The 59,644-nt window shown below is 39.2% G+C and overlaps 1 protein-coding gene across 2 annotated transcripts; it reads left to right on the top strand.

The window, feature by feature from the left end:
- The first annotated feature begins 7,028 nt into the window (after nt 1–7,028).
- Nucleotides 7,029–36,140, top strand: Dsc2 (desmocollin 2). Of its 2 annotated transcripts, XM_021150490.2 has the most exons (17): nt 7,029–7,461; nt 15,148–15,232; nt 16,203–16,402; nt 18,011–18,130; nt 19,184–19,339; nt 20,029–20,173; nt 20,852–21,018; nt 22,138–22,272; nt 22,502–22,687; nt 24,457–24,713; nt 24,836–24,978; nt 28,136–28,360; nt 30,938–31,174; nt 31,757–31,881; nt 33,112–33,372; nt 33,899–33,944; nt 34,030–36,140. In XM_021150490.2, exons 1-16 carry the CDS (start codon nt 7,393–7,395, stop codon nt 33,932–33,934), a joined length of 2,547 nt encoding a protein of 848 aa, XP_021006149.1. In that variant the 5' UTR covers nt 7,029–7,392; the 3' UTR covers nt 33,935–33,944; nt 34,030–36,140. The 2 variants fall into 2 exon arrangements, with proteins under 2 accessions (XP_021006149.1, XP_021006148.1); XM_021150489.2 differs by lacking the exon at nt 33,899–33,944.
- Nucleotides 36,141–59,644: the final 23,504 nt, after the last annotated feature.

Here is a 59,644-nt window from a genome sequence, read left to right as displayed (position 1 = left end):
GTCAGGCAACCCTGCGCTCCTGCTACCCCGGCGCTGATCCAGCTGGATGAGGCCTGTGGTCCAGTGTATATTATTCATTATATGAACGGTATTTTATTAGCTGATTCCAGGATGGCTTTTTTTTTTTTTTTCAAGCCTTAGCTCTTCTTACAGAAGCTTTAAAATTTTGGAGTAGTTGAATCAGACAAGATTCAAAGGCAATTTATCTTTTTCAATATTTGGGACATCAGTTATATCCTAAACAAAGTGTGGCACAGAAAATTCAAGTAAGAAAAGATAATTTACTTACTTTAAATGATTTTCAAAAGTTGTTAGGAGAAATTAATTGGCTAAAACCTCATGTTAAGGTTACCACAGGAAAACTTAAATCTCTGTTTTATATTCTAAAGGGGGATGCAAATCCTACCTCCTCTGGACAATTAGCTGATTAGCGATGAATAACTTTGCAGAAAATAGAAGAAGCTATTGGCCAACAACAGGTACATTATATAGACTATGATCAATTGTTGGCTGTTCCACAGCACTCCTTTCATCTTTCTTCATCTCCTAGTAAAGTTTGAACACCCTATTATGAAGCTGTTGTTGTGTTAATACAGAATTGTAGGAGAGAATCATGAAAGTATTCCGGGAAGAATAACTTAAGAACCTGATGAAATGTTTATTTCTTATTCCAAAAAGCAATTAAGTTGGTTATTGCAGAATACTGATATTTGGCCTATTTCATGGCAAACATTTTAGGCAAATTTGATAATCATTATCCAAAAGACAAGTTGTTAGAACTTGCCTCTATACATACTTAATATTTCCTGTAAATTTATACATGCAACCCATAGAAAATGTTCTTACTGTATTTATGGATGACTCATCTAATGGGAAGGCAATATATGCAATTGGAGCACATATTCATTCTCTTGAGTTTCCCCCTACTTCAGCACAAATAATTAAATTATCTGTTGTAGCCACTGTTTTTGATATGTTGAAAAATAAAGCTTTTAATTTGTATACGGATAGCCAATGGTTTACAATTAATTTGTATACAGATAGCCAATGGTTTACAATTGCTTGAAATTGTTTCTTTTTTAAATATTGCTAATTCTCAAATTTTACAGTTATATAGAAATGCATTTTAATTTAAAAAACATGAACTGTTCTTTACTTTATAGGACATTTAAGAGCTCATATGGGATTAGCTGGACCCCTGGGCAATGCTACAGCAGATTTGTATACCAGAAAGATTATAGGCCTTACAGGAACAATTAGCCAAACAATCTCATTCTTTACTTCATCATAATAGTAATAGTTTGAGACAACAATTTGGTATTTCTAGAAAATATGCACACAAAATTGTAAAGACTTGTTCTCAGTGTACTCAATTTCTTCATGTACCACATAATAGTGTTAGTCCTCAAGGATTCGTACCTAATCAATTATGGCAAATAGATGCTACTCATATTTCCTTACTATCCTAAAGGGCAAGGTATTGTGGAGCAGGCCCATGGAACTTTAAAACAATATCTTCATAAAAACCAAAAAAGTGGGAATTATATCCCCGTACACCACATTATTTAAATCATGCTTTTTATTTTAAATTTAAAATTTTGATGCCAAGGAAGTCTCTGAGTGTGGGAGGAGCAGCTACTGGTGCTTCTGCCATGGTTTTGCATGGAAAAAACTTATGAGCTCCTTAGAATGGCAATAGAAACAGATATAGAAAATATAGAAACCTCTTTTTCCCATTTACAAAAATCTTTAACATCCTTGTCTGAGGTAGTCCTTTAAAACAGGAGAGGACTTGATCTTTTATTTCTTCAACAGGGAGGACTACGTACAGCCCTCCATGAAGAATGTTACTTTTACATTGATCATTCAGGAATAGTAAAGGACTCTATCGCTAAAGTTCGAGAAGACTAGTCAAAAGGAAAAGAGAAAAAGGACAGAATCAGGGATGGTTTGAATCCTGGTTCTCAACTTCCCTATGGCTTACAAGTTTAATTTCTACACTGCTTGAACCATTAATTATAATCTTGTTGCTTTTAACTTTTGGACCTTGTATCTTAAACAGATCGGTTGCCTTCACATAGGATCGCTTCAGCAAGCTCAGCTATTCACCATGGCAGTTATCCATCACTATGAAGAAATTCATTGAGTGCATATTCATATGCCCTTTGTAGCTTTGGTCTGAATGGGAAAGGGTATGCTATAGAAAGCTTGTAGTCAGAGACAGGTAAGAGTACTCTTGAGCTTCTATTGACCTAAGACAGAGACATACCTCAATGCTATGTTTGTCCTCCCTGACAGGTAAGAAGGAACAATAGAGATACCAACCTAAGACAGGCACAACTATCTGGTGACTCTATTCCCTAGACATGATTATGGAAAACAAGTAAATCTTGTGCCCCCATCCAGCTACTGGTACTGCTCATCTTTAAAAAGCAAAAAAGGAGGAATTGTGCCCCTTTCCAGCTTTGAACAGGCTGAACAGACCTTGAGTGCTTGCCACCATGGACTTAACTACCTAGGTGAAGTCATCTGTCTTGGTTACATTTGCAACTTCCTATAGGGACTTAGAAGAATAGACTGCCCACTGAGCTTGCTTTGCAAAAGAATCCAACTGGAACAAAGGATGGGTCTGTGGGATTGCAGTGCTGAATATTAAATTTGGAGTCTTGATCAAGACATTGACTTGGCTTCATCGGTCTCTTGCACCCTCTCCTTTTCATTTCCAGTCTACCTTTCAGGTAAACCCAGTTCACCCATGGCTGCTGGATGGCTACACAAACTATCAGACCAGAAGTGTGCTACCAGTTATGATGTCTAGTATATGTTTACAACCAATTCTTCTAGTTCCTCCCTGTGGATCAATATTGATTTCTTCTCTACTCACTTGGCTTATTAGTAGTTCCCTTCATTATTATTCCTTATTGCAGGATAGAAACAAGAAGACATACAATAAATGTCAATATACTGTTAAAATTTCCCATTGCTCCTCTTAAGATGAGCAATATATTCATTGTTTTCTCTTTGTTAGCCCATCCTCTCCACTCCTACCCTGTGCACCTATATATTTTAATTCATTTTTATCTCCATGATGAGTTTGTTTAGAATGTATTTTTTTGTGTGTGTAAAACATGCCAGTGCTATAAATTTTCTGCTCATTTATATTTAATTCAGAAATATTCTATTTTAGCTACTTGCTTGGATTCTGTTCTTAAGAATGAGCAATACTGCTATATGGAGCTTGGTGTTTCCAACTTAGAAAAGGGATCAATGGGAGATCATGATTTATCTACTTGTTCTCCGAAGACTATACTATAGATCATTCCTAACTTCCTTATAACACACAATGAGACTCTCTTATTGCACAATAAGAGAATGATTGCTCAAGAAACAGGATATGAGGGTATTGTTAGATTATTTAGTTTAACATTCTTTCAAAGTGTAATTCTATCAGGGTTCTCAAATTATCCAGAACTCATTAGCCTTTGCTATTATTTGGCAAAAGGATAATTTAATATTTTAGCATACAATTTTTCTGATTTCTTGAAGCACATTGCACATGTGCTGTAGTTCCTAGTCTATGCTAGGTATGTTTTGGGTTTTTTGTCACAAAAAAAATTTCTCTCAATATAACAACTGTTATAGTGTCCTTTGTTAAACAAAAACCTTGAACTTAAGTCAGGTGGAGGCAGAAGCAGGAATCAGGAAGGCACAAGATGAGAGGTTGATGTTAGCCATGAACAGCTAGAGCTTTCATAGGGTGGAAGAATTGGTTTGATGTATTTTGAAAATCCCTTTCTACCTACTGGGATATAGTTGTTCATTTTGCAGTGTCTTTCATTAACTTTATGGATCTGCAGAAGGTATTTTGCATGTGCTGTTGAGTAAGAGCCTGGTTATATTTTTATCTAACCATAAATCCCTTCTCTCAAACACATCTCTCAAGGATTTCTTCTTTTCTTCATGGTGTCTGTATCAGGCAAGATCCTCCAGAGGGTCGGAACCAACAGAATGCATCCATATTACAAAAGAAGAAAATGTAGCTAGATTGTTTTACATGATAGAGGCTGGACAGTGGTTTGTCTGCCTGCCTGAGATGCCCTGGAGCCTATCATTGGCTAGGCTATAAGACTGGATGCTTCAATTTGCCTAATCTGACATTAGAGGAGGAGGGCAGCTGCAGTAATGAAGGACAGGTGCCCTCACCTTGGAGAAGCAAAGGCACCTGCACTGCCCCCACCCCATCCAAGGTGCTTGTCATCTGGGGGTGGACCTTTATGAAATTATGGAATTTCTCTCAAGTGACTTCAGGATTAATCAGTGTAGTATCAGCTGACACCTTTATTTATTTTTAAAAGATACTAAGGCTCCCTTGTATATATTCCAATTCATGACACTAATTTTGAAAAGTAAGCTTTACAAAAATATATGAAACATTAGAAAGCTAGTAGTTTATTTAACAGAAATGCAAAACTGTATTCATCGCATTACAAAAGAATTCATTTTTTAAAATGACAAACTAGTGCAAATTTTCTAAAAGTGCACAAATCTTATATAGCCTCATTTTAGTTTTATAGTTGCCAAAGGATGTTTTCCCTTGCTGTCGAGACAGGGCTAAAGATTTGAAGTGGTGAGTGAGTTAGTGCTTTGACTGGTCAAAGTGCCTCCTTCAGATGCATACTAGAAAGGCAGGGAAGAGTCACAAGAATGAGATGCGGCCTGGATGTAAGTGATAGGGCAGAGATGGGGCAGGAACGGTGTGGAGAAGAAGGATGCCCATCATAGCAGACACAGAAGGAAGTGAGGAACATTTAAAGCATTTACTCAGAGGACATGGTGCACCGTACCATGTGATCCCTGTGACAACTCTAGGCAGTGGATAGTTGTGTTGTAGTTACCATCAGGTTTGCTGCCTACTTCTGCCTCTGACAGACCTAAGCAGTGCACTTCAATCTTGTTCTGTCTTCCTCCTTAGATTTGTGTCACACTAGCTCCACTGTCATTCTGCATCAGGGACACACCTTCATAGGTTGAGTCCTCCTGAAAGCCACATTCATCCACCAGTTTTTCTTTCCTAGACTCTGGCAATCACCAGGGTTAGAGGTGTGGATCTACAGATGACTCTGTGTGTATCTGTGTAAGTGGGGGTTTTCTTTGTTTGCTTGTTTACCTCAGCATGTTTAGTTTCTGGCTTCTGAAACTATAAGAATGTGAAGCTATTGGGTAGATTTGGCTCCAAGAGTTCAAGGTCAACATTGTTCCTGTCTTTATGGAGCTTTGGTTTTGATTCTCTATGATATCTATGTAACTGACTTCTGCCTCAGCTGTTTCTTAGTAAGTCTTTCAGGATCAGTATAGCAGTTTAGATTTAGATGAAGGAGGTACCATAGGCAGCAGCCAGTGGTCTGGATTACTTATCAGTTGTGAGTCCAGATGCCTGAGGAGTTCTCAAAGCAAGGCAGGATGCACAGGAAGCTGATCTTTACTTTTGGTGTTAGAGTAATAAAGAGCTAGCTTCTGTCTCAGAGTTCTGTTCACAGACAAATGATAGTCTCTAAGGAGCCACATCGATCGATCTACACTTGTCATACTTTCATGGTAGGATGTTTCAAAACTGGTTCAAGGAGAAACTTACAGTGGCCAGCTAGTCTAATCCTTTAAGGCAGAACATGTACTTAGAATATGTAACTTTTATCTAAACCCTTGAGCAAATTTTCACAAAGAAACAAATATAAGTTGTCATTTGAAAGCTTCATTTATCTGAGATGAATTGGCATATCGCTTTCTTTTCCTTAATGAGGAAGAGCGTGAGCCATTCTGAAGGTATTGGAAGCAAGAGTTTGGCAATGCCCTGTTGTCATGAGGTGTGATGCTGAAACCAGCTGGCTTCTGTATTCTCTGGAAAGCTTGGAGCTGGACAGTGTGTTGTCATCACCAATGAGTTGATAGACATTTACGAAATCATCACTGGGCAAACATGAATGAGTATTAGGAAGTAAGAAAACAAAAACATGACAGTCAGACTCATGACCCAGGCTTATTTTACTAGCAAAGGATGCTAATTTTATGGCCGTGGAGACAATAGAACACCTACATTAATAGAAACCATCAGGTCAGGCATTTAGCATTAAGAACATGTGGTTGCTATTACCACCATTCTCGGTCTATTCAGAGGGGAAAACATTTTGATAATTGAAATGGTATTGAGTGCTGTGGTCAGCTCTTCAAACTTGTTTTCTGCAACTATCTTTAAACCAGGCCACAGGGAAGATTGTCTTTCTGGTGAAACTTCTATGGTGTCTTTGAAAAGAGGTGCAGGAGGTGAGTCAGAAGGCACAGTGAGTGCTTTCTGAAGAGTGTGAAGCTCTCAGCCTTAATCTTCCTGGTTAAGTGCTGCAATAACTCATGAGCTTTAGTGCTGTCAAGTCAGAGTGTGATTCTCCTGTTCTTTTTCACTTTTCACCATGAATTCTAGTCCTGATAACAGCACAGAGAAAACTAGTTGGTACCAGGATATCCAGGGCTCTATGTGGGATATGCTCAGAGAAAAATCAAAAAGATAACATAGTGGAAACCAGAGGGCCCACATTTAGTCAATCGGAGGCCTCAGTTGATTTTTTTTTTTTTTGTAGTAACTTTGGTTTATTCTTTCCTTCCTTTCTTCCCTCCTTCCCCTTCGCTCCCTCAGTCCCTCCCTAGATCTCTCTCCTTCCCTGTCTTTCTCTCCTTTCTTTCCTTTTCTCCCTAAATTATAGAACCAGTGTCACTGTCAATCTATTTTCTGAACCTTGAGACCTTTTAGGATGGACCTCCTGTTAGAACCTTATTTACATGTCTGTGGGACTTTGATTTACACAATAGCATGTCCCTTTAGTCCACTTCTTATCAGGCTAGCTTCAGGCAGCTGTAACTCAGCCAGGGCAGTTGTGGGTTTGGGAGTTAACCCCCAGGTAACTCCACCGGCAGTGGGCAGTGCTCTGGGCGGGGCCAGGGCCAGAGCTCCCGGTGAATCTTAGTACAGTCAGGGCTTCTGCTGGGCAGGGCCAGCTGTTAATCCTGCTAGACCGCCATCTGGGGCGGGGTGAGGGGGGTTGGGGGGTGACAAGGGACATATAGGTGGCGGCTGCTGGTGAGAAATACCTAGTATAGGTGAAAGGGTGGCGGCCAGAGGGAGTTCCCGCCGGTTGAATTCTTAAAGTCATGAAGACTCAAGAAAAATAACAAGGAGTGGCCGATTCGAGTCTTTTGGACTTGCCCAGAGCTCCACCCTCGGCCAGAGGAAAAGCCCCTGGGGACCCAGGCGGGAGCATCAGACAAGCGCGAGAAAAGCGTCTGTGCGCGCGCTCCACCTCTGCGCAGCGGGTGCGGGGCGGTGACCTGTCCCTTGAGCTGGCCATGGCGGCTGTGGGATCTACGCGCTCCGGGAGCCCTGCCTTTGGCTTGGGACACCTGTTGACCCTTACGGTGAGCTCCGGGGACCATCTCAGGGACGGGGAGAGGAACATGTGGCCGGGGCGGCTGGCCCAGGTGGGGTCAACGGGCCTCAGGACACCTTAAACTGAGCAGTTGTTGGCGGTGAGGGAGGGCGGCAGGAAGCCGAGCGACCGGGACTCCAAAGTCCCGCAGGGGAGGGAGTGTGGCTGAGAGCTGTAATAGGCGCGCGATCGGATGGAGACGGGGGCGGATCGCGGACGCCCAGCCAAAACCCTGGCCTCGGGGTTCTCTGGGTAGAGCGGGGTGCGCCAGGGTTGTGCCCGGGCCTGGAGCATGGTCACCGGAGCCCTGGGTGCAGGCCACCTCTAGTTGAAGCTGCCTGGCAGAGGACACCAAAGGCCAGTGTGGTGTCCTTGGTGGAAAAAAAAAAAAAAAAAAAAAGACTTCTTGTTGCTTTTGAGGATTCCTTGCTTGGGGATGGGATGAGATTCTAGAAGTGCATTGGAATGAAGGAGAGAGTCTGGACTTTCTTCCAGAGTTAGATGAATGGACACGAGGTGGCCACCGAGCCCCTAAATCTCTGGGAAATGAACATTCTAGCCTGAGATCTTGTCCTAGAAGGAGCTTGGATTTTTCTTCTCAACTCCTGCTCAGATTCTTTCTTGCTTTAAGAAGTACAACAGCCAGGACCTTCAGCCCTCTCAGAGGTGTGAGTCAAAATTTATGGTTTTATTGAGGACAGGACTGGATCTCCCTAGGGAACCAGAACTCAAGAATTCACCCCTGGGAGTGACTATGCCATTGAGGAGTGCGGAAAAAGAATGCCCCACGTTAGTTTTATCAGGGTCCCTTGTACAAGGAAAACGTTCACTATTCTAGTGGCAAAATAGCAACCACTTAGGTACTGCCCTTCCGCTTTTAGCCTGCAGCAGTGGCTCAAGATGGCTTTGAAGGAAGCCTGGAGGAACCCAGGGGACCAAAGTGTGTGGAGGTGAGGGCTTCCAAAGGTCACAGCATCTCCTCAAGGAATTCCTGCGTTTTTAATTACTGAAAGTGTGATTGGTTACTGGAAGTTCTGGGGAATGGATGGTCTAAACTTTAGATCAGAATTCCCAGAGGCTATTCATAAACACTGGTTGGGACCAGTGCCTTGCAGTCAGGATTTTATAGCTAAAGAAACTGAGCCTAGGGCAAATAATCGCCATAAAATATTCTGCTGATGATAAAGAGTGGACTTTGGTTGATACCGAATGAGGAACAAAGCTACTTCCTTTTATATCATAGGCCTTATTCTTTGAAAGAAAAGGCATGCTTAGTCTTCCTGATATAGCACTGCCCTGTGCAAACCCATACTCCAAGATCTTTTAATAGAAACACATGCTGCGGGTGAGTAAGTAGAGACCTCGTTTCTTGAGTCTAGGAATGGAGGTGGAGGTGTTCTGGCTACTCCCCTTATTCTGCTTTCAAGCAGGAAAGTGTAATGTGAGTCCCCTCAGTTTGCTGTAAACTCCAAGGACCATGTGAACAAAGCTTTTCAACCTCAGATGGGTGTGAGAAAAGCAGAGAGAAAGTATGCACAATGTCTACTGATGTCTTCTTAGGGGGTGCGGCTCCCTCTGTGTCTCCTCTTTCTCATACACTCAGTTAATCCCTTGACTTTCCACCAGTCAGCTTCTCTCCATTTCCTAGTACTGCCCCACCCCACAGTGTCTTAAGCACCTGAGCTGTCTTCCTGAAAGCCGAAAGGTGCTTTGTTCTCTACAGCCTTATAACATCTCTTGACAAGTTCAAGAGATGTGTTCTACTCTACCTAGAACTCTACCCCATGATTCATTCTTTATTCTGGAAATGAACACCTTAGAAAAACTTTCTGGCCCTCAGAATCTGACTCCTTACCATGTTTCTTTATCCACCCCCTTTTTTCTGTGTAAGATTTAAAGATGTAACATGAGATCTTCCCTTTTGACAGGTTCTTAAATGTACAGTAATAAAATTAACTACAAGCAGATACCTTGCAACAACTATCTGAATGAGTGTGTCTTACACACCTGTTCTTGTTAGGCAGCCTACCATCTTCCTATGCCCCACGCCCTGGTCACTGCCTTCTGTTATCACTTCTGTCTGCTTGACCACTGTTTTTCTTACTTGTAAATGCTAATTTTCTGTGGAGCCTTGTTCTAAGTCTTGTTTCTTAGAATGTATATTCTACCCTCAGTGAATTTTTTCTACTTTATTCTTTAAAACATCTCATCATACTAAATTAATATCTCTCTTTCAGACATCACCTTTAAACAAGCCTGTATATGTCTACATAGTAAACTATAGCATACCATTTATTATCTTTCCAAATACTGTTTTCCTTTTGGTCTCAGAGATTTCAATATATAGAACTTCTATATTCCTCGATCCTCATGGAAAAGTCTAGACTTTTTTCTCCTTATTACTCCCCTTAATCCTTTTTTGTTTCAATAAGTTCATCTTCAGAGATTTTGCATGGGCCTGTTCACTGGTATCTATCTCTTTTGTTACTGGCTTTTGCTCTCACTAGTAATGTCATAGTGTATAAACTTGGCTGTATGTTATTCATATGTGTATGAACAGGCATAGATGGTTGGGAGAACCTGAATTGGAGATAACGGATGCAAAGCCAATGACTATGATTTTGGGGATGTTATTCTCTCCAAACAGATTGCATATGGCTAGACAGGAAGCTGTTTTATGTTTGATGTCATGTTACAGCAGTGGTTTTCAACCTGTGGGTCGAGACCATTTTAGGGTTGAATGACCCTTTTCACAAGTGTTGCCTAAGACAATTAGAAAACACAGGTATTTATATTTTGATTATATTATGATTATATTAAATTATGATAAATAGCAGCAAGATTACAGCTATGAAGTAGCGACTAATATAATTTTGTGGTTTGGGGTCACTATGATGTGACAAACTAGATTAATGGGTCGCAACATTAGGAAGGAACTATTTCACATCTTTAAGGATTGCATCAGTATAAGAATTATCGAGATTGACTTTGAGGTTACTTGAACAAGTCAGAAGTTTAGGAAAAGATAAAATTGAACCCAAACTTTTTGCAGAACTCAATAGAAAACTCCAAGTAGATGAACTATTAAAGTGCATGATGGGTTATAGGAAAAACGTGATGAATTCCTATGGATTTTCAGTTAAGCCTATCTAGGACCTGAATTTCAACTTCTTCTAGTATGAACAAAGACAATATATATTCTAGAAATAGAAAAATCTTTAGAATACAAAAATAAAAAGTGAATTAAAAGCAATATTTCATAATTAACTGTTTTTAACAACATGCTGTGTAGGCAAGAGTGTGACAAATAGAAAACTCTCACAAATTGTTAGTGACAAAAGTTGTGTATGTCCTCTGTGGGGTGCAGACAGGCATGGCATTTGTCTTTATAAATCATATAACTAATATGTTCTACCCACATACTGATACATAGCCTTGCTTTTATTTAGCAGAACTTCATATGCTCTTTTAACGTCTACATATCCCTTTGATGCTCTTCTTTTTCATAATTTTTCTATAATCCTTGAATCGGCTTGTTTATCTCCAGGAAATACTCTGTTGAGATTTTTATAGGGATCATCAAGTTGTAATTTAACTTAAGATTAATGTATGTATGTTGCCCACTTTCCTTACTGCAGCTTGGATCTGCCTTTCTCTCTGTGTACATCCACCTATGTGTTTTGTGTTTGGGCTTTTCTCAAGTAGCCACGTCTTTAGTGGGAACATCATGGGAGGACAGCAAGGTGTTTGGTGCCGACAGTCAGGAAGCAGATGGCCTGGTACTGGCATGTAGCCTTCCAGGGTTCTACTACATTTACTCCCTGGCATTCCCACACATGTCATTGCTTTAGAAAACGACTTCTTTTATAGTATGGTACTGGTTTTATTTATGGGCACAGAGTAGTGATAACTGTATTTAGCAGTTGCTTCTCTCATGGTATTTATTGTTTGGTTTGCTTGAATTTTGTAGGTAAAGACAAAGCAAATTCAAATAGAGAAAATTTCCCCTCTTTGCAAGCCCTCACTCCCGTCCAAGATTTCTTCAATGTGACATGAAACAGCAATTGTGACTTCGGTGACCTTGGAAAACCTATTATACTCCCAGGTTTAGTGATGAGATCATCTGTTTTTCTTGTTGCTCTGAACAAATACGGGAGAAGAAATGAGGGTTTATTTTGGCTACAGTTTGAGGCTAAGGACACTCTTGCTGGGACCTCACAACTGGTGTGGCATCTGGTTCCATTGTATCCACAGGCAGGAGGCAGAGAGCATGGATCACTCAGTCCTACATCCCTGCCCACATTCAGGGTGGGTCTTCTCTCTTCATTTAAACCTTTCAGAAATATCCTCATAGTCACACAGAGGTGTGTTTCCATTAAATCAACTGAAGAGTAAACCATGACCATGGGGTTGTTTCTAATGCTTTCCCTGTGGTGCTTTTCTTATGATACCTAAGAGACTTCAGACCCAAACCATGGATTTGAATGTGGATCCTAAACCCATGCAAAGGCCAAATCGGCTGTGGCTCTCCCTCATATTGAACATGTAATGGAAAGCAGCTGCCTGTACACAGCAGGACACACAGTGTCCCATGTTTTCACTTCACTCGATCTCTGTTGAGTCCAAGAAACCAGAGACAAGCTTGGCAGGTCAGAAGGTATCTCTGGATTCTTTCCTACTTTCTATGTTTCAGTTTCACATGCAGACCCAGCCCATCAATTCTTTGTTCTTTTTCTTAGTTCTTCAATGCTGTAGGATGTTTCGAAATCATGTTATTCATAATAACTTGTTACTTTTCTCACAACGTGCCCCAAGTTTTCTTACATGTCTTCATTAAAATGAAAGTTTTTCTCCCGATCTATTTTTCCACAGTGTTCAGACTTACCACTCTGCAATATAAACCTGCTTAGGTAATTTATTTTCTTGAGACAAATCTTTGCTTTCTGTATTGGTCAGTTTTCTTCACTGTTCTGAGATAGACCCAAGAAAAAGATGTGAAAGGAGAGAAGTTATATTCTGGCTGTCTCACAGTTTTAAAAGTTTTCATTCATGGTTAACTGACACCACTGCTTTCAGGCTCTTGCAAGATAAGCAGAAACATCATGGATGAAAGTCACAGTCGGGGAAAACTATTTATCTCATGGAAGACCTTAACCAAAAGGGAGGAACAGAAAGGAGGCAGGATAGGACTCACCTCCAGTGACCTCCTTGTGTAGTTCAGGAGCCAACACAAACTTTCCACCGCCTCCTAACAATGCCTTCAAATGAAGCATTCATATATAGCCATTCATTAAGTTAAATTCACACAACACAGTTACCTCCCAGTGAAGCATCCCTTTGGGTCCCACCTTATTTGTAAACCACAGTAGCTCCTTATCAAGTGTAAGAGGAAGAATCCTCGGGGGTTGTTGACACTATTTGGAAGTTGCTCCACACTTACACTTCTGAATCACTTTAGCTTTTCTTTTTCTCCTTAGATTGTATACATCAGCCACTAGAGCAGTGGTTGTCAATCTTCCTAGTGTTGTCTAGAGATCCTTTAGAACTGTTCCTCATGTTATAGTGAGCCCCAACCTTTGCTACTTTATAACGAATTTTACTTCTGTGTTTCGGATGGCCTTAGGCTACCCCCATGAAAGGGTTGTTTGATCCCCAAATGGGTTATGACCCACAGGTTGAGAACCACCACACTACAGATTTTTATTTAGTTCTCTGTCATCTGTCATTCTGTACTTTTGCAGTTTCAAACCTGCTTTCTCCTATCATGATTGACTCATGGCCACTCCTTAGTTGATCTCATCTAGTTCCTAGGTGAGGCTGGCTTCCCCTGCTCTCCTATACCAGTCTGAACTTCCCTGCCGTGACATTTCCATACTTTACTGAGTCTACAACTATGTCTTATGCTGGGGTTGAGGTCTCATTATGTTTGCTATTAGGATCTACTAAAAAAGTATATATTTAATTAAATTCATTTAATATATGAATAAATGGGTGTCAGGAACACTGTTTCCAAAAGCAATTGTCTTAACTGGGCCATTCACTTATACCACTAAGACTTCCATGTACGTCCCATGTCCCTTCCTTAGAATAGTGCTATGCCCTTGCAGTTGTTATCCTGACTTCCATTTGTATGTGTCTGTAATCTTGTTGCCATGCAACCAGATGACTGACTGCTGGTGAATGCCAGATAAAACCATTCTGCAGCCTTATGTCTCTCATTGCTGCTTTCCTTTGCACTCTGAACAAAGCAGTCCATGTTCTAGACTATTCCTTAGTGGAGCTGGTTTGCTCCCTCAGTTCACAGCAGCTCCAGACTTCTCTACCATATTCCTCTGCTCTTTTCCTCCAGGAACTGTTATCTGTCTTAGCCAGTCCTTGTTGGGATGTGACATTGTGCACTTGTCTATCTTCTTTGGTGCCATGCAATGTGATTCACTCAGGGCAAGGTCCTTGCTTTGCTCACGGCTGGAGCTGATGACCGAGCTTAGCACCTCCTTATCCCTGAGTGTTGGTTGAATGAGTAAGTGTTGGTTGAGTGAATGAGTAGATGTTCTTTGTCAGTCACCCTGAGCCACAGTCTTCAAAACATCTGTCTGTACTCCTGCACTCTCGGCTAGGAATCCTGTGAAAGTCCCCCGCCCCACCACCCTTTTTTTTTTTTTTTTAACTTTCAATTTGAAAGTCTTTGTGGGAGGGGCAGTGATCTATTTCTATTTTGCAAATAAAATATCATCTCTACCTTTTTGAATCCCTTCTATATAATTTAAATTGGATAATTATAAGTGCTTTAAGACAGATTGGAAATGAAATTTTCATCCAAATCTAGCTGATTTTAGCAGCATAGCTGATGGTTGGATTCCTTGCTTTTGGCTAAGAACTTTGGTAATCTGAAGAAAATAGAGTGTGTATCTTTCAGAAACATTCACAGAAAAAGCTCACAACAGAATTAAATTTGAGTCGTCAAATGCACAATCAATTGGAATTGGCTCATTGTAGATCACTAAATTGTTTAAAACATTTTAAGTAAAATGTTTTCTAAAATGGCCTTAACCATCAATGAGGAGAAAGTGTGTCCTCAGAATAAGGTCCCATGTTGTGTGGACTCAGATCTAGATTGTGCCAACCTTCCCATAGCAGTCACAGTGCCCCTCAGCAAGGGCACCATGGTTTGGTTTAGCAGGCTATTGCTTTGGCTCTGTAGCTCCTGGGATGTTCAACATTTATGGAAACTGTTTAATGGTTCTGTGAACTTATTTATTTCTCTTTCCTGTGTGTGTTTGGTACTGTCTCACACATGTTGCTGTTGGATCTTCACGTGGCCATCCCAGTCAGTGAAGTTACTAGTAAATTCACTTTACAGAATAACATAAAAACAGTCCTAAGAAAGAATGTGGTTCCCTGAGTAGGAAGTGTGTGCATTGGAAAGAAAGAGTCTTGGGAGTGCTTGGCCTTTTCTCATCTCCTTCCTCTACTCCAGATTTCTTACTCTAGTACACATTTCTCATTTTATTTTGTTAATTTAAACTAAATAAATTGTGTGTGTAGGCATACACTTAAGTAATTAATGCTTCTTTTATGCAATTAAATGGATGTTACTATGTAACTGAGACTCAGATAAACTCTATAATCATTAGAGAGATCTTGTGAGTGTCTGACACTTACCTGTTTGTTTTAGATCCTTGCACTTGCCTCTGATGCCTGTAAAGAAGTCGTCCTCCAGGTCCCCTCTGAACTACCTGCCGAGAAATTTGTTGGCAGAGGTAAAGAGCGGCTACAGTGTGTGGTAAACCCTGATGCGGTATGCTCTCTACAAGTCCCTGTGACCTGTAGGACCAGGAGGATCTTGTGATTAATAGCTAAAAGCAAACAGTGTGATCATTTTAATACATGTTATATCATAGCATGAAATAATTATTTATTGAAAAATATGATTATCCAAAGAAGATAAAAAGATGAAGTTCAAATAATAACATAATTTTTGATATTTATATTCCATGGATATATTATGTATGCTAAATATGCTTCTAAGCATTTGAAAAATAATATTCAAATTATTTCTTGAGTTTGAAGGTGTTCTTGGATTTTCATCACTAAACATTTTGATATTTTACTGAATTTTACTTCCACTTCTTTTTTTAGGTGTCCATTGTTTTAAAGTGTGCTGGGTATCAAAGCCAGGGCACTGCATTGCTGAGCAATATACCCTGAGATATGTCTTAAGCTCTGTATATTTTTTTTATATATAAATCAATTCTTTATTTTGCTTAACTACTAAAATAAGTGTGTGCTTCCTCCCAACTCCCTTATATACATATCACTGGCCGATCAATTCCTTATGTGATTTAGTTGTAGAAGGAAAAAAAATTAACTAAATATGAAAATATGTTAATTATTTTACATTTGGTGTAGACTTCAGTAGTATTTTGATCTAGTAACTCTTTACTTTAATTCAAGTAGTGTGTCGTCTCTAATAGCTGATTTTGGATAAGAAATAAAATCCATTGTGTCAAATATTCAAATACTGAAGTTCACATATTTATTTCAGGACACATATCTCTTTAAACACATGTAAAACCAAGTGTTAGAAGAAATAATAGTGTATTTTGGGAGGACTTTAACCATATAATCTCCCACATGATTGAAAAATACTTTGGTCTCTTGAACATGCATACTATAAATAACTTTTGAACTCTATGTTGCTAAATTGACTGCTATGTGTATTTTCTGCAGTGAACCTGATGGACTGCCTTAAATCAGCAGACATAGTTCATCTGAGTGATCCTGACTTCCAAGTCTTAGAAGATGGTTCTGTGTACACAACCAATTCTGTTGTTTTGTCCTCGGGGCAAAGAAGCTTTACTATATGGCTTTTCAGCACAGACAGCCAAGAAGAAAGGGAGATATCTGTCCATTTAGAGGGCCCCTTAGAGGTAAGGGAGATGTTATGCATGGAGTGTAATTGGTGTTTCTTTAGGGCTAACTGACACTGACAAGGAAGATGTGGACCCAGAGAAGACTTGGGATGGTTTGGTTAGGAGGGGAGTGAGAGCCAGGGTCAACGGTGCTTTAGAGAAGGAGGCTTGGTTGGGAAACCTGTCATTACAAGTTGTCATCCCTTTCCTTTGGGATAAGCTTCATATGAGACCAGGAGACAGGACACAAAGAAACACTTTGATTTGGGGGATGCACTGCCAAAAACAAGTTTGGAAACTCTACCTCTTGAAAAGCCCACAAAAGGAGTTGGGGCCAAAGACATAGATAGTTTAAACAGGTGTTTACTTAGCCAAGTCAAGCCAAGAAAAAAAAAAAAAAAACACTCTAGAGATTCAATTGTGTTGCTTCAGGGCAGTGATCAGCCAGTGAATTCTGTGTTGTGGATCTTATAAAAAAGTTTTATGAATATTCATGAGGTGTGTACTATATTCTTGGGAAAAGGTGATCCTTTTTTGGTATCAAGTTATGATGGAACACATCTCACTTTTTAAAATTTTAAACAATTTTTATTAGATATTTTCTTCATTTACATTTCAAATGCTATCTCGAAAGTCCCCTATACCCTCCCCCTTCCCCCCCCTCCCGGGCCCTGTTCCTCAATCCACCCACTCCTGCTTCACTTCTAACTTTTACAGACTTTTTCCCCCATGGTCCTCTAGAAAAGCCCACAAAATAAGTAGGGGTATGGTAGGGGTGGCATATAGGGACACAAAGCCACAGTGCAAGTGATAAAATGATGACATCAGGCCTTGGGGGATGCAGAACCTTTGTTAGGGGACGTGTGAGGGAGAATGCCCTGTTTCCTTAGTTTCCAATGTATTGGGAACAGGCTAACTGCGGTTCACTATGCTCACCCTCACAGGGGTTCCGAGTGTCTGGAAACTCTGCTACCTGGACACAGCTGCAACTTCCTTCTTTACCTCACATTTAACTCCTTGCATACCCTCTGTCTTTAGCATGGCTAATAGTCTTAGAAGACAGATAACAATGTCAAGGTTTCGACTACTGTGTGTGCCTATTGATTCTGACACCAAAGGTCAAGAGATCCTCTAGTAGTCCCTGGCTGTCCTTCACTGAGTCGGTCTGAGTGCTGTCACCGTATTTCTCTCTTCATTCTGACAGATCTCTCTTGGTCCCTGGGCTCTGGCTAGTTGCTGGTGAGTGGAATGTGCTTCTGGTAAATCTGGAAGTGAAGCCATCCAAGTCATTCTCATTCCATCTCCTTCTCCTGGGCTCTTGCATGGCAACGTGGCAACAAACATTTGATTTTCAGCATGACAGCTACTCTTCTGGTCCATCTGTCTCTCTCTTCTGTATTTCACCAACTTATTTTCTCAAGAGAATGGCTGGCATCACAATAACCAGTCTTATTCTTCATCAGTAGTGTTATTATTTCTGCAGTATTGGTTTAGTTTGGTTTGGAAGTACTACCATGGGTTTACATGTCCCTAGCCAATCCTTATGAGAGGAGACAAATGTATCAGTTTGAATGTCTGGGGATGAAGTACTTATCAACTTTAACTTTTTTTGCCTTCTAAATCAAGGTACTAAATAAAAGACCACATACAGAGAAGGTTCTCAGCCGTGCCAAGAGAAGATGGGCTCCTATCCCTTGTTCCATGCTAGAGAATTCATTGGGTCCCTTCCCACTTTTCCTTCAACAGGTATAGTTTACTTTTGCTGTGGAAGTCTGTCATTTCCACTTTCAAAAATAATCAGTAACTATTAAAAAAAATAATTGTGTGAGGACTGGAAATGTGTCTCAGGGATAGAATGCTTGCCTGTTATGCTTAAGACTTTGAGTGAATCCTTACTAATTAAAACACGAAAGTATATAAAGTAGTGACATGTAAATATAAGGATGGAAGGTTTAGGTACCATGCTTCAACATAGGTATGTAAATATTTCTTAATAGTTGTGTACACATTTTGCAGTTTTAGTCATGCAAATGTAATCTATAAGAACTGTAAAACCATCCTGTATTCTAAAGCAGTATCAGTACTGTTCATTTTATATACTATTATAAAGATAGCTGCTTTCAAGTGTATCATATATTTTGACCAAATTCACTCCTACCTACTCACTTCTTTCTCCCTCCCTCTTCCCACCACCCTCATTCCTTCCTCTACTCCCCCTTCTGCTTTCACATCATCTAGAAATAGGTTTATACATGTCTATATGGTCTAGATACCTGAATGGGTGAAAATATGGTGTTTTTCTTCCAGAGCTTGGCTTATCTACATAGACAATGTCTTGTCTCTCAGCCTCAGGCTGGCCTTACCTCCTAGTTCTCCATCTCTCTTTCCTAGTACTGGGACTACAGGCAGATGCCACCACACCTGGTGAAAACCAGCCTTTAAAATACTCGGCCAAATACAATAAAACCTCAGGCCTTAAATTGAGTGGCAACAGATAATCACTCAGTATCCTCTTGCTTTAGTTTTCAGTACGGAGAAGTCCTAAGTGTGTGGTTCATGTATGTAGTGTTTAGTTTACAAAGGATTTTTTTGATTTGCTTCTATGGGATTTTGCATGTATCTTGATTTTGCAAAATTTTCATTGTAATTTCTTATTATATTGCTGCATTTTTCTGAAAACTGAACGCAGCAGGGGATAATTGTTTATTTTAGTAACTGGCAGTGAGATTGAATAAAAATACATGTACAAGTTCTGCTGAAATAAACGTATGTCTCATGTTTATACTATCTGCTCTCTAGATCCAGTCTGACACAGATCAAAACTATACCATATACTACTCCATCAGAGGCCCAGGAGTTGATAAAGAGCCTCTAAACTTATTTTATGTGGAAAGAGATACTGGAAACCTGTATTGCACTGGTCGTGTAGATCGTGAGCAGTATGAGTCCTTTGAGGTAACGTCTGAAGATCATGTGTTGTATTAAAAGAAAGCTGGGGAGGAAAGGGTTTATTTGGGTTATGCTCCGCATCACTGTTCATCACTGAAAGAAATTAGGTCAGGATCTTGACCCAGGATGGGAACTTTTAGGCAGGAGGTGATGAAGAAGCCATGGAAGGGTGCTGCCTGCTGACTTGCTCATCATGGCTTGCTCAGCCTGCTTTTTAAATAAAACTCAGGACCACCAGCCCAGGGATTGTTCCACTTACAATGGACTAGGAGGACCTTCCCATCAATCATTATTAAGAAAATGCCCTACAGGCTTGCTTACAGCCCAGTCTTATATAGGAATTTTTTCGACTGGTGATCCCTGTTTTCAGAGGACTCTAGTCCCTGTCAAGTTGACATAAAATTAGGCTACATAGCAGTTATTAACTTCAGTCACTATATCACTTACTCCCTTACCCCCCAAAATCAAAAGGAATAAAAAAATCATTAGGTTATTTCTGGCTTTATGATTTTTTTTTTCTGTTTTATTTTTCTAAAGGAGAAAACATCTGGCTATGCATTTGTTTGTCAGAGGGTTTAGCTCTGAGAAAAGAGCATGCTTGACCCATGTGAGAAACTGAATTCCATCCCCAGCACCACAAAAGAAAACAGGATTATTTTTACTTACTATTTTCCATGATTTTCCTCTATTCACAGCTGACCGCATTCGCAACAACTCCAGATGGGTATACGCCAGAGTACCCACTGCCGCTTCTCATTAAAATAGAAGACGAGAATGATAATTACCCGATCTTTACACAGAAACTGTACAGCTTCACAGTTCAGGAAAATAGTCGCATTGGTAAGTAGCTCCACCACTGATACAGGGCAGCTTGAGTGGGCTTTAGTTCATAAACTGAGCCTCTCTGTGGCCACAGGAAAGCAGCCTCCTGTGGTGGCAAGAACAGGACATTTTCTTCTGTCTTTTACCGGTTTCTTGGTTTGACAACCTGTGGTTTCTTAGTTTCTTATCCAGTCAATGGGTTATCTGTAGACAAGAATATCAAAAAGACTGCATGCATTCTGGTACCCTCCAAATAAGTTACTTTACATATCTATGAGAGGGAAATGAAATGGTTTTAGGTGAGGAACCTTTAAAGGAAGTCATTCCGCACGTGAGGCTATCTACTGCACTCCAGCGGTGAGCGAATGGGTAGGAACAGTCTGAGCATGATCAAGAGTCACTGAGAACCTTTGGGGACCTACCCTAGGAAGACCTGACTGAACCAATTACTGTTTAGAAAGAAGTGCCTCAAATGGTTAATGTAAGCACAGGCATGCAAATGGAAAAAGAACTCAAGAGTAATCAGGAAAAAAAAAAAACTGTTATTTTATGTAGGCATCTATTAAATTATAAAGGTTGTGATCCTGCTCTGTCAAAAGTCCTCCAGAAGAATTCCAAAGTAGCTGAAAAGAGTGAATTAAGAGACATAGAGCACATGCTTGGGTTTGGAAACTAGACTGGAGCTTTCCTCTGCAGGGTCTACTGTGGGGGAGGTCTGTGCAACCGACCTGGATGAGCCGGACACAATGCACACTCGCCTGAGGTACTCCATCCTGGAGCAGTCGCCTTCTCCACCCATGTTATTTACTATGCATCCCAGTACTGGTGTGATCACTACCACGTCGGCTCAGCTGGACAGAGAGGTAACAAATGTCAGCAGAGAATGCTGGATTAGAGCCTAGCTTTTAAGAGCACACTGTCTCAGCTGGACAGAGGGGTCACAAAAATCTGGAGAGATGGCTCATTGGTTAAGAGTGGATACATAAACATGTTGTGCTGGGAACCTAACCCATATCAACTGCTCATAGCACCAACCCCAGGGGATTGACACTCTTTTTGACTCTCTGACCATCCACCCTCACACAAGCACCCACATATACACATGATGATAAATAATGATGATGAATCTCAATTGAATATTGATGATAAAGTCGGTACCAAACACTGGACACATGAAGGAGTTTACTACAGTGCTTGGCAATAAACTTTTAAACTCTGGATTCCAGGGTGCGCACATAGCTTCAGGCCTTTTTAAATAGTGGAGCTTCTCTTTTGTCTGCAGATAACACAAATCTGTATTTTAGGATAGTAAAAAGGAATTTCTTTGCTTTCTCAGTCAACTGACTATTTTCAATAATCTCAGTGTACTTTGCTGCAAAGGGCACATGCATCTCTTCTGAGAGATGGCAATGTGAGGTTCATATGGGTAGGGAGGCCAAAAAGTTGGGAGTCATTCAGGCCTGCTTACAAAAGAGGTTGTGAGGGAGACAAGGGCTTCAGAAGGTGCCTGTGAGTAACATAAACATTAGCACTTCAGTTTTACTTTAGTTAGTTAATGGGTGAAGGCAGGAAGGATTAGCAGGAGCTGAAATTATGGTAAGAAGATGGCTGAAATGAATGAATGACAAGCAGACATTTTAGTTTTGAATATAAACATGTACTTTGGACAGGACATAAAACATCTGCATTGCTGTGGAAACTAACGTATGTGCCCATGACTACAGTGTTTCTCTTCCTTTTGAAAGTTCTTAAAGCTAACTGATTATATATTGAGTTGAAAGCACTTTCCCTTTGAGAAATGACTCAGTTTTCATATATTGATCATATATGATTAGAGTGATATATTTTTCTAGATGTAAATGCTGTGAAATAGAACAATGTTCTTCTAAATTATTAGTGCAAGACAAGTTACAGAGTAGAAGTCAAGATTCCATTTATAACGATGCTCTTTTATCTAATAGTTACATTTCTGTTGCTTTCAGTTAATTGACAAGTACCAGTTGCTAATAAAAGTCCAGGATATGGATGGCCAGTATTTTGGTTTGCACACAACAGCAAAGTGCATCATTACTATTGAAGATGTGAATGACAACCTGCCCACATTCACTCGCACTACAGTAAGTGTGTGCTGTTTACTAGAGAGAAATGCTTGACTTGGTGTTAGTTTTAAAGCGTGTGTATCCCTTTCTGTGCCTCATGGATTAGCACAAAATGATCACAATGACCTGCAGGTTTAAACATGAGAACATGGTACTTTGAAAATTACAAGAATGAGGCTTACTTCACATTGGTAATTTATTTTGTGAGGCTCAGTTAATGAAGCTTTCTTCTTCTTCCTTCTTCTAGTATGTGACATCAGTAGAAGAAAATACAGTTAATGTGGAAATCTTGCGACTTACTGTTCAGGATAAAGATTTAGTTAACTCACCTAATTGGAGAGCTAATTACACCATTTTTAAGGGCAATGAATATGGAAATTTTAAAATCGTAACAGATCCTAAAACCAATGAAGGCATTCTGTGTGTGATTAAGGTAAGAATTCATTATTAGATTGGATGTTTGTAACATATAATAGCAGGCAAAGATTTAATGGGGAGAAAGATATTATGGTAAATGGAAACATAAAATATATAATTTAGGTAATTATAAATACTATTTCATTTATACATATTAAATGAAATGAACATATTCATTTTGAGTAACTGTTAGTTTGCTTTCTATAGCTGTGATAAAGCACCATGAGCAAAAGTATCTTGGGGAGAAAACGTTCTTATTCATATTTGCTTGTACTTCCATATCACAGTTCAAAGAAAGGATAGGAACTCAAGGCAGGAACTGAAACAGAGGTCACAGAAAGACACTGTTTATTGATTTGCTCTCTTTGCTTGCTTAGTCTTGTTTCTTGGATACCTTAACAGCTTCTTAGGGGTGGCACCACCCACAATGTGCTGGGTCCTCCCACATCAATCATTAATCAAAAATATGACCTCACAGCTGTCCCACCCTAACCTAACCAGCCTTTATCCCTGGATCATTTTTTGTCAACTGTCCTTATCACCCCCCTAACCAGGCATAATAAAGCATACTTTCCATCGACCATGGATGAAGAGATTTATAAAATGAACAAATAGTGTCTTTAAGCTTTCTATATCCTTGTTCCTCCAGTGTTGTGTTCAAATCCAAAGACTTATACTCAGTTCAATTTTAGATTAACTGAATTTATTCTTTGAGCTAGCAGAAGGGCAACATCTTTAAACAGCATCATGCCCTGCCAAAGGAAGTAAAGGTAGGGCTTATAAAGGTGGACATGGCAGGGATCTATGGAATCCCACAGCTTTAAGAGTTTATAGAAGAGAAAAGCTGGGGAGCAAAATGCAAGAGGCCAAGACTTGGGGAGTTTACAAAAGCAAAAATCAAGCAGTTAAGTACCTCACAGCAGGAATACCATTATCCTACCCTTATCTCACTGCAGGCCACTGGGATCTCACAAGCATTCCAGGGCAAAGGTCAATGGCCCTTAAGGAGTACCTGGTTCTTTAACCATCACAGGGCTAAATTATTTGCAAATTATTATGCTAGTCTGAGCACTCCCAGAGAAGTATTTAATGATTGGGATAGAGCAGTTTCTTTCTGAGCAGGTAATAACCCAGTGCCGCTCACCCTGTAGGGTTGGCTGTCACATCCCCATACTACTAAACGTTTTATAGGCCTGGAGCTACAGCAGCATGCTGGTCTAGCACACACAAGGTCCTTGATTCAAGTTCTAAACCAATTTAAAGTGGGCATGGTGCTACACAGCTGTCAAACCCAGCCATTGGGAAGTGGAGTCAAGAGGGAGAGAAATAAATGTCATCTTTGGCCAATCTTGGACACATAAGACTTCAAAACAAAACAAAACAAAACAAAACAAAAACTTAACAATTTGACCTAGTTTTTGACTTCCAAATCCAGAGCAAGTAACTATCCTTCCTAGACTCTAAGACAAGCTGATTTAAAGTAACTAGTGTAAAATAACTGTTACAATCCAGACCTGAAATTGGAGTTTACATTGAACATATAAGTGATTGAGTCTTATCTAGAGCCTTATCTGGGATACCTTTCATTTTCAGTTTTCTTTTGAGGGAAATTTGTTGTTTGTTGCCAGCTGCATCCAAACACTGGATTTATTGAAAGCTCCCCCACAGTGCAGGCCTGTGTTAAATGTTCTCATGACTCTTCCCAATCTGATCCTTAGTATTTTCACATCAGCAAGTCCTTTATGTAATGCACTTCACACCTGATCATCTACGCATTTCTTGTAGCCTCTGGACTATGAAGAACGGCAACAGGTGACCCTGCAAATTGGCGTAGTTAATGAAGCTCCATACACTAGAGAGGCTAGCTCAAAGTCACCCATGAGCACAGCCACAGTGACTGTCACCGTGACAAATCAGGATGAGGGTCCCGAGTGTATCCCTCCAATGCAAACTGTGAGGATTCGAGAAAATGTACTAGTTGGGACTAGAAATGATGGATATAAGGCATATGACCCAGAGACCAGAAGCAGCAATGGCATAAGGTATTTGTTGTGTTCTTGTTCTTTTAGCATTGACAATGCTAGAAAAGTCCATAACTCTTGTTATTGGCTTTATGATTTGACTCATGATACTTCTTGTTGTGTTCCTTCACTGTGGTTAACAGGTACAGGAAGTTAAGTGACCCAAGAGGGTGGGTCACTGTTAATGAAGATTCAGGATCGATCACCATTTTCCGAGCATTGGATCGAGAGGCTGAGACCGTCAGAAATGGCATCTACAATATTACAGTCCTTGCATTAGATGCAGGTAAGAAATTTGCTTTTAAGATAGCTACCTCCATTTTCGATTGTATGCTTCCTCAGTTTTAAAGTAAATTACATATTTTTAATGTCATTGTGCCTGGGATCAGGCCTTTCAGATATAACACAAAACACCCTGCTAACAAGCCCTGCTACCAGCCCAACAACATACCTGTTCATCTTTTGAGACAAGAACTCACTGTGCAGTCCTGGCCAGTTGGGACCTCTTTGTGTAGAACATATTGGACTTGAATTCATAGAGATCTGACTTCATCTGTCTCCAAGTGCTGAGACTAAAGACCTTTGCCGTCATGTCCAGCCTACCAAACATACAGTTTTAAAACTGGCTTCATATACTGTTAATTTATTTTCCCTCAGCATAACATATAATTAGAAGTGTGCTGTCATTTATTAACCCATCAGCTACAGACTCTTTAGTATTAGATGCAACTATAAGATAACATCATCTAAGATAGGGCCAATGAGATGGCTCAGCTGGTTAAGGTCCTTGCTACCAAACCTGAAGACCTGAGCTTGATTCTCAGACACAAGGAGAGAATGGACTTCTGCAAGTTGTCTTTTGACCTCCATTGTTGCTAGTAATAGTTAAACACATTCCATAAAAATTAAAAGAAAAACCAATTTTGTATAAGAAACAGTTATAATATATTAATGATAGTCCTTAGAAAGTGGGAAATCTTCTTTAGAAAGATGTATTAATTTATCTTGTAACATTCAGGAATGTTCATAAGGAGGAGGTGTTTAGTAACATAATACACTTAGAAAACATAACATTTTACAGGAAACTAACAGTATACTTGGGGTCTAGATTTAAGCACATTGTATAAAAGGCATCAGTCACAGTTAATTGTGTGTAAAATGGGAGAGGGCAAATGTCAGTTCACATAGCCCACTTTGGTGTCTGTTGCTATGATGAAATGTCCTTATGGAAAGCAACATGGAAGAGAAAGGGACTTTTTTAAATTCACGAGTCCAGGTTGTGGTCCATCATTCCAGGCAAGTGAGGGCAGACACTTGAAGCAGGTAGTCACCTCCACAGTGAAGAGTGGCTTGAGTGAAAGCATGTGTATCTAGTGCTCAGTGACCTCTCTCTACTCTACAGCCCAGGGCTCAACATCCAGGGCTGATGCCATTACTAAGTGGCTGGGTGTACTCACCTCAGTTAAGGCAATCAGAACCACCCCACAAACCCCCTCTGCACAGACATACCCACAGGCCAATGGGATTCCACTCCTGACAAGCTGACAGGTAAACTAACCCCACACCATATAAGAACCTAAAATATAAAATTATATTTTGTGCAGCTTAAAAATTCAGAAAAACATGAGCACAGTGATTGTGCATATAAGACCTATTTAGTGTGTGAAGTATAATTTTGTTATAAGATATATTTGTTTGGGTGTGGTGTATCCTGGCAATTACAGTACTTGGATATTGGAGGCAAGAGAATCAACTCAAGGGCAACCTCAATTACACAGTAGGTTTGAGGCTAAACTGGGCTACCTGAGATTCTTTCAAAAAGAACTTGAAAAACACAAGGTATAATTGAATTTAGTACATTTGCACTAAATTTAACTATGCAGTTATAAGAAACATAACTCATTATGCTCTAACCAGCAAAATTAAATAAATAGGTGATACTGGAAGATGATTTAGATGTTACAACTCTTTCTAAGTTAACTCAAACAGTCTCAGAAGTGAATCTTCTCAAATATTGTTTCTTTGCTGATTGATCCTTCCTCTTCTAGAATATGTATTAGATGAATTTTTGCTGTTTGATTTTTTTTTAACCAGGATTTGAGGTGTGATCTAATTTCTGTTTAACAAATCACCTTTTTGTGTCCTTGAAGATCTTACATGTGCTTGTTTCAAAGCTCTGATGTAGGGTAAATGCATCTTCCAACTGGCGATCCTGTTGTTTCTGTTAACACTAATCATTAGGACCTATCCTAGCATTAATAGGGGGTATCTGATAGACTCCGCCTTTGGAGTCTCCCCTCCTACCTTACTCTATTTTAACTGGAAGGCAGTTTTGTAGTGACCTGCACATACATGTCTGGTCTGTGAACCAGACCAGTTCTTAGCCTGGCTGCCTGGTGTGTGTAGCCTGTGATGGCTCTAGAATGACCAAGACCCAGCCCCTGTGACAGAGGGGCCTTAGCTAAAGTTTTGGTTCCCAGGCAAGCTTAGTTTCCATTTGCTTAGGGTGGCAACTGCATATAAGACATGCCGTCAAGCTCTGGTGGTGAGGTTTTTGTTTTTCTTTTTCCTCCATCTGTAGTGTCCAAATCCTCCTTAATATGTGGAAAGAACAAATGGTTTAAACAGGACTCCTTGTTTCATGCTTGGCTTTAAACTTCATAACCTCCTTCCCCCGTGATTACTTCATCTTTGTATGCCCCAGACTTCCTGATGCAGTGCGCTGTTTAGAGTTATCAGAAGGATTTACATATATGAATGACACGTTAATTACAGAAGTTACACCCACAGTCCTAAGTTCCGTTTATTTAGTCTATAGATGACGGGCTATTTATGAGGCTACACCCATAACGATAACGTCTACATTTGGAAATGTCTCAATACCCTTGAACCATTTGTGGTTAAATTTTCTAAATACATATCTTCTACTACTCAACTTCCTTCTTCCAAAACCTAAGTATGTATGCCAAAGTCTAGTCTAGTTCTCTAGTCTAGCATTCATAAGTTCTCTAGTCTAGCCTTCAAGGGTTCTTAGCTCTTGCCTGTGTCAGCTTCCACCTCCTGCCTTCTCCGTTTTCTCCACATCACTGGTATGTGTGACATGCTGCCCACACTTAGTATAAGGACCCCTTCTATACATTGTTTTTGTCTCTTCAAAATCAGCTAAAACTTCTCTGTCAACATTTTTCATGCCTAGTGAACATGATCTAGTGAACAGATGAAAATATCTAAGTAGCAGTTATTATATGTATAGTCAAGCCACTTGGAAGCAATAAGATTTTTCTTTTAGTGTTCCCAGCGTTGTTGCTCATGACTGTATTTGTTGCAGTAACCTATGCATTATAAGTGATTAGTAAATATAGATATTAATTTTCATTGTAGGATTTCCTAGCAAAAAATAAAAGAAAGAAAAAAAATGTGTGTTCTTACTGCTTTATGTCTAGATGGGAGAAGCTGTACTGGAACTCTGGGAATCATACTTGAAGATGTGAATGATAATGGCCCATTCATACCCAAGCAGACAGTGGTGATATGCAAGGCTACCACGTCCTCTGCTGAAATTGTTGCAGTTGATCTCGATGAGCCAGTGAATGGCCCACCATTTGATTTCAGTTTGGAGAGCTCTGATTCGGAAGTTCAGAGGATGTGGAGGCTAACAAGAATCAATGGTATGCGCTTTCAAATATTGCCTTTCCTTTTCAATATCAGTATTCTCTCTCTCTCTCTCTCTCTCTCTCTCTCTCTCTCTCTGTGTGTGTGTGTGCGTGTGTGTGTGTATTTTGGAAAATAAGAGAAAAAATCATTGTAAGAGAACCATTTAAGAAGGTACAAATTTTGGTATAATGGGCAGTGAGCCCCTCCAGTGTTGGCTGTTGATGATATCAAGGACCCCTGAAATAGTCCTTAAATTTGCATTCACATACAAGCACTCACCTGCGTGGATGTTTGGAACTGTGGCCTGCCAAGCAGCTGGGGCAGTAAGTCCTTGTGGGGGTATCTGTATCTTTCAGAGAGCCCATCATCCCACAGCTTCTCTCTGACAACATGCTGGTGTCCCAATGTTTTGTGTCTCCTGTGTTCCCCTTGGGAATCTTACTCACTTTGGTTTCTAGTTGACTGTAGCCCAGAAGGGACCTATTGTGACAAGAATGGCTGAACGTAAAGTGGCTTTTCTCCATTGCCACACTGCATCACACTGACACCAGCACTTAATTGTAGTCTCCTGTATACACTGTAGTGGACTGGGAGGTCATGGCCTCATAGCTCCTAACTCAAGAAGAACACTCACCTTTGGGTGACTTGAAACATCACCGTTTTAAACCCCATGCTTTCAGTGACAGTGCCTCAGTTTCCTGCCATAAAAGTGCAAGCTAAGGCACCCTGTCTTAAACCATGATGATCTATGCTAACAGGATACACAGATTTTAAAACAACACTCTCTTGTGTGTTTTGGGGAGGAGGAAAGAGATTTTTATTTGTTCTTTCTTAAGAAAAGATAATTTTATTTTAATATTTTGTCGTTCCTATTTGTTTAAGGTCATAGTATTTCAGTTTAAATGCCATTAACAGAAAATGTAGGATTTTGAATAATTCTCTTTAGCCAAATAATATTTGCCTGTACCGTTGTAGTCAGAAGGCTTGTAAATCATTTTGTCTCTGTGGTATAAGAATTGAACCCAAGGTCTTGTACATGCTGGCCATGTGTTCTTTAACTGAGATGTAACCTAGTTCTAAATTTTCTTATTTTAAAAATACCAGTCCTTGAACACATGTGGAAGCTTAATAAATTCCAGGGTAAGAAGAATGTATCAACAGAAGTCTTGAAGTGACATGGATTTCATGTCGAGATCTGGATATACCAGTTGTTACATAAGTCTGACAATGGTATTTATTCTCTTGGCGCATTGGTTTATCCATGTGTAAAATTGGATTATTTCTAGAAATCAACAAGATAGTGAAAGACATAGAATATGACTCACTCCTAGTTTTGTTTTTGGACTCATGATTATGTCTTACACAATTCATTGAATTGGTAACTGTGGTTTCTATTGAAATACCAGCTCTGTGATTTTTTTTTTTTTTTTTTTTTTTTTGGTCCTAGGAAGCCAATTTCACATTGGGAACTTCAAATACTACATAGAAAATGAGCACACCTCATTGGGAAATTAAGTAACACAGTGATTAGTCTATGGCCTGTGGCCATCTACAGTGAGCGTCACCTTACATCTTTTGCTCTGAGTCTTAGATCCTATCAGCATTTGATCTGTATATTTTCTAGTTTTGATCTAAAAAAAAAAAATACGTCAGAACAGCAACAAGAAAATTTAGTTGGTCCAAGTGTCTTATAGGACCATAAGATCAAGTTCCTTTGGTGTGCTTATGACCTGCCTGTTAAGTAAATGTGTTCCAAGTTGTCAGAACCAGTTCTTGTTGGTAAACCACAAGTATTCACGTCCATTTGCCACTTTTTTTTGTTTTGTTTTTTTGTTTTTGAGACAGGGTTTCTCTGTACAGCTCTGGCTGTCCTGGAACTCACTTTGTAGACCAGGCTGGCCTCGAACTCAGAAATCCTCCTGCCTCTGCCTCCCAAGTGCTGGGATTAAAGGCATGCACTACCACGCCAGGCCATTTGGCATATTTTATGAAAGAGAAAAAAAAAAAAAACCTTAACATACCCAAATTTCAGATGGCTGACTCCGTGATGAGTCACACACGAAGGGGAATCTAGAGTGATGGGTTTAAGTGACTAGATTAAAGATAGGACAAAGACTAACCTCTTACCAAGTTTATTAGTTATGGTAGCAAGGATTTGTTTAGGAACTGATAAAAATACTTTATTACAAGAACCAAAGGTCTTTAATAAAGAGGCAGGGCTCGGCGAGAAAGGCATTGCCGCTGGAGCCTGAGGCAGCTGCTCACATTCCATCCCTAGTCAGGAGTCAGGAGCCATTAATGCTGATGTTCAGCTCCAGCCCACGGGACACTGCTTTCAGTGTGGGTCTTCCCTCCCCATTTAAATCTCTCTTATAAAGCCCCAAAGACACATGACTATAGGTGACTTTAAAATCTGTTCAGGTTGGCTGTGGGTAGAGGCTTTCAGTTCAGCTACAGCTTCAGGAAGGATCCCAGCATTTATGATAGTCCATGAGTGTCCATTTGTAGGGAAGTGGATATCTGTTTGATAACTAGCCGGGTTTGTTCAAGAAGCTTTTGTATGTAACACCTGCTTTTATTGATTTATTCAGACACAGCAGCTCGTCTTTCCTATCAGAATGACCCTTCATTTGGATCCTATGCAGTTCCCATTCGAGTTACAGACAGACTTGGTCTGTCCTCACTAACCACATTGAATGTCATTGTATGTGACTGCATTACTGAAAGTGACTGCACCCTCCGCTCTGGAGAAAGGACTGGCTATGCTGAAGTGAGACTTGGACCATGGGCTATCCTTGCTATACTGTTGGGCATAGCCTTGCTATTTTGTAAGTTCTTTCTTGAGCTTAACTCAAACTCTTATAAGCAATTTAAAATTATTCTTATAATGAATGTTAATACTTATAGGTAGTGGTCTGAAAAGTGATACATTTCCATTTAACACAATATATTTAACATATACCCTTTAAACTTTCTATATATACCTATTTTATTTTGGTGGTAGTGTTCCCTGTGTGAAGGTCAGAGAACAATTTTCAGGAGTCTCTTCTTTCCTTCCATTATGTGGGACTGGGGGAGGGAAGATAGGCCTTCCATGTTGGTGGCAAGCACATTTGTCTCCTGAACCATCACACCAGGTCATGTATTTAATACATACTTATGTGTAACTCTCCTGTCTTGTCAGCAGAGTTTACATTTCCATGTAGAAATATACTATGTGGTATGTGTTTGTTGCATAACTGCTCTGGGCACACTCTTCTATATATGCTTTGACATTGGCAAACATATGTTCTTGAAAGGTGTTTAGGGTGGACCCTTTAGTGAACAATTTATCCAAGCCAGACACTATCAACTCAGTTTTACATTATTTGATGAGACACTTAAAGGAGCCTCTTTCTTTCTGTCTCCAGGTATCCTGTTTACATTAGTCTGTAGTGTTTCCCGGGCATCAAAACAACAGAAAATTCTTCCCGATGACTTAGCTCAACAGAACCTAATTGTATCAAACACCGAGGCTCCTGGAGATGACAAAGTCGTGAGTCACCTGTGTTTTTTAAGCCAAATAGAGGATGATTCAGCCTATAGTATTTCTTCTAACCAATGTTTTTCCTCAGCAAACTTCTTTTGGTGTCTGATAACTTAGAAGCAAATGCCATCCATCCAGGGAGTGAATAAAATGCATCTAGTTCCCATGGATGTGTGGTATCTCAGTTTGGACATGCTGTGCTACTTGATATTAAAACAATCCTCTAGCGCACATGCACACTTTTTTGTTTGTTTGTTTGTTTCATATGTTTTGCGGCTTCAGTGTTAGGCCTCTATTTTTAAAAGCATCTATCTAAGCTGCTGTTTATGTTTTCAAGTGTTTCACTTAATTACTCGCAGATCACCAGCATAATTTTTTTTTTTTAAACCTGGCTCCAGCAATAAATCTCTACAGACTTTGATCATGGTGGGAAAAAGTTTATTGGCCTCTTCCTGACTATAATATGGGTTAGAGCTGAGCCTGAGGCGGACAGTCTAAAGTGGTACACCAGGGAGAGGCACCTGCTCAGTGGCTCTGAGGGTTTTAACCCAGTCTGGGAAGGAAGAACAAGTAGACATCTTCCAAATGCATGACTGCTGGCTGGAGCAGGAAAGATGGAGACTGCACAAACAAACGACAAAACCAAACCAAATGACATAACCATACCTGAGAAAAAGACCAAGGTGGGAAAACCTTAATTACATGTCAGGATCTAAACACGCAACCAAGAAGAGGGGTGGCTAATGTGCTATTGTTTCTGGTATTTTCCTGCCTGGTTTACTGTTCAATTTATGTAGACTACAAGGAATACAGGATTATAGTAATTTTTTTTTCTGTGTATTTGAGTTGGAAGGAATGATGTTCAATGTTGAATGAGAAAGCTTGCTATTATTTCTGTTTCTTCTCTTGCCTGATAAGAGAATGAGTTTAGCTGAGAAAGCAAATACCTGTGGTGTGCACAGCATTGCTGCTTTTGAGGTGCTCGAAGGCAGGACAGAGCACGTGCAGTATGTTAAGGAGTCTTTAAAGGTGGAATCTACATGAAGCTTTTTGATTTGCACCGGCAATTTGTTTCTTATGTTAGATACATGTAGGTCAGTGTTGAAAAGACAGAGAGAGCAGGTCCAGTCCATGTCTTTGGAAGGATTACCTTGTGATGCTTACATCAAGTCCAGACAGTGTGTGCACTGTCTTTTCTTTCACTGCATGTTTAACTGATGCATGTCATTACCTTTTTAGTATTCCACAAACGGCTTGACAACTCAAACTATGGGAGCTTCTGGGCAGACAGGTTTCACCACCATGGGAACTGGAGTCAAAAGTGGAGGGCAAGAGACCATTGAGATGGTAAAAGGAGGACAGCAGACTTTGGACTCACGCAGAGGGGCTGGCTATCATCACCATACCCTGGATACTTGCAGGGGAGGACATGTGGAGGTGGACAACTACAGACACACTTACTCAGAGTGGTACAATTTCATTCAGCCCCGACTTGGTGATGTAAGTTTCTGAGTGATTCCCCAAACTATATTGATGTAATTTAAGTTTTAAAAATGGTTCCAACTTAAGAGTTTGTGCAAACTCCTCTTCTTAGTTAATGATGAGTCTATTTATTGGAAAGTTACTATTCTCAATTAATTTGGGTTTAATTATGTCCTAATTTATGTGGTCATTTAGTTTCCTGCATTTTCATTTGGCTTTTATTATTTTTTAAGGGAATCATTTTGTGTTAATGATTTTGCATCTGAAAAATTTTGTTTTAAGCAACCCAATATCTAGCACAAGGCAATATCAACACATATGACCACTTTGCCTGTTCCGAAAGAATGGAGCTCCCATCAATTTGGGTTCAATTTATCTGGGTGTGTTTTTCCTTTTACCATCATTTTGAAAGACAGAAGCAATGGCTGCATAAAACGAGTACTTGGGTGCTCGGTGACATGCAGGACTTTTAGAAGCATGCTAATACTGACTTTACAGTGTGATTTTATGATACAGACCAATCATGTGCATTTTCTACACATAGGAAACCATTAGAGGACACACTCTGATTAAAAATTAAACAATGAAAGGTAAATCAAAGCAATTCTTTTTCTGTTAGTACACTTTGGTGCTTAAAATAATAAAAATAAAATATTTTGTGCTTCTCCCCACCAGAAGGTACAGTTTTGCCATTCGGATGACAACCAGAAGCTTGCTCAAGACTACGTCCTCACATACAACTATGAGGGAAAAGGCTCAGCCGCTGGCTCTGTGGGTTGCTGTAGTGACCTACAGGAAGAAGACGGGCTTGAGTTTTTGGACCATCTGGAGCCCAAATTTAGGACATTAGCAGAAGTATGTGCAAAGAGGTGAACGACTTCTAATAGGAAAACGAAAACTAATAGATTCACTGCCTTGCCCTCCCTGCTTTTCACTGTAAACCAGGAGTTTTCAAAAAACAGAAGATGTTATATTGGGGGCTCCCTCCCCCATCTCGGTCTGCAGAATCTCCATGAAAATGCACATTTACAGAGAAACTTTGTAATTAGTACTTGAAAACCATTATGCATGGATTTCAATTACTTCTTTTTTACCAGATGACATCTTAGGTGGAAACTTGAGAAAATATGCATTGTTTACATTGGGTATAATGACAGCAGCCAACTTATAGTGCAATAAAGTTGAATGGATTTGAGACTATTTATAGACTATTGACTATAACCCAATTGGAGACTGTAGACACAATTATCTCCAGTTAATGGATTAACTGGTTGTTCATATGGTGCTTGGAAACAGTTGCTTTCCTAAACATTCTAAACTGTATATGCTGTGCCTTGCTTTAGTTATATTCTTGTAATATGGCCTGGCTTCATAGTACAAAGGTAGATTGCCAGGCAGCATTTGAGTGTGCTTGAAATTCTAATCCAGTGGGTGTTAGCTTCTGTTCTGTGTAAAATCCTGCACTGAATCACAATCTCTTTTGTACCAACTTTGTCAGTTAAATTTAGATTTCAAAACTTCTTTATAATGTGTTCTGTTTTTCTAAATGTTTTTGTCTGTGAACACCAAATGCTCTAAACTCCTATCCTCTCTATTTTAATTTTTTTTTTCATTTTCTCTCCTGTTTGACTTTGAAAGGTCTACTTCCAAGATATCCCTAAAAGTTATCTTTTCTCATAAAATAGTTGGTGTGTATGCATATCATTGTTGGTTTTCTTAAGCTCAATGTAATAGCAACATTATTGTTTTGGATTTTTTGGTAATTATTGCTTCATTTTTGTCCTTAGTAAAGAACTTTTAATTTTCCCAGTGAAACTATGGGACTCTTTCATGATCTTTTTGAAGCAATGTTCTTTGTGACAGAAGCAATAGTGTATGTAGAAGTAGGTTGTGGCAATCTAATATAGAATAGCATAGTTACAATTTCCATCTTTAATTCAAGGACACTGGAAGTGGGAAGTAGTGATAGAGTTTAGACTCAGCGTCTCAGCATAATAATCTCAAACAATCTCTAGGATAATGCCTTCTCCAGTGTTTTAGATGATATAGCTAGTTATAATTACATGGTTGTAAAATTAGTTTTAGAAACAGTTTGTAATTATAGTTATTTTATGAAATATAGGAAATGAGCCAAGCAATTTAAATTTTTTTAGAAATTTACACACAAGTAAACTTCATAGCTAGCCAAGTTCCAGATCACAGGACACACTCCCTTCAGTCAGTGAGCTCAGCACTTACCCTCGATGGATGCATATTCTAGGTTGGATATTCTTGGTGCAATATGGATATATGTGATTGTTCACTGTGTGTCTGTCTTGAATTTATCAAGTTGGCTTATAACAATTGTTTTCAGAACAAACATTGGGAAAAATTTTAAACATGAACTATGTATGCAGTGAGGTCATTGTTATTTAGTGAAAAATATTTCTCAGAGTTATTTTTAATAAATTATATATAAAATGGTTGTGTGCAGGTGGTGAAGATAATACGAACTAAGCTACTTTAAGCAACTGGTGTGGGTTGGTTACTTGGGTCTGATGTGTGTGAAAGTGGTTTTAATGGGGAGAGCCAGCTTCCTTTTCCCAGCTTCTGTTCAGGGATTATGGATTATCTGGATCCACAGACATACATGCAGCATTATTATCAGTACACTGGGTATTATTCCTGTGTTGTGGGCATTAGCGATTTTGCATTTTCTCTATTGTTATCATCTTAAGGTAGAATATAACTTTAGCATTCTTATCCTATATGTTTAAAAGACACTTGAATTAAAACAAAATAATGTGTGTGGTGGTGTCTTAGTTAGGGTTACTCTTGCTGTGATGAAGCACCATGATCAAAACTAACTTGGGAACAAAACAGTTTATTTGGTTTCCATAGATGAGATTTTAAGAAGAGAGGCAGGTTTACGACTGAAAGTGATACAAAATGTTCTACTTAAAATTACCACTAATAATAATGATTTTAAATACACCATACATACAGCCCCTTTAGTGCCAATAATAATCAATTAAGAAAATGACACAATGGAATCTATTTTGAGTTGTCTTTTGCCATTTGAGGCTGTATCCCTTCCTAGTGATCAGCTAATGACTGAATCTAATATGTGCAGTTGTTCACACACTTCCCAAAGGTTTCTGAAACATCTGCAGAAGACTGCCAAGTTTGTTATGCTATGGACAGACCAGGTTACAGCAGATGGGAAGTAGAACATCTTTTTTTATGACTATTCTGAAGCCCTCTGAATTACATTTGTATCTAGAAGTCCCTTCTTCAGCTTTGCTCTTACCTGTGTCCTGCCAGGCATAAGCAATGGATTGCTTCAAGGTTGAAGTTCCTTTTAGTTAACATGGCAGTCTACAACTCACAGACTCCAGAATGGATTTCCTGATGCACATCACATTGCTAAGCTACCCTTACTATGTATACACTTTGAGTTGCCATTTAAATGGTCTAGGTCTAGTTCCCTGCCTTGTGTCAAGAAGGGAGAAAATGACTCCATAGGACTGCTGTCAATGATGAATTAATTCACGAAGACATTCTGTGGAATTTGCAGTCCCCATTCTGCTGCCATGCCCCTCCCATCTATCCCAGAAACCTGAGCAGCACTTTACCTGCATGGACTCTGGGACTTTGTAGTTCACAATAGTTTCGACATCTCATTCTCACAGTTTCAAAGGCTCTCTTGTACTCATCTGTAGTCCAGAAATCAGAGTGAGATGTCTCAAGATGCCTAAAAAGGACGGGAGGCTTCCTAGTCAGCAGTCATTGCTGCAGGAAGCAGAAAGTAGGCATTTCCGCAGAGCAATGGATGTGATGGCATCTTCACTAGAACAAAACCAAGAGCTTCTGTTGTCAGAGAGTTCAATGATTTCTTTTTGTCTTTTAAGACAGGATCTTATTATAGAGCCCAGGCTTGCCTCAAACTCATGACCCTTCTGTCTCAGCCTTCTAGGAAAGTTCCGTGAAGGTTTATTTGGTGTTTGTCTGTAACCATTTTCTATTCCTGTGGTTTTCCTGTTTAAATTTCTCATTTTTTAGCATGAGTTTTTTTAACATAATTTTTTTTTCAATTTTTGTGATTTATATTATAATTAAATTATTTTTCCTTTTTTTTTTCTCCCACCAAATTCCCATATAGCCCTTCTTTCTCTCTTTCAAAGTCATGGTCATTTTTTATTAATTGTTATCATGTGTATACATATATGTAATATTTGTATATACATGTAAATATATATTTGTATATACATATATACTCCTAATATAGCTTACTCAGTCTATATAATGTATAAGGTTATTTGTATGTACTTTTTGAAGGCCTGACCAATTGCTGTGCTCTTCCATGGGGAAGACTCTCTCTCACACTCAGCGTTCTTCACTTGCCTGTAGTTCTTTGTGCAGGCTTGAGACCGTCAGGACCCCTCCACTGCCCACCCACTTTAACATGTATATTGTCATTCTTCAGCTCATGTTTGGGAAGTCATGGTGGTGAGACTTTATGGGTGTAACTGTCTCACAGTAAATTCCCTGATCCTCTGGCTTCTATAATCTTTCTATTCTCTCTTGTAATATTCCTTGAGCCTTTGGTTCAGGAGTTATTTTGTAGAGGGATCCACTTGAGACTGTGCTTCACAACTCTGCCTTTTGATTGGTTCTGGCTTTCTGTTGCCAAGAGACGTTTTGTTGATAAGAAGAACCCTGTGTTTATGGGTAGAACACACAGGTTTAGCTTGTCGGCTGGGATTAAGCTGGTTTAGTAGAGTGATAGATATAGGTTGTTCTCTAAGATCCGTGACTTGGCTAGCTCTTCATATTCAGCTAGGTTTCCAGTACCAGGCATATTTTCTTTCTGGTTTAGTGGGACCGGAGTCTGATTAGATAGCATTTCATTACCACTAAGGTATGTGTGCCACTACTCAATCCTTAGGTTAAGGGGCCGTCCTGGCCACTGATGTGATTTATAGGCATCATGACTAGATAGGACTGTTGGTTGCTTTTCTCCTTTGTAAGATTGTATGGTACCTTCTGGTACAGTAAAAATTACTCCTCAGGGAGTCAGGTCTGTGACCTCCAGGCCCTTTCTGAAGCTCACGGTGTGTTCAGCTATACAGACTTGCCCTCCTTTTCTGGGGGAGAACCAAAAACAATAGTAATAGTTTGAAATGATTTGGGAGTCTCTTGGACAGCCCTGACCAGCAACTCAAAAGAGGGCTTCTCATTCCTGGTGCTGAGGTTTTTGTTAGATGATCTTTGGCTCTTGGAGGGAGCACTGTTAGTGCAGAAGAGAAAATTTTATTTCAACTACATATGCATATTTTTTACTCAGGTTCTGATATATTGTAGGTTTTTAAAGGTAAACAGTTAATAGTATTATTTCTTATGACTTTTTCAGATACTTTTACTATTATATTGCCCTCCTCCCGCCTTTGTATTTATTTCCCACCCCTCCCTAGTTAGAGCCCCCCTTTTCTCCATTCCTTGATCAGATCAGTTGCATCCTGCTCTTTTTCTCTCTTACTCCCCCACCCCCACCCCAGCAACAGTTCCTTTTTACTTTCCTGATTTCTCCAGTTACTCCAAGATTTGACATAAGTGTTTAATCTTGGGTCCTGATCATCTCATATAAAATCTGACTTTGACCATACTCCTCCTCATGAGTCTCTGTTTCCACCCCTTTTTCTTGGCTCCAGATTAAAAAAAAAATCCCCCCCCCCTTTTTTTTTCTTTTCCATTGTGGGGTCTTGAACTTAGGACACCACTGATCTACAAGCTGATATCTTGGCACCTGACTTTATTCTGGCCAGCCATGCTTGTAGCATCCTGGAATAAAATACTTTTCCTTCTGTGCCCTTCAAAACTCCTTAAACAACAAATCACTAAGAGAAGACTTGGTGTATAGGTTGTGCTTAGTTCTGAGAAAACCCCAATGACTCTCTAATACTCTTCATTGTTTAAAAAAGAGTAACATTTTGCTACCCTATCAGATGGGACCCTCCCAGGTCCCTTATTTCTGTGGTGTCCTTCCAGTTACTTAGGCTTGAAATCAAGAACGTTTGATCCAGCACATTTGTTGATCACATTGTCAGACTTCCTGAAAATTTTTAAAACAGCCTTATTCATGAAACAATAATCCAGGAGCCACATGACACCTTCCTTATGCAGTCACCCATGGCCTTCTAAAATGTGCACTCAAGGACTGCAGCCCATGAAAAGAGACAGGATGAATCAGCATCTCAACCCTCCCACATCCTCTCCTGCAGGTCAGGACATGCAGGGTGTGGATAACGTATCCACTAAAGCCTGTAAGATGCATTTGACGCCTGGAATATGGTAAACACTCAACCTGTGTGAATAAACCCCAAATGGTACAAACAAATGGGTGGTGTAGTCAGGAAGGTTCTCTATCACCAATCAATATACATACATATATACATACATTCATACATATATACATAGTGTGTGTGTGTCTGTCTGAATGTGCATGCAAAGTATGTGTGAGTATAGGAGTCTTTGAAGGCAAGACAGGGGAAGAGCTTCAGAATCCCAGGAGCTGTACTTATGGGCCAATAAACACTTCAGTATAGAGGTCCTAGAATCTGAACTGTGGTCATCCTCAAGAGGAATGCTCACTCTTAGCAGCTGAGCTGTCCCTCTACATCTCCACCCAAAACAGTCTTTTCACCAATACCTGCTCATTCAAGCCCTCAGCATGTCAACGTGTGCCTCTCAACCTCTCTAGCCTTCTTCCAACTGCCACTGAAGACCAGGGAAGATCATGGCATGAAGAAACTGACTTTCATGCATCAGAGACATATAATCACATTTTTCTACTGTTCTCTGTGCTCTACATGATCCCTGCTGTGCGGATGGTTGCAAGTATGCTTGTGCAGTTATTCCAGATGGGAGGTATTAAGCAACTCTAGATCATTATGTGCAGACAGCACTGCCTCAAACCCTTCTTGCTAATGGCCAGTCTATTGCAACTGGCTCACTGTCCATTTTTTCCTTCATATGAAATAGGGCTCTTTTTGATGATATGTAGTTCAAATATCATTTTCCCCAAAAGAGAAGACATTTACACATCCAGTGCACAGTGCTGTCTATAGCTTTCACTCATAGGTTTGCACATACATATGCATATGTGTTTCTTCTAGTAAGAAATTCATGAAGAACAGACTGGTGTGCACATCTGCATGTCTTTAGAGTGCTGCTATGAGCACATTTTCATGAGGTCAAATTGTATCATCTATGTTACAAACAGCAAACACATTAAATGTGTAAATTTAATTAATTTATAAATTAAATTAAATTAAACTAATGTGTAAATTAAAATTACACAGTAGAGGTTTGGTTTGCTCACTTCTTTCTCTTGGCATAGATTTTTTTTTTTTTACACAGATATAATACATGCACTACTCTGCCCTGAATTATTTTCTTACATAGGGACATTTGTCATTCAGGACAGGAAAGAGAATCACTAAAGTTCTGTATTCCCATATGCTCCTGTGCTGTGTGGTGTAGGTGGCCAGGAGCAAGAGTTCTAAGCCATAACTCTTGAGTATGTGGCTTTTAGTTATCTCCACTCCTATCACCATTAATCAGAAATTTTGTGACCCACAGGGATTTTCCCCATCTTCTTCACTGTTCTCCAGCACTTAAACAGTAGACAGTGTTGATGGGTGAAAGATTAGTGAAGGAGTCCATAGGGTAAACCAGGTACCTCACCGAGACTGGACTGTGATTCTTTAAGTTTTTGTCTCCTTTACTGTGAAACCCATTTACCAACATGAAAATTACATCCGAGAATATTTCTTTATTGTCACACATTCCAACATGGTAGTGATTTTTTCTTCAGATTATCCTGTTTATTCTATTTTTAATATTTTAATTAATTAAGAATTACTTTACATCTCAACTGCAGTATTTCCTCCCTTTCTTCTTCCTAGTCCTCAGTCACCCCTCCCCCCTTTCTTGTCAGAAAAGGAGGACTGACTTACAAGTGAATATTAGCCAAAAGATAGTCATTTTTTTTTTAACCTGAAGGAATTTAACTTCTGAAAAAATTCAACTAGGGACTCCTCATGTTGAAGAACTCAAGATAGGATTTCCTGCAATTTTGTCACAATCACTTTATTTACAAACTGCTGTAAGTCAGACCTCAACTCAAGAAATGTCAAGAAACTGGAAGGCAGGGTTGGTGTCACAGGCCCCTCACTGCCTCCGGTGAGACAGGAAAAACACTGTGCACTGCACTGTAGTGCTCATATACATGTGGCAATGAAACCCTTCATGGGAGGATTCAAGATATGGAAAAGAAATAGATGCTCACAAGCCTCCAAGGGATTACATTCTTTCCAAGGTCTTATTTATTTGTTTTTATGTGTTGCATGTGTAATGCACTGAAGTGGGAATTTCTGGTTTCACTGGAGATTCAATTTTGCGATGTGATGTTTTTCTGGAAACTGTCTTATAAGAGGATGTTTTGCTGAAACAGACGTGATGTTTTTCTGGAAGTTGCGTGATGAAAGGGTATGTGATGTTTTGCTGGAGCAGACTCTTGAGAGGTATGTGATGTTTGGAAAGAGTATAGACATAACCCAATAGACAGGATGATGTTCTTGCATTGGTTTGCCTTGTAACCCTTTGCAAGTCGTCACTGGGCTTCACTGACACTGGGCTTCACTGACGATGCTCTGGCACTGATTCATCTTCCTTCTTTTCACTGATCTTCACTTGTCATGACTTCATAGAGAGAAACACACCAAAAATCTTCTGGCAGTATTCCAGATGTTTCTTGCTGCTTCTACAGATTGCTGATTAGCAGAGCCTTGTGGTTTCTTCTGAAACAAGCTTCTGCTATTTGTGTTTGATGTTTTGCTAGTGGACTGGACTGCTAACAATGAAGATTGGAATCGCCCCAAAGACCATGTCCACAACCCCCATTTCCTATTAATCTTTTTTCCCCTCTACCATAATTAAAGTAGGTTTTGAAAAATCTAAGCCTACAATGACTAAATATGAGTATAGGTGTGTGCATGCAGGTGTTTATGTGACTATTACTCTCTATCCATTCATTTGGAGACAGACTAATCTCTCTGATCCTAGTGATCACTTCTTAGTTAGGCTCACAGCCAGCAAACACTGTTGTTTCTCCTGTCTTCACCTATTTCAGAGCTGGAGTCACAGGCATACACAGGATACCTTAAATGTTGCATGGAAGCTGGGATTCAGATTCTGGAGGTCTCTTCCAAGCACATTTTATTGCTAAGTCATCTCTTTAGCCTCCACCTGGGTCGTGAAAGCTTAAATATTAGTGGTTGTGATGTAACTATTGCTTTATGTGTTATTTGAGGTTTGTAAAACAAGTACCTTGCACAATATAAGATAGATACATTGTATTCCCAATTCTTACATGGTTAAGACAAAGGATTATCCAAGAAAATACATACATGAATAAAATAATTCAATGAAAAATTTCAAGAGTCTTATTTATGTAAGGTACCTTAATAATTTCTAATAATACAGAAATTGAAGCATAGTGGTCAGCAAAATGCTCGTTTCAGTAAATTAAATATCTTAGAAGATAAGCTCATTTTTCATGGTTCCTACACATGGCATGGATGTGGACTTGTGGCAGAGTAGTATGATTGGAAGGAACATTGACAAGAGTCATAGCAAGCACTCAACAAAAGGAAGTGATTATCCCATGTCTGCCAATAAGCAGTAGGATGTGCACACATTAGATTGAATGTATCTGAAAGACAAAGTGGGTGCCAGGTCTTCAGAGATAAGTAACACCTCATGGAAGAGATCACTGTCCAGGAAGTAGCAACTATTTGGTAGCACTGTGTTAATATGCTGCACTGGGAAGGTGGCAGATAATCCTTATTGGATGATCATGTTGTCTCAGACATACACAAGGGTCCATAAAACATGAATGGGGGCATGAGCACAGCAACAACTTAGTAACGTAAAATCCCTACAAGAAGGGGGTAAATTAGAAATTTCTAGGAACCAAGGACTTGAAGTAAAGCTTTAGAGAAAGAGAAACTGAGCAAGCCAAAGCCAAAAGGATCTGAAATCACCATCAATACTTAGTTCTGAGCTCAAATGGGAAGTCTGCATAGGTAAAGAGACTTATATGAAGAAGTAAAAAATGAATAGAAATAGTCTTCTCACTAAGTGTCTCTGAGGCAGTAAACATACAGTAAGCAGCTAGGCTAAATGCCCTGTGCTAGTAAAAGTAAATGGTATTATGTAATTGTGAGACGGTAACCATAATGGGGCAACCGATATAAAGATCAGGGCCACTAACTCTCATCAGAAAGACAGATTCAAATTACAGCATTGTCAAGTTCATAAGGTTCCATTTTCTTATATATAAAAAGTGAAGAGAAAATAGCAACAAATGAGGATCCACTTAAACATCTATCTTAGCTTTTAGTTCCCCAGTGCACTGAGAAATATTGGCTTTTATTATTGGAATAATGTTGGTGATGGAGAATCATGTGATGGTTTCAATTTGAAGAGAATTAAATGGAGAAATTCATAAACACTACCAGTGGGAAGAGGAAAGGACTGGGGCTAGAGCTAAGCAACAGAGTGCTAGCTAGCTTAGCATGGACAAGGCCCTGGACCCAATCTCTAGCACTAAAGGGACAAAAGAAAGAAATAAAAGATTCCAGATCAATATAATTCTAGCTGAGAGAAGGAGGCTATTTTAAGTGAAATATGGAATAATAAAAGGTCATGGGCTTTAAGAATATTCAAGTTTGGAGCTGAAAAGATGGTCAAGGCACTTGCCACAAAAGCAAGCATAAAGCCCACAATTTATATTCTCTCCTGGTGGGGTGTGGAGACCCACCTATAATTACAATATTCGAGGGCAGAGACAGGATCTCCAGAACTGGATACCCAGAGTAGCCATATCAGACAGCTCTTGGTTCAACTGGGAGATGTTGCCTCCATGATTAAGGCAGAGGGTGATATAAGAAGATACCGGACACCAGCTTCAGGTGTGCACACATGAACACAGATGTATTCCCACAGGTTTCCAAACACAGTGCACAAATACATGCATGTCCATGTCCCCGCCCCCAGCCTCTCTGCCCTGCACTTCTCAGGTCTGATTTTTCTGCTTCCCTGGCATGGCTGTAAATCCTTTCTCTTTTCTGGGTTCCCTTGCCCTGGAAATCTAAAGTCCTGCCTCTGTCTTCCTGCCCAGCCATTCACTACCAGCAACTTTACCAATTAGAGTCAATTGGGGGTGGGGACCTGTGGCATCTTACATGCAGGTGTGCAAATTACCATGTATTTTGAGAACCCAGTTAACATAATATAAACCTTAAACAAAATCCACTACAGTTACCTTTAATCTTTTCTAATGTATGACTCTGTACCCAATGATCAGAAGGGCTCAGTGTGGAAAAGCTTTTCTATGTATTCAAACTCAAGTGACTCATTAAAACCCCTCTATGCATGGAACTTCCTGAGGAAACCAGGAAGCAGAGGTGGCATTTCTCATCTGGGGACATATAGACAGGAAAGAGCTCAACACTGCGGGAAAATAGAATGTTAGCTAAGCAGCTGACTCAGAGAAAGTGAAGTATGACTCAGCAAGCTACTAGGAACATTCTAGAATACATAGGTAGTTTGGGAAAGCACTGCAGTCTTCTTTCATGTGACGGGTGGTGCTCAGTCCACTTCATTCAGTGTCAGTTACAGAGGAATTATCACACGTGGGCAGCTGGGAGGGGTCCTGCTGGGTCTTTTCTCTTGGATATCACTATCCTGGTCACCACAACAGTAATCCTGAAGGGCATGGAACTGGCTGGTAGTTTTCCACATGATTACTTTCCCTTTCTATAAAAGGCATCTCCATAGTGTAGTTGGTGATTTCAGGGTTGCTGATTTAACTTTAACACAATACCAATACCTTAGTGGAACCCAAGTCAGCTCAAGAGCCAACCTGAATTTGGCGATGATATGTAAAAGAATCATAAATATAAACCCATGATGCTTACTTTTAATTGATGACCCAGAAGCACCTGGAAAGAGGGTCTTAGTAAGGCATTGTCTATATTGGGTTGTCCTGTGGGGAGAGGCCTGAATTAATTTAACTGTTGTGGGAAGAACCCAGTGTGAGCAACACCAATCCTTAGGCAGGGCATCCTGAAGTGTGTAAGAAGAGAGAAATTAAGCTAAGCACAAGCAAACAAATGTTCATGTGTGCCTTTCTCTCTGCTCCTTTCTCTCCTGATGTGACTGGCAGTTTAAAGTGTCTGTCTTGACTTCCTCACAGTGATGCACTGTGATCTGTACTGTGAGCTGAAACAAACCACTTTCTCTCCTAAGTTGCCTTTGTCCGAGCATTTTGATCACACTAACAGAAACTAAACTAGAAAAAAAAACCCACAAAACTCTTATAAACATGATGTAGTCATTAGATTTCAGACTTCTCTAGTGAGGAATTGAGAGTATGAAGATTTTATTGCAAAGCCTCCTGGTGACAAATCTGCATCCTATCAACACAAGGAAATCCTGCTCTTGCAGGTGGAGAGAGGATTAGAGCTACAACCAGAGGCCAAAGGGTTGGTGGGTACTAAAACCACAAAAGATAATGCTGACTATTTCTTACTATAACCACATTTTATATTTTTCTGCCTCAACTGTTCTTTTTTGAGTTAAAGAATATGAGCTATGACCATTATTTCTGAGACTAAGTCTCATTATATGGCTAGCCTTGACATGATCTTCACACTCTAGGTGCCTGAGTGCTAGGATGACAGGCTTACACTGCCATGTTTGCTTGGCTGAGCAATCATTTCTAACTATGTTGATCTATCTCTTGTCTTTAAACTCTTTGTTGCATAACACACTATACACAAACTTTGTGGGAGTATAGATCACAATACTAATGCATCTGTGTAATACAAATATTGCTAAAACTCTTTGTGTAGCTCAGTGATTTCTCATAAGCCTTCAAAAGAACAAATTATAAGGACAGTAAAAAAAAAAATCTGGATAATTTCCTAAAGACAAGAGCAAGATTTGACTTGCAAGTATTGTTTCATTTTATACTGTTATAATTAGGTGTCCTGTTTCTCCCAAGAATGACAGTAATTTAAACTTTGCCAAGACCTTTCTAAAGAACAAATGAAGAAAATAATAATATCACTTTAGTTTTCATTGAAGGACTTATTTATATTTAAAAACTTATTTAAGAGAGTGAAATAGAAATAAAATTGTTTATTTCACCTTACCATCTTTCTTTCTCCACTTGTCTCTTCCTCCTTTTCTTCCTCCTTCCCTTCCTTCCATTTATTATTATTATTATTATTATTATTATTATTATTATTATTATTATTTGTTTTTTTTTAGACAAGGTTTCTCTGTGTAGCCCTGGCTGTCCTGGAACTCACTCTGTAGACCAGGGCGGCCTTGAACTCAGAAATTCGCCTGCCTCTGCCTCCCAAGTGCTGGGATTAAAGGCATGCACCGCCATGATCAGCTTCATTTTTTTTTTTTTAAACAAAGACTCATATAGCCCAGTCTGACCTTGGACTCCCTATGTAATTAATGATGACCTTGAATTTCTGTTCATCTGCCTCTGTCTCTTGAACACTGTACCACCACAGTTGCATAACTGCATGCTAAGAATTGAACACAAGAACTCATGGTGTGACTCTTAGCCTTATAAATGAGCTGCAACCCAGTTCAATTTTGTCCTCCTTAGAAATTTGGGGTGTGTTTTAGGTAAATCACATAACCTTCTTTGGGCATATATTTCTTCAGTATAGTAAAGATTTAAGGCTAGCAAGATGGCTTTCAGGATAAAGGCCCTTGCCACAAAGCCTGATGTACTGAATTGTATGGTGAAAGGAGAGAACCAATTTCCTTGAGTTGTCCTTTTATCTTCAATCTGTGCTGTGGTATGAGCAGCACTATTACACACACACACACACACACATTTATATAAAATAAATAAAGATGTAATTAAATTTTTAAATAAGGATTTAGATCAGACTGAAAAGAAGGTTACTTTTAAGTGTTATTTTCTATAAGGGCATGATAAATAAATATGAAAGAAATAGCATTTAAATATTGTAGCGATAGAATATTGATTTTCTATCTTCCTCCTAGTGAGAGATACTATACTTCAGACATCTGTGGTGTGAGTGGTTGTATGTCCAGTGTGGGTCAGGGTTTCTGAGTTACTTTACTGTTAGTGTCACACCTAAAGGAAGGTGACAAGAAGCTCTGGGAATAGCTAAATAACAAGTCACAAGCCTTGGGCTTTTACTCGGGGCTCTTCTGACTTCTGGATCACATCATTTGTCTAGCTAGTCTCCCAAGCTAAGTTACTTAGTAAGTCCACCTTTATGTTCACAGGAAGTTACGAAATAATTTTTATTTTTTTTAAAGCATTATTTTAATCTCTTATGGTTAGGGCAAAATTTCTTCCTTGACTCTCAGTGTTCTCATTGTAAATTTTAAATTTTTATAAATTTTAATAGGATATTTACTTATTTTTTGTAGAGAGATTGAGAGAAATGAAGATAAATAAGCTTCCCTACCGTAAAGAGGGAGCGGTTGCATATTGAAACTCAGTGCTTCAGGACATGCGACAGGAATCGGACATTTACACATCTGCATGCAAAGATGCTCAGCATTACAACATCACATTTCAGCTCCTCCTAAGATTTTGAGTATTTGAAGCACAAATTTATCCTGGTACATCTAATGCTCTATGCATGCTGGCATGATGCTAGGATTACATTTGACAGTATAGACAAATGTTCATGCTCGATTTTATCCAACAAGGAGACATATGTAATTCTAAAACTAAAAGCAAGTTCCTTTACCCAAATATCTAGGAATGGTTACAGTTAATTAGATTTTCTGTTTTCCTGATTGATTGCTTTATCACTTTTCATTATTTCATTGGCACGTCTTTCAATTGTTTATCGATACTCCTCTATTGTGTTCATATCAACAAACAAAAAGAAACATCTAGAACTGTAACATGTCTATGAAATTCTATTTTACATAAAACAAATCATTGCTCAGGCTGCTTGTATTCAGGATAGGACAGTCATGCAAAGGTGCCACCGAGCCAGAGGCAGGAGAGAGGACCAAGGAGAGGTTTTGAGGGGAAACACGCTGATATTTCTCCCACAACTTTAGCATTATTTTTTTGCAATTTCTGGAAGGAAAAGAGGGTATACAGTTCACAGATGCTTTAGAAACTAATCCAGAGTAGAAAGCTCTGCTGGGTGAAACTCAGTGCTAGGCCTGAGCTCCACATGGGTGAGGCCCAGGGTTCTATCTCAAGTAAATAACTTATGAGGCTGGAAGTAGAACACATTGCCCTATGACCCTCAGAATTGCTCATCTTTTTATTATTTGCACCATCAGCATCTAAACTTCCTAGTGCTCCATCACCTCTAAGACTTCTATCTATCAACCAGAGTGACTGTCACATGCACACTCATTATATTTTTTAATAAAAAGAGGAGTTATTAATCTTAAATGGATGCCCTGCGATGACATTAACAAGCCATCATTATCCAGGACTAACTAAAAGATAAATGTTTTCTCCTGTTACCTGTCAAATACTTCCATTCTGCACTCTGGAACTTTCAGACTAACAAACAAGACACTTATAAAATTCACTGCCACTTTTACTTTTAGGTTAAAAAAGTTTTCCTTAGTTCTCTCTAGTGAGGACTTATCTCCCCCACACTCCTGCTGTTAGAGTTAACACCATTGTCACTGGCCACACACAACTCTCCCTCCTCCTAATCTCACACTACTCAAGGTGCTGTGACAGACTTCATCATTCATCACATCTTGTTTCAAACATGTATCCATATTGAGGCATTTCTCATCAATTAGACAATGAATATATATATATATATATATATATATATATATATATATATATAATTTTTATTAAGTGTATCAATAGCTGCGTTTTTACATAGGCTATCTATTTGCTTCAATAGGTGGTCAGAGTCCTTCAAAATCTTTTGGTAGCTCAATTTCTAAGATCTTTTGTATCATCCATTTTCTATCCATTCTGTGACTCTACTTTTTAATGACATCATCAAAAATTTAAATTTCAGGTGTAATTGTGAATACATCCTCCCAGCTGTCCAATTCTCTTACTCCAGTCTTCCCAGCACTGACAAAATACTAGAAAACAATACTACTTCACCCTAGTCTTATTTTCTCTTTATTTTATTTATTTCTTTGATTAAATTTATTCATTCTTTGCTTATTCTGTTGTTCGACACCCTTCAACTCCCTTTTTCAATCTCTGTTCCTTCCAAATCACCTAGCAAAGCCTTGGTATTGAGCAAACTTTGTTATTCACATCCTGACTTTTAATTGAGGCCTGGGACAGAAGCTCCTGAGAGCTGTAACTTTGTATGCCTGGTTGTTTGTTTGTTTGGTTGGTTGGTTGGTTGGTTTTTTTTTTTTTTCCAGACTGGGTTGCTCTGTATAACCCTGGCTATCCTGGAACTTGCTCTGCAGACCAGGATGTCCTTGAACTCAGAGATCTACCTGTGTCTGCCTCTCTAGTGCTGGGATTAAAGGCCTGTGCCACAACCACCCAGAGTTGTAACTGTGTTAGTCACCTAAATTCAATGGTCTTATAAATAATGAGGGATAAACCTTGGGTGTGCATTATCAATGATCAATGTGGTAGAAAAATGAAGAGGAATAGTGTACTAGAAAGGTATAGTAACCATTGTTCTTGAAGCTTTTGTTCTGGATTATAAACATTTCGTACACAGTATACAACAATCGAATATTTTTTCTCATGTATCTTTTATTTGTAATATTAAGGACCAAGCCTAGTGCCTCATGTATTGAAGAGAAATGTTCTATGATTGAGTCTCATACCCATCCTGGAAATATTGTTTTAAAGCAGATTAAAGTCAACAATTCAAAAGACTGACCTTGTGAATCATTTGCTCAACATGTAGTCTGTCTTTGGATCTGTATCTCACCTTCTTCAGGTCATATTTAACTGCAATTATGAACCCAGAACAGACAAGAAAGCCTCCATATTCCCATTGCTATCTACATAGCACCTCTATGTACACTGACTAGAAATTCTTATAATAAAGGATCTGCGTCCTTTGAGACAGTGCATCTGTTACTACACTGGTTTTCCTTGGCCTTTGCCTCCTTAAGAACTCTGTTCCTCAGAGTTCTGCCTTTTACACTGCCATGTATTCACTCTTGCCTCTATGGTCTGTAACAATAAACAAGTTATTAGTAAAGAAGTACATCTCTAGTATGGAAGCTAACTTGCTCCACATCCTGTTATAGAATTGCTATGCCATGCCTGTTGATTCTCTTTGTCCCCCACTGGATAAGGAATTACTATTCCCATGTTTTCTTGTTTGTTTCATTTTTGGTTTTTGTGTTTTGTTTTGTTTTGTTTTGTTTTGTTTTGTTTTGTTTTGTTTTCTGCCAAATCTCTTAGGTAAGGCTGGAGGTGCATTCTTTCCTGTTTGATCCTCTAGAAGAAACTCAGCCTCAATAGCAACTTGCTAATGCAGATGATCTCATGAATTCAGATATAGACTTAGACATGAAACAGTGGATATTTTAGGTATGTGTCATTTTTAATCCTGTGAGCTCAGAGGCACACACACACACACACACACACACACATATATATTTTAGAGACCAGCATTTCTGAAGCACATTCCAAGTGTTTCTCAGAGAATTTATTATTTACTTTCCTCAATGCTGTGACTCAATACTTGAGAAAAAGCAATTCAAGGAAGTCAAGATTTACTTTGGCTTATAATTTTGCAGTACATTTCATCATGGTAACAGCAGGGTAAATCTGATGCCTCTTTTAGGCAGTTGAGACAAAGGGAAATTCCAGAACTCAACTGGCTTTATATTCAGTCCAAGACCTAGAGAAGAAGACATACATTTAAAAATAATTTATTAAAGATTGCTGCAATAAAAAGGTAATAAAGTAGTAATTTATAAATGTGATAACTTGAAGCTAGGCCTTAGTAATACCCATTTATAGATTAGAGATGGGGTATGAAAGACAGAGAAGTCACAAGGATGCTCCCAGTGGGCTTTGGACTAAGTGAGACTTTGGGGACAATGAAGAAATGGTGACATTAGGGAAAGAAAGTTGTTTCTATTAAAGTATCAAGGACACTTAAAGAACTGTGAAATTCGAGGTGTCTATCATATGTTCAAGTAAACCTGTATTATTTAAAACTTTGAGAGCAAAAAAGAATGTCTAAGGAATGACCAAAGAAAAAACCCACCTCCTAGAGTCTGGGGAGAAATAGGCAATGATTTGTTCTAGACTAAGACCTAGGTAAACTGCCTCCAAATGTGTGTCCCATAAGCCAGGGAGGACAGATTGTCAAGCAAAAAGAAGTGATTAACTATTGGAATGGCATTTGAGAAGTCAAGCAAGATTAGAGTTGGGGAGCAGGGCAAGGGGGAGGGTATAAGGGGCTTTGGGAATAGCATTTGAAATGTAAATAAAGAAAATATCTAATTCAGAAATGCCTTAATTATATATATATATATATATATATATATATATATATATATATATATATATATATATATATATATATATATATATATATATATGATTAACTATTGGTTTGGGCATAAATAAATCATTGGGGATGAGAAAATCAGATTCATTGGTCTGGTAATGGTGAAAACTAACAGCAGTGTATCAGAGACAGACCCAAAGAGGCAATCAGGTCACTGATTCCCATTGGTTCTCCTGAATGATCAAGCAGAAACATAGATGTAGGTGAAACTAGTCTGACTAGAGGTAAAGCCTGAGGCAGAAGCAGAGGCAGAGAAAATGTAGATGTGAACAAAGGGTGTGTTCCTGAGGTGATCAGTACAGTGGGATTAACCTTCAGAGTTCCCTTACTTCTCAATGGTTAATTTTGATGACCAACTTCATTGGAAGAAAGAACATCTAATGAGGGGGTAATTGATGAAGCATGACATTGGGTGTGTCTAAAAGGGATTTCTAGAGAGGATTAGTTGAAGGAAGAGGCACACTCTGAAGGTGTTGGCTTCCTCTAGTACTGGAGATGGAGGAGGCTCCAGGGAGTCTACAAGGGTGACTCCAGCTAAAACTCCTAGCAATGGGGGATATGGAACTGAAAGTGGCCACTTTCTGTAGCAAGGCAGGACTCCCAATGGAGGGATAAGAACATCAACCCACACACAAAACCTACCAAACTTTGTTCTGACTACAAGATTTGCAGGGACAAAGATGTCTCAGGGCCTGAGGGAATGGCCAACAAATGACTGGCCCAACTTAAAAGCCATCCCATTGGCAAGCACTAATCCCTGACACTATTAATGATACTCTGTTATGCTTACAAACAGAAGCCTAGCATAACTGTCCTCTGAGAGGCTCCACCCAGCAGCTGACTGAAACAGATGCAGAGACTCACAAACATTAGACATAGCTCAAGAAGTCTTGGGGAAGAGTTAGGGGAAGTATTGAGGGACCCAGATAGGAACTGCAGAAGAAGACCAATAGAGCCAACCAACCTAGACTCTTGAAGGAGAGAGTGAAGCACCAACAAAAGAGCACACAATGGCTGGACATAAGCCCCCTGCACATATGTAGCAGGTGTGCCACTTGGTCTTCATGTGGATTCCTCCACAACTGGAGCAGGGGCTTGCCCTGACTCTGTTGACTGCCTGTGACCCTGATCCCCTAACTGGACTGAGTTGTCTGGCCTCAGTGGGAGAAAATTACTTAGTCCTATAGTGACTTGAGGTGCCAGGGTGGGTTTGTACCTGAGGGGGACCTTCCCCTTCTTAGAGGTGAAGGAGAGGGGGAATGGTGGGAGAATCTTGGGGGAGTGGTAGGAAGAGATGAGGAGGCTGCAATCAGGATGTCAAGTGAATAAATGAATTAATTAATGGGAAAAATCTAAATCCAATCATGTCCCATGTATTAAAATAAGTCTTCTTCAGTAGCTTTCTGTAGGTGGAGCTAAAGCCTGCACCCTTTGGCATGTGCTGTGAGACCATGTGTAAGTCATATCTCCTTTCTTTAAGTCCTCCAAGTCTTTTACCTCTTGTTACCACTACATCCCCATACCTATTCATTCCTCTCTGTGCTCTAAGCAAATCAAGCTTGTCCTGATTCAGGACCTCAACATCCATAGCTCTCTCAGACTGAAATGGTTTTCTTCCCGGGTCACTTCTGGAATCTGAGTGCTGAGCTAAAGTTCACATTTCAATCCTGTGGGGGGGACCTCTCTAAAATACCACCCTTCTCTTCTATTTAAACCAGTCCTAAAGGACATGGCAGAAAGGTGTGATTTCCAGAACCATGTTGCCATTACTGTCAGAGGTCTGTCGCCTAGTGCTCTTACGATTTCAATTCAGAGCTAGAGAGTGAGGTGAAAGGTAGGAAGAAGAAAGATAAATGGAGAGATTATAACAAAACTCATGCTCTGTGGGTGGAGATGAAAGAGCTATTTCAAAGAGAAGCAGGATTTACTTTCAGAACTGTCCTAAGCCCTTGATTAGTAAAGTACTGTACTTTAGTAGTTAGTGTGAGATAGTGGAACCATATGACTTTGTCCTGTATTTACTTATCTCCAGATGCTAAAAGCATTACAGAGGCTTTAGCTAGCCAAGAAGGAATATAATGCTGATATAATGTGGGAACTCTTTTTAACAGCTTCAGACATCAAAGTGAACCATAAGCATCATGTATATTGTTAGTAGAGGGAATGTTAAAAGGAATCATATAAAACTGTGAGCCCTGGGAGTTAAAAATAGATATTTTCCCCTGGGCATAGGAAATAGAACCCCTGGGGGCTTTGCAGTGGTGGGTATTTCTTCAAGGATAAGAAACATCTGGATTTGAATGATGATAAGAAAGAAATCCTTCCTAAATACCATTGTGTATTGGAGTTTCTGCAAATCATAGACTCTGAAAGTAAGAGAGTACAGGTGAAAGAAGGGCAAAAATGATAGCATGCTCAGTCTCATTCACCGAGAAAGGGCTTTGCAAAAAAAAAAAAAAAAAAGATTTTTTTTTTTTTATAAAAACACATATTAGATGGATAGTAAAGGTTCTGTAGAGAACTAAGGCTTGAGAAATGGAGACACTACCTTAAACTCAAAATAAAACTGATTTTACAAAATAGCTGTTGGAGAACCAACTCATCCAATTCCATATAGTTCATGGGGGCAATAAAATCAGCAAACCATTCCAGATATGTCTGATCACTTCCTGAGTTTAGTACTGCCATCATAATGTTTCTAGGTAAGCGAAGGGGTCTCATCTTTCAACGGATATTACTGAGTGAGGAGTCTTCGTTTGAGGACTGTGTACCTAAACCAAGAATCATATCCTCCACCTGCACAGTAGAACATTCTTGGAACTCTGACAAATAGCACAAAGCAATACAAGATTCAATCCTTTCTTCAAGATGTTCATGTAATTGGACTGCGGTAGGGTTCCAGGTGGAGCAGGTGCTGGTGTTTGTGACAGTTTCCCATGAGATATGTAAACATAGTGAGTCCCCAGAACTACTTTTCTTGGTGATGGTCCCCTACACTTAGAGCTTGACTTGTGGGAGAAACAGACTTTTGTCTTGCCTTAGCTGCAGCCCAAATTCCCATATATTCTAGTCATGTTCAGACCTGAGTTCCTTTTGTGATGATTTATTTCATCTAGGTGGATAAAAGAGTTTTAAACTTTTTATTTGCAGAGCTGGAGAGATGGCTTAGCAGTTAAGAGTATTTACTACTCTTCCAGAGATATTGAGTTCAATTCTCAACAACCACATGATGTCTCACAACTATCTGTAATGGGACCCAATACCCTCTTCTGGTATGTCTGAAGACATCTACAGTGTACTCATATTAAATAAATAAATAAATAAATAAATAAATAAATAAATAAATAAATAATAAATCAATCTTAAACATTTTATTTGCATTTTTGCTGAATTATTCTGAAGCTTGTTTTTATCATCCCAGGATCATCTTCTTCTGTCCAGCTTCCTCTTCTGTTGAAGGAGTTGTTAGCCTCCCCAGGATTACCTTAGTACAGCATTAGTAAGTAACATATGCATTAATTTACCCATGATTTCTATGAGTCTTGTGACACGTCTTGTGTTGTTTTTTTTTTTTTTTTCTCACATCTTTCAACGGCCAGAGAATGTACGGCAAAGCCATTAAGTTCTTCATGAATCTCTCCATTTTCAAGCAGAAATAACAAGAACTCAGCACTTTCTTTTTTGACCTATCAACTCTGGTCTTCATGCTTTCACAACAAGCCAAATGGGATATATCCCCAGCCTCCATCTAAAAAGAAACGTTAGAATAGCCTTTTGGTCCCGAGTTGTTTTGCTAATATCTTCCTACCATAGAACAACAACAAAATCAGTTCTTATTGAAAGAATTGGGCTAGATTTACAACAAATAAAATCGAACACTAGTTGAAAGTGTACAAAATTTTAATTTTTAACTAAATAATATTTAAATATTTGATATTATTATTATATGTTGTACATAATTACATGTCAGGTAATATTTGGCAAATATTAACATTATAAAACATCATACTGAAAAGCAAGCCTATTGAACTTAAAATTGATAAACAATCATATAAAAATTGCTCAACACTGTTAGTTATTACTGCAATACAAGCACAAAGAAATAGACTTCGTCAGAGGAATGTAATTGAAATCACACTATGCTCATGGCTGACACTCTCAGTCCAGGAGAACAATGTTGAGACAGATAGAGAATGATTAGATTCCCTGAGGTTGATAAGGACTGGTTTATTTCTAGTGAAGTCGATTGTAGCATCTGTCCTGTGCCTAGGTAATTCTGATCATGGAGACATAAAAATAAAGAACAGAAATAAGGTTTATGCACACGAAAAGAATGTGCATAATGTTCATGGCTCAATACAACATGAAAAGAAAATGTTTAGCATCTTTTAACAAATTAATACAATGTAATTCTGTAGGACATGGAAAAGAGTGAGCTGCTGACACACTTGACTATAGACAATAAGTCTCAAACATGTTGTCTGAGCATGATGATGCCTCTAATGCCAGCACTTAGGAAGCAGAAGCAGGAAAATGAGTTTGAGACCAGCTTCAACTACTTAGGGAGTCCCTGTCTCAAACAAAGAAACAAACACAAAGTCCATTTGGTCTCCAACTGGTGATCATTAGGAACCTGAGGCCTGCCAGCAGACACACTATTAAGCTTCAAGTCAGGATTACATTGAACCTTGAAATAATAGCATCTCCAGCTAAACACTGACTAAATCCTTGGTGGCAGTCCCCAGGTAAGGACAGATAATTAAGCCACACACTGGTTTCCTAGGATCTATGGGAAGAGAAGCCCTTGTTTAAGACACTCAATGATATACAAGTGACTTCCAACAGATGAAGAGAGAGACATTAATAGATCACAGCTACAGTGTAGGGTTCCCTTTATGAGAAACTCTAGGGAACTCAGAATGAATGTAGATGAAGGAAGAAGATTGTTACCCCAGGCTAGGGTTGGTGTTGATGAGAAGACAGAAACTGGCCTATTTATCATTGTGAGTGGCGACCCAAGCACATACATTTGTCAAAATGGACGGAACCCTACATTTAGGGTTGGAATTTTATTATATTCATTACAACTCATAAAGAAAAATGAATGGCCAGGAGTTTCATTCTTTGATCAACTGACTGAGATAACTTTGAATCTAATTTGGGCATATTGATGGCAATAATTGCATCGAATGGTAAAGAAAAAAAATCTTTCCCAGAGTTCTTTGTTCTTGTAAAATAAAGCATCCAGGGTTTTGAAAAAAAAATAGAGCCTAGCTTAAGGCAACTGTGCCAAATGAGGTAACAGATGATTTAAATCTTCATTAAAGTAGCTAAGCAGATGGGGCTTGGAAAGCCTCACAATCCAGAAACCTAATATTCGTAGTATTGGAAAAGCATCTTCACTTTTTAGTACCCTGTGACTGCCAAAAAAGCACCTTTAATTTTGTTCTAACAATAATCAAATACACAAAGGTATTGAGAATTAAAGAATGTTGTCCCCATTTGTTCAAAATTAGAAGTCATCTACAGAAGGAATAGGCAAGAAAAAACTTGGTACCCATCTGGTTAACTGCCTTAACACAATTCTTTCTCTTGTGAATAGAAGTGTTTGAGAAGTTGCCGGTGGGTCAGTCAGAGGGATGCTCTCATAGGATGACATTCTAAGAAATTATCTATATTATAAGAAGGAAATGTAAAGGGGGAAAGGTACATTAAACTTGCCTGAGTACTAAGATCATAGTGTCTCAAAAATCCTCTCAAAAAATCCTTCAGGAGAGAGAGAGAAAGCCCAAGTAAGAAAGAATGACATAGGAGGAGCTGAGACTGGATGCTAGTTATCTTCAGAATGCATAAAGGCAGGTCACCATAAAAGATAAAAGAGGATATGGTCATAGCCAGAGCACTTAGTCACCTAGTCTATTTGAAGGCAGTTAGGACAGGTGACTGGAGCCATGTGAATGAGAAGAAAGCACTCTGCCATTGAGCCTCAGTCCCAGCACTGTCCACCATTCTAGCACTTGGGAGAGGGGCAGATGCAGGCAGAGCATAGCATAGACGTGAGATATCCATCATCAGACTATTGAGAATCTGTTCAGATACCATCTGATCAAAGCATAAGTCTGTTCAGAGCTGAAAGTGATGCAGCTCTGGCTGATGTCAGTTTCTGAGTTTGGGATCACTTATTCAGAGTAATTTTAAATTATTATTCAAACAGTAGAGGGCATAAATTAGTAAACTAAATACTACTTCCTGATTAGAGACTCTTAATTTAAAACTGAAGCATTAAGTATGAAGGTTTTTTTCTGATAATCAACCATAGAGAAGTTGGAAATAGAAACAGCCAATTTTGTAGAATATATCAAGGTCACTGAATTTTTACTGGAAAGTGTGGATAAATATCTTCTCTGATAAATTCCTACACAACTACTAGGAAGATTGATATCTCATTTCCAGTATTTTGAAAAATATTATATATAGTTATTTTATGTATATGAGTGATTGTCATGTTTACCAAGTTTGTACCTGATGCCCACAGAAGTCAGAAAAAGAGTTGAATTTGAATCTGGAGTTACAGACAGTTGTAGATGCTGAGAAATAAAGCCCTATCGTTTACAAGAACAGAAAATACTTTTAACCACTAAGTCATCATCTCTCTAGTGCCTTCCCTCTTAAATGTTCATAAAGGACCAGTGAGTTGAATTTATGAAAGAGTGGGACTCTGGATGTATTCTTACATAGATGAAGTTGGGAACAGGATAATTGGAGAGGAAGAGTGGGATGCAGATATGACCTAAGTACATTGTATTCATCGATGAGATTTTCAGACCATATTAAAAAGATTTTAAAATCTCAGCCAGTCTTGGTGGTACACACTTGAAATTCCAGTATTTGTAAGGCTAAGGGAAGAGAATCAGTGTGAGTTCAGTCATGAGATACACAGTGAGTTCCAGACCATCCTGAGCTGCCTAATAGGACTCTACTCAGAAAAAAAAAAAAAAAGCCAAAATCCCAGAACAAATAGCACATCAAAAAAGAACACAAACAAACAAAAAGATTTTACAATAAGCCAATGCACAATTTTTAATAAACTTGTACACAACTCATTTTAAATAAAACATAGGCACAATTATTGCTAAAGTAAAGAATGAAGGAAAGGTTGTTAAATAAAGGCATGGACTTCACATAGGGAGTTGCTAGGAAGCTCCTTTTGTACTCCTGATCTAGGTGACAAGCCTCTGAACCGGGGACTGTGTTAGTTGCCTAGGCAGATGTTGAAGGATGGTCCTCAGATTCTGGGAAACTAGAGGTTGATGGGGCAGTGATTCAAGCATGACGCTAGGATAATGACACATGAGATCTGGAAGTCAGCCCACTCACATCTTAAAGTTCATGCCTGGACAATACCCTACATGCAGGCAGAAGCTTACAGTGAGCTCCAAAGAACACTGGAAGGTCCAGAAAAAACTGAAGTCTCATCCAGTAAAGAGATTCTTTCCTCTGAAAGAATTATAGTTGGGATTTTAAATTCATTACATGAGATGGAAAGATGGCCCTACCAGTAAAAGCACTTGTGCAAACATGAGGATTTGAGCTCAACTCATATAGATATATGTGTGTATATTTGTTTATATGTGTGTGTGTGTTTGTATGTGTGTGTATATATGTATGTG

The sequence above is a fragment of the Mus caroli genome, chromosome 18, assembly GCF_900094665.2.
Source record: "Mus caroli chromosome 18, CAROLI_EIJ_v1.1, whole genome shotgun sequence".
NCBI classification, from domain to species: Eukaryota; Metazoa; Chordata; class Mammalia; order Rodentia; family Muridae; genus Mus; species Mus caroli.
Note: the sequence above shows the minus strand (reverse complement) of the source record. Positions and strands in the feature narration are given on the sequence as shown.

Coding starts and splice junctions, on each gene's coding strand:
- Dsc2 (XM_021150489.2), top strand. CDS start 7,393: ATGGCGGCTGTGGGATCTACGCGCTCCGGGAGCCCTGCCTTTGGCTTG. Junction 16,403..18,010: donor ATTTAGAGGGCCCCTTAGAG/GTAAGGGAGATG, acceptor TTCTAAATCAAG/GTACTAAATAAAAGACCACA. Junction 24,979..28,135: donor AGTCCTTGCATTAGATGCAG/GTAAGAAATTTG, acceptor CTTTATGTCTAG/ATGGGAGAAGCTGTACTGGA.